Source organism: Podarcis filfolensis, assembly GCF_964270895.1.
Source record: "Podarcis filfolensis genome assembly, chromosome: 17".
Classification (NCBI taxonomy): Eukaryota; Metazoa; Chordata; class Lepidosauria; order Squamata; family Lacertidae; genus Podarcis; species Podarcis filfolensis.
In genome coordinates, this window is record NC_139621.1 from 18,554,519 (window position 1) to 18,625,692 (window position 71,174).

Below are 71,174 nucleotides of genomic sequence, written 5' to 3' on the forward strand. Positions count from 1 at the left end.
GGCTCTGCGGCTTCTGCTGGCTTTTCTAGGAGGTGGGGGAATTCCTCTACCTCGCAGAAAAGCCCGCAGGAGCCGCGCACCCTTTGAAGAGCGTGCCGCTCTTGGGGGCTTTTCCCCGAGGAGGGAGAAGGGACTGACTGGCCGTTTCAGTCCCTTTTCCCTCCTGGTCGAAAAGCCCGGAGGAGTCGTGCACGGCTCCAGTGGGCTTTTGCGGGAGGTGGGGGAATTCTGCCACCTCCCGCAAAAGCAGGGAGAAGGTCTTGGAGTAGCGCACAGGCTGCATGCAGCCTGTCCACTGCTCCCAGAGCTGCGGGGGGTAAATCATATTTTTCCCCTTGATTTCTCCCCCTGAAAACTAGGTGTGTCCTATGGGCCGGTGCGTCCAATAGGGCGAAAAATACGGTAACTTAAGAAATCCTTTAAATTTTGTATATCTGCATGAACCTGTTGCCTTTTAAATTTAATGGCTTTAAGCTCTTGTCTATTGAGGAAATGTTTCGCCTAAAGATGTAGAAGACATGTTGAGGTCCCATGGACTGCAAGAAGATCAAACCTCTCCATTCTGAAGGAAATCAGCCCTGAGTGCTCACTGGAAGCTGAGGCTCCAATACTTTGGCCACCTCATGAGAAGAGAAGACTCCCTGGAAAAGACCCTGATGTTGGGAAAGATGGAGGGCACAAGGAGAAGGGGACGACAGAGGACGAGATGGCTAGATAGTGTTCTTGAAGCTACCAGCATGAGTTTGACCAAACTGCGGGAGGCAGTGGAAGACAGGAGTGCCTGGCGTGCTCTGGTCCATGGGGTCACAAAGAGTCGGACACGACTAAATGACTAAACAACAACATTGCAGCCAATTCGTCAAGTGTATCCTGATTTCTTCAGATTTTTTCAAGTTTATTTAAATGTTGTGCAGAGGTCCAGTGAGTAGAAGTATTTGCCAAAGAATGAGATTCCAGCTGCATGTCTTGTCGAGATTTTTGCAGCACGATCTAGACTCCTCCGATAAGCTGGATACTTTAAAAAAAAATCAATAAAGTTTGTAATGAAAATAAAGCATTTGCAAACTGTAGTTATGACCTTTAAAGGCATTGGTATTTTTTGTTTTAAATGTTGGTGCTTTGATTTTTAAAAATTGGGAAATTGCGCAAGAAAAATGAAATGAGCTACATTCCCCTTTCTGCCACAGTTCTTTTGTTAGAAAGCAAGTTGCACTTCCTGAAATAGACAGGGCATTCCTGGTCTCGTTGCCAGTAAAAGGGAATTGCTTCAGTGATGCTTCTAATACGTCTCATTGAAGCCATTTTCTTTTGCTGGCAACAAGACCAGGAATGCACTGTGCCTGTTTCAGGAAGTGCAGCTTGCTTTCTAACAAGATTTACATCCGATAGAAAGAACTTGTAGTACAGACTGTGCGTTTGTTGAATGCAATTTGTGGACACCCCTGTGGCATTGTGTTATGAACCCATTAAAAATTGGTTTTTAGAGAAGGCAGAGAAGAAAACGAAACAGTTCAGGGCAATTTTTTTCGAGCCAAGTATAGAGTGGAGAACTTCAGCTTCTGCATAATTTGCTAGTGTTGACTTGTAGTGTTGCAGAGGAACAGCAGGAGGCAACCCAGAGTACTGTATATAAATGCTTGCATACACCCAACATCCTCTCCAAACTCGGTAGTGTGCCACAAGCAAAGCTGGTTTTCTCGGCTGCAAGGCAGACTTGTCAAACGGCCGCACAGGTTAGTAATTGATAGCAGGGAGCGGAGAGGGAGCGGAATGGGAAATTGGAACCAGGGTGTTGCAGTATGCAGACCATTTTAAATCTTCTAATTTCTTAACAATCACTCAGTGCAGTCCAAAGTTCAGGTTTAGTAATGGGAAAAGCAGGCTTGGTTTGAGGGCTTTCTGGGAATGATGAATTGCTGACATTCTCAAAGTTACCCGTTTCTGTTTGGTGTTTTGAAATTGTTAGTATGATGTTCCAGGTCTTCTCTGTAAGCAGAAAGAGAGCATCTTTTTGGTCCATTCATCCAATTTTATTTTTATTTTTGTAGGGGGAGGAGGAGTGTTAATGACATCTGTCAGTCAAGCACAGTCCTTCCTTAACTATTGACAACTATTGGGTTAATTGATCCATCGCTATAATGCTTTCCTGGCTTCTTTTGTAGCTTATCTTTTCCTTGTCTTTGATTCAGTGATCCATTCAGGTGGAACATAACAAAGCTAGTGTCCAGTACTTTTTATGTACTAAGCTTGGATCCTAGAACAATAGGCAAGTAGGATCCTAGAATGCAACAACTGATTGGCCTGCAGGAAAAGACCAATCAGGATCCAGGAGGGAAGCAGACTCAGCCAATCAGACGAGACTCATTGTGTAAATAATGTAAATGTATGTAAATGTAATGTAAATAAAAGCCTGAGGTTTTTTTGGGGGGGCAATTCTTTTTTTAAAAAATATTTTTTATTGTTTTTTTCCATGTATACTTCTTCTAACAATATATCTTTAACAATTTTTCATATTTTGACCCCTCCTCCCCTGGACTTCCCCCATACTCCCGTTTTGTTTCCCCCCCATATTGTTCACCCTGTGTATTGTTTTTCCCAAATTTCCTCAATACATCATCTTATTTTTTGTTGTATACAGTTGTGATTGTTTACTCAAACCCTGCCAGTGAGTCCATTTCTTCATGTTGCCTCTTTATATATGTTGTAAACGGTTCCCATTCTCTTTTAAAGTCTTTGTTGTCCTTTTCATGTAATTTTTCTGTTAGTTTTGCCAGTTCTGCATATTCCATAAGTTTCCCTTGCCATTGTTCTTTTGTTGGTATTTCTTCTGTCTTCCAAGTTTGGGCTAATATAATTCTTGCCGCAGTTGTTGCATAGATAAATAATTTCCAATTTTCTTTGTTTACATCTTGGTCTAAAATTCCTAGAAGGAATGCTTCTGGTTTCTTAACAAAGGTCTTTTAAAACATCTTTTTCAATTTATTATATATCATTTCCCAATAATTTCTAATCTTTTTGCATTCCCACCACATATGATAGAATGTTCCATCTTTTTCTTTACATTTCTAACAGGTTTTTGATCCCTTTTTATACATTTTGACCACTTTCTCTGGTGTTATATACCACCTATACATCATTTTCATATAATTCTCTTTCAATAAGATACAATTTGTAAATTTTAGTTTCACCTTCCACATCTTTTCCCAATCTTCAAGATGTATATAATGACCTAAATCCTGAACCCACTTTATTTGTGCTGACTTTACCATTTCAAACTAACGCTTCCCCATAAAGTAGGAGATTGTACATTTTTTAAAGTAATTTCGTGTCACTCTCGACTATCTCTTTTTGAAAGTTTGAAACTGTATAACTAAAACCTTTCTTACTGTCTTCCTTAAACTATTCATTTAATTGTCTATGATGTAACCAACTTTGTAAAAAGGTCTTCAGTTCCTCATATCCTTTCAGCCTTAACCCTTTTCCCACCTCTATTAACAATTCTCTACATGTCGGCCAATGTCCTCCCTTACTAAGTGGTTTTAATGCTAATGTTTCCACTGGCGAGAGCCACCATGGAGTTTTTGGTTCTAAAAAGTCTTTATATTTATTCCAAACTTTTATAAGCATTTTTCTTATTATATGATTATGAAAACCTTTATGTTAGGTTTGGGGGGCAATTCAATCACTGTTTTATAAGCTGCAATAAAGGTAAAGGTAAAGGGACCCCTGACCATTAGGTCCAGTCATGACCAACTCTGGGGTTGTGGTGCTCATCTCGCTTTATTGGCCAAGGGAGCTGGCATATAGCTTCCAGGTCATGTGGCCAGCATGACTAAGCCGCTTCTGGCGAACCAGAGCAGCGCACGGAAACGCCGTTTACCTTCCCGCCAGAGTGGTACCTACTTGCACTTTGACGTGCTTTTGAACTTCTAGGTTGGCAAGAGCTGGGACCGAGCAACAGGAGCTCACCCCGTGGCGGGGATTCGAACCACCGACTTTCTGATCGGCAAGTCCTAGGCTCTGTGGTTTAACCCACAGCGCCAACCGCGTACAAGCTGCAATAAAGAGCATGAAATCACTACAGGGCTCCGAGTATATTCCACGATCCCTGGCCAAATCTATCACATCTTCTTGTGTTTTCCCTGTAAATTGCATCTTGTACATTAACGTCTAGGATGTCAGTAGCTTTGACATAATGCAAGAGAAAACTTGGAAAACGTAACATTCCATGTAGGAATGAATCACCAGGTGAATGTATGATCGAGCTTTTGTTGCTCATGCTCTTTCACCTCGAGGGAGTGGTGGTTTCATAATTTTTCTGATTATTAAAGCCAAGCAAGCTCTTTACAGAAGATAAGCTAGAGAGATTAACAAATTGAAGTGGGCAACACCTGCCTTTGTCCAGGGTTTAAGGTACGCCCTCGCTGAGGATTCTGAGAGTTGTACTTGGAACTTTTTTCATGCGAAACAGATGCCAAGCTGCAGCCCTTTGCCCATGTAATGTGCATCCATATCTTTTATCTAACAAGGAAATTAGCTTTCGTATGTGGCCATTTGCTGGCTGAGTCTTTTCTCATTAGTTGATGGAAAATATCTCCCCCCCCCCAAAAAAAAACACCCTGAGCAACCCAAGCTCAGTTGGTTAGAACATGGTGCTGATAAAGCCAAGGTTGCAGGTTTGATCTCTGTAATGGGAGAGCTGGATATTCCTGCATTAGACTAGAGGATCCTGAGGGTCACTTCCATTAGGAAATGGTATGTCCCTCAGAGGACCCCAAGGTCCATGAAGAATAATAGCTTAAAGGTCCCGGGCCCTAAGGAAGCCAGACTATCCACCAGGGCCAGGGCCTTTTCAGTGGCGGCTCTGACCTGGTGAAATGCTCTGTCCCATGAGACTAGGGCCCTGCAGGACTTGATCTCCTTCTGCAGGGCCTGTAAGACAGAGCTATTCTGCCTGGCCTTCAATTTGAATTAGCCTGATCCTCTGTGGCCTTTTCCCTTTCCTCTTCTATGAAGAAACCCTTTCTGGGACCCCACATTTAAATTCTTCCTTGGTCTCCTTGCTGCCCCTAGTAGGACCAACTTGGCCAGTTGCCCTGGTGATCATTTGATGTCTACTGACTGGGTTTTGTCCCCCCCCCCATGACCCCTGAATTTTTGAATTCTATTGATATTGATGCTGCATTTTATGTTCTGTTTTATGCTGTTTCAAAGTTGCATTTTAATCACTGTTTTATATTTGCTGTTAGCCACCCTGAGCATGGTTTTTAAACTGGGAAGGGCAGGGTATAAATAAATTATTATTATTATTATTATTATTATTATTATTATTATTATTATTGGGTTCCCATACATCCAGGAAAACTAGACATTCTCCTCTTTTGGGGGGCCCTAACATGCACATATGGGTAGATTTTTTGCAGTTTAAAGGAAATGTTGGGGGGCGCACACTTGCTTGGGAGGGCGCTGTGCCCCAGCAGCAGCACAGCAGAGCAAGGCCTTTGCAGCGAATATCAGGAGCTGGGGTCCTGCCTCTGCTCTGGCTGATCTGCATGCTGCTGCCAGCCTGAGCTGGGGAAAGGCACACGGGCATTGCTGTGGCAGCCCCATGTGACTCTTTCCCTGACTCGGGCTCGCAGCGGCTTGAGCTGCCCTTTTTTGCTCTTCAATATATGGCAACCCTAGGGATGCGGGTGGCACTGTGGGTTAAACCACAGAGCCTAGGACTTGCCAATCAGAAGGTTGGTGGTTCGAATCCCCACGACGGGGTGAGCTCCTGTTGCTCGTCCCTGCTCCTGCCAACCTAGCAGTTCGAAAGCACGTCAAAGTGCAAGTAGATAAATAGGTACCGCTCCGGCAGGAAGGTAAACGGCGTTTCCATGCGCTGCTCTGGTTCGCCAGAAGCGGCTTAGTCGCTGGCCACATGACCTGGAAGCTGTACGCCGGCTCCCTTGGCCAATAAAGCGAGATGAGCGCCGCAACCCCAGAGTCGGTCACGACTGAACCTAATGGTCAGGGGCCCCTTTACCTTTTTATATGGCAACCCTACTTCCATTTCTACAATTCTATGATTGTATGATAATTATTGCTATAGCACTGGTCTAGTCCAGAGATGGGGAACTTGTGGTCTTCTAGATGTTGGATTTTCACCACCCAGGGAACCTGTGGTCCTCCAGATGTTGGATTTTCACCACCCCTGTCCATTGGTCATGCTGGCTCTAGGACTCCTGGGACTTCCTGCAACATTTGGAAGACCAGATTCCCCACCTCTGGCCGAAACTAATCTACCACATCTTGTTGCAGTTTCCCACAAGTTTCTATATGCTAACGTTCAGGGTGTGTCAGCAATTTGGTAATAATACAAAAGAAAACTTGCGACAGGTAATGTTCCCGTTCAGGAATGAATTGCTAGGAGAAGGCGCGAAGCTTGTGTTGATCATTCACAGTGAAATGCCCTTTCACACAGAGAGAGTGGTGGTTTCATAACTGCTCTGGTTACAAAGCAATCTTCTTGCAGTACAACAGAAGAAAAGGGCAGAGAGATTGACAAATCATTGTGTGCAAACCTACCCTTTAGTTACACATTTCCGTGCCTTGTTTAAATCTTTAAAAGGGAGTGACTTGGATGCAGAGGAGGGGCTGACTAAGGAGACTTTAAGCAAGTATATGAAACAAAATCTAGTGGCAGTGATTTGAAACCAAGGTTGTATTCGCATGGCAATTTGTCTCAATTTCCTGACTTTTCTCTAACCTCTACATTACATCTGGCCCTTTCACATGATGTAAAAATCTGCTTCCAGAAATATAGCAAAATCTAGAGCAAGGATTAGTGCTTGTTTCTGTTGCTTCAAAAAGCACCCATTTGCAACCGACACAGAAAGGAGTGCCAACTTTGTTCCAGATTCTGCTATATTTCTGGAATTGGATTTCACATCATGTGAAAGCTGAAGTATAATGTGGAAATTAACTGTTAGGGAAATATTGGGGAAATGGACTAATCTGCCATGTCAGTGCAGCTCTCTTCCACAGTCCTTTACCCAAAAGAAAGGAAGGGTGCATTGGGATTCTGTCAGCTGTGCTATACAGCTGATAGTAAAAGGTAAAAGGACCCCTGACCATTAGGTCCAGTCATGACCGACTCTGGGGTTGCGATGCTCATCTCGCTTTATTGGCCGAGGGAGCCGGCGTACAGCTTTTGGGTCATGTGGTCAGCATGACTAAGCCGCTTCTGGCGAACCAGAGCAGCGCACGGAAATGCCGTTTACCTTCCTGCCGGAGTGGTACCTATTTATCTACTTGCACTTTGACGTGCTTTCGAATTGCTAGGTGGGCAGGAGCAGGGACCGAGCAACGGGAGCTCACCCCGTCGCGGGGATTCGAACCGCCGACCTTCTGATCGGCAAGTCCTAGGCTCTGTGGTTTAACCTACAGCTCCACCTGTGTCCCTATACAGCTGATAGGCATGATGAAATCTGAAAGATGCAATGCTTTCATCCAAAGGAAAGAAGAGAGCAGGTTGCAAGAAAATAATGTTAGTTGGGGTATCGTGGAGTTGCAAGGAGGATACCCACCAGCCTGTGGTTCAGGGAGCTGATTAAGGAAATAAATCACAGAAGTGTGTTCCCAGTTTTAATGTGGGGCTGGGGAGACACGCAAACCTTTGCTTCAGCAATCGAAGAGTGTGGAAACCAGCACTCTGGCAATTCCTCTAATGGTTTATAACTTTGTATAATCTTATTTGATCACTCAGGACGTGAAAGATGGTGCGTGCGAAGATTTGGATCTTGAAGAAGCACTTTGAGGGATTTCCTAAGCACAGTGATTTTGAGCTGAAAGAGGTGGAACTGCCGGCACTGAAGGATGGAGGTAAGAGGGATTTTTGCCTTCGTACTCAAAGTTTTATCTGAATAAACTGAAGGGGTGAATCCATTGACTCTTCATTTTGGCCCACCATCAGAACATGAATCTCAATAGGATGCATGTGGAACATTTGCTAAGAAGAAATGATTTTCATTGCATTTGATTCCAAGGGAGGTGGAGCAAGCTTGTATTCTGCTGCTCCAGAGAATAGGACAGGTCAAGAGTTGTTGGATAATGGAATGAACTGTGTCAGAAAGTGGTAGACTCTCTCATTCACTGGAGGTTTTTAAACAGAGGTTGGATAGGGACAGTGGTGTAGCTTGGGTTGACAGTGCCCGGGGCCACATAGAGCGGGTGGAAGGGAGGGAAATGGATGGAGTACACATGCACATTCAATGCCTAATGACATCCACGTCACCTAGGAGTTTGCAGCTGCAGAGATAGGGAAAGAAGAGCTTCTTTTCAACGGCGTACAGTGACAGAAGCGTGCAGCTATATTCAGGCAGCACCGGGTGTTGAAATTTTGCACCCCATATCATTTTGCAACCGGGGCAACCGCCCCCGTGCTCCCCATGCTACACCACTGGATAGGGTTTCTTTCGTTGTGATTCCTGCATTGCAGAGGGTTGGACTAGATGACCGCTTGGTTCCCTTCCAACTCTACAATTCGAACTTAGTAAGACTTACTACTGAGTAAACATGTCTTGGATCCCAGCCTGATGCCTTTCAAATGCCCAACCCTATCTGGTTCTCCCTTCCCATGGTGACTGTTTTTTAAAGAATTTAAGAGACTAAGATTGTCTTGTGGGTCTCCGATCTATGGTCAAGTTTGTCCATTAATCTACTTTTGCATATTCTGTATTTCAGAGGTGCTGCTTGAAACTGTGTTCCTCAGTCTTGACCCATATATGAGGTATTGTTCTTTTGGTTGGACTTACCCATTGAAGTATAACCCTGAAATTGCAGTACAGCTTGGCTATACCTCGTGCCTAGATTTCCCTATTAAATGTTAACTCTGGGCCAGTTTGGATGCAAGACGAAGCCATAGTTTCGCATGATGTGAATGAGCCCACAGCAAACCTTAGGCTCTCGCACGCTCCTTTGTCGCTGTGGCTATCAAGAAGAGCTCAGAATCTTTCACTTCAGTTTTGAAAGTTTGCAAAACTTGCTGTGTTGCCCAAAACTCCAACAAGATGTAGCTATGTGGTCTTAGCTATAGTTAGTGGAACCAAGCCAACTCCAAACCATAGTTAACAAATTTGGCTTGTTTCCACTGACCATACATAGCACATAACTACAGACAAGGTTTCAGGCATTGCAGCAAACCACAGTTATTCGAAAGCGGAAGTTTCTAATTTCTTCACGGCCGTGAGGAAAGAGGAAACCAAGAGTGTGAGCCCAAGAATAGCTGAATCTGTGGTTGAGCACTATGTTGGAGCCCAGCTTTTGTCTTCTCTCGAGAGCTTATTCTGTAGCAGAGTTTTAACAGTAAATTGGTGTAAGCGTCCAGAGGATAAGTCTGTCACCACAGCCTACGACTTCAGGATTTGAAATCTCTGTACGGAATTCTCCTATGAGCAATTTGTCATTAAAAATATAAGATAAGACAAAAATATACTTTCAAAAGCTGAGACCATGACCAGGAAGTAGCTGAACCTACTTCAGTATATTATGACACGTTTTTGAAGAACGTCAACAGGCAATTTAAAGAAATTTCAAACACTGTAGAGAAAGTTCCTCGTGAAAAATTATAGACTGACCGCCCATTGTTAACAGCTTATTCTGTCCCCTGTGTAGTCTTGATCACCCATGCATTATATTGCCAATAGTATTTTGTTTCTGTTGCTTTTGCCATAAGTAGGGTTGTTAATCTTACCAATTCTTACCAGCCTCTACTCCTGTGCCTTTAGTAGCAACTTTTCTCTGCAAATGCTGGTAGTTTAGAACATTTATATGCAGACTGTATAAAATTCATCTATGAGTTGTTCTGTAGTTCTGCTCTCCAGGTTGTTGTTGACCGCGCAGGAGCAGGTCAGGCCATTGCTCTGGTCAGTTGGCAAACTCCGAGTTATACACCATAATGAAAACATTGACTTGGATACCATGCCTCTTGTTGCATGCTCTTGTGTTTTGAAGCGGTCGTGGTTATCAAAAGTTTATAAAGGCAAAAAAACAAGAAGCATAGTAAAAGGCTGGTTCTGGGTTTGAATCCCAATTATCGGTGCAAATTGCTCCCATAATTGCAAAGGCATTCTCTAGACATTCTCTGACAAGCCTGTCTTGTTGGTGTGTTTTGTTTTGTTCTCTACAGACCATACAGCAGGATTCATCTGAAGGAAGGGGATACAATGTTAGGATCCCAAGTTGCAAAGTAAGATCCTACATCAACATCTCTCTCTCTGTGTGTTTGTGAAAAGATTTTGCTGATGTTGCCAGCTGTGTTGCTCCTGCTGTCATTGAGTCTTAGTTAATATAAAGTAGTTCTAGCATATCTGTTGCACTTTGCAAATGTTTAAGGTGGAGTTCTTTAAACAAGCATGCGTGCGTGTGAGAGAGGGAGAGAAACAGACTAGAAACAGAATTAAGATTTCAGGGAACATATTATATTTTAGCAGTGTTTTTTTCTGGGGGCGACACAGGCGGACACATACCTCTAAACATATTGTGAATCTTTGTACTTTTGTCCATTTACTGTATTTATTTCCCCCGATTTGAATTATAAAATGGTGATTTTCTTGAGACAAAATGGAGCACCCCTAAACATTTTTTTTAGAAAAAAGCACTGTGTTTTAGTAGATTTGTGGTGATTGATATTAGAAACGTAGGCAGCTTCCTGCCTTAAACCAATGATTCCTGTATCTGAGTACAGTCCAAATCCATTAGTGGCAGCTCCCCAGAGCTTCAGACAGTCTTTCTCAGTCATAGCTGGGGATGGGAGGATTTGAAGCCAGGCATAGCTATAGTGCTGAGCTATAGTGTCAGGAGCCCTGTCTGTATTGTATGTGACTTCCCCTAAAGAACTTTGAGAAGAGGAAGTGATGGTTAAACCTCTCTGGGAATTGTAGCTCTGTGGAGAGAAGAACTCTCAGCTGATAACCCTCTGCACTCTTAACTAACTACAGTTCCCACAATTCTTTGGCAGAAGCTGTGACTATGGTATGGCACTGCATTAAGTCTGTAGAGCAGACGGGGCACCCTTATCAATGGAACCTGTGTCCCATCTTTGGAGAGCATGCTGCCAATTCTATGCAAAAAAATCCTCTCCGGTACCTCTCTCTGCACAGCAAATTGTTGCAGCAGCTTGATACCTGTTTAGAAATAAATGACAAAATCTGCTTTCACTTTGCTGTACGCAGAGCAGTTTTGCTGATGCAACTGTGCTTTTTTTTTATAACATAAATATTTATATATAGAGTTCTGGAAAGCAAGTGCCCCACGTTCCCTGTGGGTTCCTTCGCCCTAGCGAGAGCAGGCTGGACAACTCACTTCATCTCCACAAGCAAAGAGCTGTTTCCTATGCTACCTAACTGGCCGGAAAAACTGCCCCGATCTTTGGCTCTGGGAGCTATTGGAATGCCTGGGTGAGTAGCCTTGGAAGTGGCACAGAAGCTTTGGGGATGAGCTTCAAGTGTGTGGCTTCCACTCCCTTTTGGGCACTGACACATCGTGGCTCTTGTGTAGACATGGTTGTGTAGCCGGTTGTGTAGCTCTCCCCCCCTCCAGATCCACAAAAGCCATTGAAAAGCATTGAAAGCACTCAATTAACGGAGGTTCCGCCCCCACGACCCAAGCCTGCCCCCCATAATGTCCACTTTTTATGGATATACAGTGGTACCTTGGGTTAAGAACTTAATTCATTCTGGAGGTCCGTTCTTAACCTGAAACTGTTCTTAACCTGAGGTACCACTTTAGCTAATGGGGCCTCCTGCTGCCGCCGCCACGCGATTTCTGTTTTCATCCTGAAGCAAAGGTCTTAACCCGAGGTACTATTTCCAGGTTAGCAGAGTCTGTAACCTGAAGCGTATGAAACCTGAGCGTCTGTAACCTGAGGTAAAGGGACCCCTGACCATTAGGTCCAGTCATGACCAACTCTGGGGTTGCACGCTCATCTCACTCTATAGGGCGAGGGAGCCGGCGTACAGCTTCCGGGTCATGTGGCCAGCATGACTAAGCCGCTTCTGGCGAACCAGAGCAGTGCACAGAAACGCCGTTTACCTTCCCGCCGGAGCAGTACCTATTTATCTACTTGCACTTTGACATGCTTTCGAACTGCTAGGTTGGCAGGAGCAGGGACTGAGCAATGGGAGCTCACCCCGTTGCGGGGATTCGAACCGCCGACCTTCTGATTGACAAGTCCTAGGCTCTGTGGTTTAACCCACAGCGCCAACCACGTCCCCCACTGTATTTACCCATGATTTTAAAAAAATGCTCTGTGTGGCGTTCGTACGGCGCCCCCGGTCGTCTCACGGACTATTGACCCGTACACCACTAATCCGCTGCCACCTACCAGGTCCTCCCTGGTAAAATCACTTCAGGTTCTCAAGTTAATAAAGAAGAGTGTATTTTATTTCCGACACAAACAAACTTTAATGGCATTCCAAACGTTGTTACTCTTTACTTTCTTAGTCTTAATTTTCCTGTCTCTATCTCTTCTACCTCCCCTCACTCAAGAACCCACTGCCCTAACTGTCTCTCTATTTCCAACTGCCTGCCAGCTGCTTCTCCAACTGCCTTTTTCCCAACCAACCAACCCACTAAAACCAACCAACTCCCCACCAACAACTAACTCAAACCTCGGGCTAAGCACTTTTATATACAGGTAGGCTCCAGACTTCTTCTGCCCGCCCCCCCCACAAAAATGCTGGGCGTACGCAGAATGTCTCTCCCGGGGGCACTGTCTCTGATTGGGTGGAGGCCTTCAATGAACCCTTAGATGGGGGCAGCGGTGGCTGGTGCCCATTGGTATTCGGAGGGCAGAAGGCAGAGAGGTCAACAGCTGGAACAGTCTGAGCCAATGGAAAGTAGAGCCCAGACCATCACTTGGTTGCAGGTGCGCCAACTTGGTAGGGAGATTGGGGGTGTATGTGCAATGTCACATGCAACATCTAGGTACTGCGGGTGGTGCTCCGGCCTAACCCACTGAACCTCTTGTGCTTGCCGATTGGAAGGTCGGTGGTTCGAATCCCTGCAACAGAGTGAGCTCCCATTGCTCTGTCCCAGCTCCTGCCAACCTAGCAGTTTGAAAGCACACCAGTGCAAGTAGATTAATAGGTACCACTGCAGTGGGAAGGTAAATGGCAATTCAGTGTGCTCTGGATTCTGTCACGGTGTTCCATTGCGCCTGAAGTGGTTTAGTCCTGCTGGCCACATGACCCGGAAAGCTGTCTGTGGACAAACGCCGGTTCCCTCGGCCTGAAAGCGAGATGAGCGCCATAACCCCATAGTCACCTTTGACTGGACTTAACCATCCAGGGGTCCTTTACCTTTACCAGGTGCTGCATGGCAGCTCGGCCTCCATGGCCAGCGGCTCTTCTTCCTCCTAGTGGTAGAACTTTTTTATGGCACCCGGGGCATCTGTGTGCACCGGGGAGATATAGAGGGCAAAGGGAGCCCACTGAATGCCAGCCCAACCCTTGCCACTGCCAGAGTGGTACCAGCCTCGCAAAGCAGCTCAGGGAGGTTGGCGTGAGAAGGACGCTATGCTCCCTTCGACATCCTTGACAAGCTAACTTTTCCTCCCTCCCTCCCCTCTGTCCCTCCCAGGCTTACTGCCTACTTTGGCCTGCTAGAGATCTGTCAGATGAAACCTGGAGATACTGTCCTGATCAATGCTGCAGCTGGGGCTGTGGGGAGTGTGGCCGGGCAGATTGCGAAAATAAAGGTAAGCGGTCATGGAAGAACGTGTTGGTGTTATGGGCCCAGAGCAGAAAGGGCAGGGGGACTTGGAGGAAGTCTCCCAGGCAGTACATACCGCCTCTCCTGGTATGCCCTGCAGAGGACCTTAAGGTCCATGAATAATCATAGTTTAGAGGTCCCGGGCCCTAAGGACGTCAGATTATCCTCCACCAGGGCCAGGGCCTTCTCAGTGATGACTCCGACCTGGTGGAAGGCTCTGTCCCATGAGACCAGGGCCCTGCAGGATTTAACTTCCTTCTGCAGGGCCTGTAAGACAGAGCTATTCCGCCTAGCTTTCATTTTGAACTTAGCCTGATCTTTTATTCCCCTTCCTTCCTTCCCTCCCCTTCCCCTTTTTATGAAGATTACCTGCTCTGGGATCCCACAGCTAATTCTCCCCTGGTCTCCTTGCTGGCCCAAATAGGACTAATTTAGCCAGCTAGCCCTGGTGATCATCTAATGTTTATTGGATGGATTTTCCCCCCCGAAATTGATTTTTGAATTCTGAATTTATTGTTACTCACGTTTTATACTGTATTTTATGCTATTTTTGGTTGCATCAATTAAGTGTTTTAAATTTGTTCTTAGCCGTCCTGAGCCCGGTTTTCTGAACCAGGAAGGGCAGGGTACAAATTTTTTTTTTATTATTATTAGTATTACATCTCTGCACCACTTGATTTGATGGGGAATGGGACAAGAATGTACGTGTGTGTGTGTGTGTGTGTGTGAGAGAGAGAGAGAGAGAGAGAGAGAGAGAAATTAGGACAAAACCACTATGATCCATCCACCCTGAACCTTAAAAAAGGTGTGTGCACGTTCCTTTCTTGCAAAGTAGAACAGTCTGAGAAGCATTTCTCTCTTTAATAATCACCCTGTGAATTATTCAGAATGCAGATGTGGAATCCAGGTGGAAATTGGGGCCTCCCTTTGTTAGGCCAGTTTGACAGTGGCTCTAAGTCTGTGCGTGTTAAGAAAAGTGAGATATCGGCTGGCGTGATGGTGCAAAGTCGTGGGCTTAGGTACACGTTAGCATCTTAGCTCATCTTAGCATCTTAGTGATGTCGCTTACCTGCACTGTGTTTCCAGTTGCGTTTTTCCTTTGGGGTATGCACCAGAGAAGAGGCGGGGTGGGTGTGTCTTGACACAGTGCGCCTCGCCGGGTTTCTCTGTGCCTGCAGCCACCTCCCCAATTCAGTGAAGCTGTCTTCTGCACATGTGCGATGACAGCTTTCAGATGTACACACCTTTGCTTAACCATGGACTGTATTTTCAAATCGGAGGGAAGCTGGGTTTTTTTTTTAATAATAATTTTTATTAAGTTTTCCATTTAACAATCCAATCATATCACATTAATTATTCCAAATTATACCAATACATATCATAAAGTCCAAATATTTTGCCAAAGTATAAATTTTTGTTGGGGGTTCCCATGCTTCGAGTTCAGTAGGGTCCAATCATCTCATATTTCTGCTGCTTTTAGTGTTCCCCGGTCCCATCTTTCAATCTTCTTGTTGCTTTCTTTTTTCTTCCTAATAGCCTCTGAGTTGTTTCCACAGGTGAGTTAAAGTAAGCAATAATATGCTTCTGTGTGAGCTTTGTAAGGCTCTCCCCTTTTTTAAAGCTGGTAAGTCTTTTGTTTGTCATAAATCCTTTGGATGCTGATCCAAAGTCCTCCTCGGGTGGCAGACACCATATTTCTCAGTTCCGATGAAATAAAATCTAGGCGTTTGCTCATAAAGTTGCACCATAAATTAGTCTTTCCAGGGAAGAATTGCCAAGTCGAACTTAGAATACAAACATGATAACAGAGTAATGGCTCGCCTCCCCCTATGACTGTTAATCTCGCAACATAGTCTGTCTCATAATGGCGGATCCTGATTAAAAACTGCGTCACAAGAGAGCCTTTTATTTTCTTTCCAGATATTTCAAAAAACAAAGGCTTTAGTTGATATTTTTATTTCCACACAGTTTATTTTCCAATCTCACTTGCTATAGGTCATATTAACGATTCTTCTAGGAGGGGGGTTGTTAGGTAATATTGTAATAAGAAAATAAAAAGTCCCCCCCCCTTTCCATTCCGTTTCAACATACCGGCATAGATGTTATTCTTTGATGTTATCTCCTTTCCAGTCCAATCCATCACTCTTAACTTCTCAGTGGCAGGCTTAATTAGCAGCTAACATACCCTTTTCTTCGCTCGAAGTATGTGCAATTAATCTTATATCCAATTTTTCATCTTAAGAAGTGCAACTAGGGTCGAACTCAGAGACAGCGTCCAGGAGATTCAAGCTCGCTCAAGGGTTTTCCGTCCAGTGCCCTCACCCCCTCCTCCTTTCGAACTTGGGGTTGATTTATGGGCAACCACGGACGGGAGGCTGATTTACTTCCATATCAGCCCCTTAATTACCTCGTGTGAGCTGGAGAGATGGTATTGCTGGCCATCTTCCAAGGTGCCCCTAGCGGAGCCCCCCCGGAGGGAAGCTGGTTTGAGGAGAAACGTGACAAAACAATAACAGTTTTCAAGAAACGGCGGGGGCTATGGATTTTGGCTGGCATCATGTGTGCTCGGCTGCTATTAGGCCTGCGTGGAGTCCTGGGTTGCCTCTGCCACAGTATCCACAGGCTGCTGAACCTTGCAGCCGCCTTGCGCCCCCTGCCCGTCCCATCCAGATAAACTCCAATGGCATCAGGGTTGGGCTGGTGGCTTGGCATCTCTGCCCCACCATGCCAGCTGCTATGGGAGAAGTGTATTGGCATGCAATGTTCACTTTGCTCCAATGGCAGGAGAGGGTATTTCTTTCTGCAGGCATGGTTGTCTTGAAGAGACAAAAGCGCTGGCGCTTTGGCTTCTGTCCTGGGGTCTCGAGATTCTTTAGTTTTTGTTAATCTCCTTTGGCCCTTTCGCTTGTTGTCACAAAGCTTGATGCTTTGCCCGTGACGATGACGCAGAGTTCTTTATCGTGCATAGGCTTGTTCGGCTTGCGCAGTCAGGAGAACTAAGGACGCTGCAGCGCTCCAGAGGGGAGCATGGAAGACAAATGGCAGGAAGAAAGCTGTCAGTCTGGTTTCCTTTTGAGCGTGTAGCGTTGTGATGGTTTCCTGAATGGTGTGAAAAACAAATGGGTTTTGAACATAGCTGTCAACTTGCAGATTTGAAAATAAGGGACCAGTAGCCTCAAAAATAAGAGATCAGCAGCCAAAATAAGGGATTTTAGTTAACCAGCTGAAATGCAAAGTTAAAAGGGACCAGATAATTTGGGAGAGCAGCGCCGGTTTTTAGCCCTTCGTTTCCAGAGGTTGCTGCTCAAGACAGCAGCTGATGAAACACTACAGTTAAATAACTACAAGCAGCAACCACTTTTCGTGCAAAACAAAGTCCAAGTTATGAAGATGCTGCTGCAGTTCTGTATCTTTTCTCTTGCGCTCCATCTGCAGCTCTCAGTTCCATCAGGCGGGGTGGGAGGAAGAAAGGAGGGGGAAATAGCGCCCGAAGTAAACCCGCAGATCAGACCATCTATGCTAGTCTACCACTACAAATCTATGGGAGAAGTGCTTGCGGTCCTTCATCTACTTTCCCCCTCTATGGTTAGCGCTTGGAACACCTGCCCACGCCTCTGCCTCCTCTCTCTGAACTGCTTTCTGTATGGTTGCCCTCGCTCTCCTCTCAAGGCTCCTCAGCAATTCATAGTCCATGCCAGGCTGCCCATCTCATCCGGGTCCTTCGGCGGCGCAGCCGCAGTACGGCCTAGCGGGAGCGGCAGTGGGTAGAGGGGAGGTCCCAGGCAGAGACGCTCAGTTCAGTGGCCGCAAGAAGGATGGCGGCGGAAGGGCCCGAAGTTCCCATCAGTCCCAGCGGGGAGGGGCTCCCGGGGGCCGAGGCTGGTGAGAGGAGGCTGGAGGGGGGCGGGCCGGGCAGCCAAGCAACACAGTTGGAGCCTCCTTCCTCCCTGGCCGGCAGGGAGGGAGGGAGGGAGAGGAGCTGCTTCCTTTGAAAACCGGGAAATTTAAGGGACATCATCAATAAGGGACAGCAGCGGGACACGGCGCTGGGGATAAGGGAGTTTCCCGCCAAATAAAGGACGGTTGACAGCTATGGTTTTGAAACGGCATGAGCACTGCGAGGAAGCATTATATAACTTATTTTCTTTATCCTGCAGGGTTGCAAAGTGGTTGGCTGTGCAGGTTCGGACAAGAAAGTGGCCTTTCTCAAAGAAATTGGCTATGATGAAGCCTTCAACTATAAGACGGTGGGGTCTCTGGAAGAGGCCCTGAAGAAAGCTTCGCCCGATGGCTACGACTGCTACTTCGACAACGTAAGCTCAAACCGAGCGCCAACTCTTGAAATGCAGAAGCCGTTTGCGCCGTTTGCTGGCACCTACGGCATGTGCACATGCACACTGGGGTGTGGTGTGGAGGGTGAACAGAACCCACCGCCCCAGCCGCCGATGCCAATGTTGCCAGGTGGGCACGTGGGGCATGGAGGGCTTATGGAGCCCATGGCCGAGCCCTTGCAGCTGAAGCCAAGCAGGGCTGCACTGTGCCAGCTACTCACACAGGAATGAGCCCAGCCGGCCGGTGCGGCCCTTGGCGGTCTGTGGCAATCACGCAGGGTCCTCGGACGTTTCACTGTCTATTGATCCCTGTGCCACCACTTTATTTTTCACTGCCACCACCCAGGCCCTACCTGGTACAATACTGAGTCCAGTCAGGGTTAAATTGGAACACAAACTTTTGCTTATTTATTGCAGTTTAACAAGCGTGTGGTTTCATAAACGGTATCAGTCAATTACAAATATGAGGTGCCTATCCAGACCTATAACTTTCGCTACTTGATCTCTCTCTCACTAAACTACCTCTCAGATATTTACTTGTCTCCCTAGCCCCTAACTGTTCCTGACTCAGCTTATTTCGCTACACTAACTCAACTTCCCCACAGACTCTATCCCAATTCACTCCCACTCCACCCAGCTCCCAACAAACTCCTCCCTTCGGCCCTCCCAGAGCTGGTTTTATAGTCCCTCTGACTCCACCCCCTGGGTTCTGACTGGGTAACCTGTTTAACTATTTCACCTCCAGCGCTCTCATATGTTAACATCACACGGTCGGGTCCCCCTGGCGCTGGCCGGGCGACCATTCAGCAAGGGGGCCGGGGATGCGGATGCGAGGCCACGCTCTGGGTCCCAGAGACCCCTAGCAAACAAGCAGGGCAGGATGGGGACGCCTGGTTCACCCCCCCTAAAAATTGTGCCTCCTGGGACCCCCGCACGCTCCACCCCTGATTGAAGGAAAGCTTTTTGGTATTGTTTGCTTGTTTGGGGTGGGACGCTGTTAAAAGCTTTTGGTCTAACCTCGCTAGAGCAAGGTGATGCAAGTGCACAGACTTCACTGTAGCAAGTGAACTGCAAAACATCCTTGGTGTTGGGCAAACAACAGCCTGAGGCTGTCCCAATGCGAAGAATCGTAGAGATGGAAAGGGGTCATTCTAGAGTCATCTAGTCCAACCTGCTCTAATCCAGGAATCTCAACTAGATCATACATGTCAGGCGGGATAGGTGCTGAGCGAGCCACAGTGACTTACACACCTGTGGCAAGTTGGAGCTAACTAAGATTTGTGTGCTGAACCAGAGATGCCTACCTTGTAAAAACAAGCCTGCCCGGAATAATTTGAACACCTGCATTGACTTGCCAGTTTGATCTTCCCAATGCATAACTGCAGGGGCCTGGTTCCTTGCCTGCTCAATTTCCTGGAAATAAGAGATACTGCTTGCAGCAAATTTTTTCGGTTTGAAAACTTCGGCCCCATCCGCAGAATACGCTCAAAGCAGTATTGTACCACTTGGATACTGTCATTTGTAAAGAGTTTTTACCAAACCTCTAGAGGTACAATTCCTAAAATGGTTTAACAGGCAGTTCCTGTTTCTAGGGAGCTTTGGGAATTGTAGCTCCTCTTGTCCAGACTATAAACATACCTAGCTCCTTCAACCGTTCCTCATAACGGTTGAATTCAAACGACGTTTTGAATTCCTTACAAACACGCACCACTAGATGGCACCAGAGAGAAAACATTTTCTATACATTTTTTTACATTGTGGTCCCCCCCCCCTCCACACCTTTGTTATAACAATTTAATTTCTGACTTATTTATAGAGTCGCGCCCCCCCCCCCCGTGTGTAGATCCACCCATGGCTTGGTTTCCAGTACACAAAGCAACCTTCCTCCCCTTCTGGGTAGTTTTTCAATAGTAAAGAAAACTGTCAGAGTGTCCAAACTCCGAAGTTGATTTTATTTAAGCAGATATGCATGCAAAGTGCTTCGGGGGGGGGGGGGCGGGAACCTGCCTACCCTCACCAAAAAAATCAAAAGTGGCCAGCCTGCCTGAATGGAGAGAGAAAAGAGAAAGATACTGTGGTCAAATCCACATGCACACCATGCATTTAATAACACATGCTTGCACCAGTTTAGCAGTCATGTATTTCCCCCGAAGAATACTGGGAAATGTACAGTATGTGCTGGGAATTGTAGCAGAAACCCCTTAGTGTTTGTTTCAATGCATTGCATCATGGCACATTGTAACGGTCTTTATCTGAACAGGTCGGAGGCCAGTTTTCAAGTGTTGCCCTGGGCCAGATGAAGAAATTTGGGAGAATTGCTGTGTGTGGCGCCATCTCCTTGTACAATGACACAGTGCCCCAAACAGGTGAAACTTGTCTTTTTATTTTTGTCTGTTGCTTTATAGCTTCTGGGGAGAAAGGGTCAAGGGCTGATAAAGGCACAAGTTTATAACGCTTACGTAGGTCACACTTCGCAATTTAATGGGGCTGTTCTTCAGGAATTCCATTGCCATGTTTAACAGGCAAAACAACTGCCAGAAGCTGCCAATGGAAGCTTTTAATTAAAAGTTCAATAGCTCAGTTGGTAGAGCACTTAATCTTAAGGTTGTGAGTTTGAGCCTCACATTGGGCAAAAAGATTCCTGCATTGCAGAAGGTTGGACTAGATGACCATTGCGGTCCCTTCCAACTTGTTGTTGTTGTTGTTGAATTTATATACCGCCCTATACCCGGGGGTCTTGGCGGTTCACAGAATAAAATCAAGATACAAAATCACAAAATACATAATAAAAAGAAAAACAACAACCCAATACACCCCCTTTAAAAAGGGGGGGGGCATAGGATGTCAAACAGATCGACCAAAGAGAATGTTTTTGCCTATCGCCTAAAGGTGTATAATGAAGGTGCCAGGCAAACTTCCCTGGGGAGAGCATTCCACAGACAGGGAGCCACTGCAGAGAAGGTCCCGTTCTCGTGTTGCCACCCTCCGGACCCCTCAAGGAGACGGCACACGAAGGAGGGCCTCAGAAGATGATCTCAGGGTCCGGGTAGGTTCATATGGGAAGAGGCGGTCCTGAGCTGTTTAAGGCTTTATAGGTCAAAACCAGCACTTTGAATTGGGCTCTACAAGAAGACAACACGCAGAAAGCTCTGGGATGCAATGGTTCAGTGGCATTGTCTGGGTTTGCCCTAAAACGTGAGTCAACGAAGGACGTGAGTCAATTGTGTTTTAAACGGTTAGTGCTTTGTTGTTTATTTGTTTAGTCTTGTCCGACTCTTTGTGACCCCATGGACCAGAACACGCCTGGCACTCCTGTCTCCCACTGCCTCCCGCAGTTTGGTCAAACTCATGTTAGTAGCTTTGAGAACACTGTCCAACCATCTCATCCTCTGTCGTCCCCTTCTCCTTGTGCCCTCCATCTTTCCCAACATCACGGTCTTTTCCAGGGAGTCTTCTCTTCTCATGAGGTGGCCAAAGTATTGGAGCCTCAGCTTCACGATCTGTCCTTCCAGTGAGCACTCAGGGCTGATTTCCTTCAGAATGGATAGGTTTGATCTTCTTGCAGTCCATGGGACTCTCAAGAGTCTCTTCCAGCACCATAATTCAAAAGCATCAATCCTTCGGCGATCAGCCTTCTTTATGGTCCAGCTCTCACTTCCATACATCACTACTGAGAAAACCGTAGCTTTTACTATACGGACCTTAGTTGGCAAGGTGATGTCTCTGCTTTTATAGATGCTGTCTAGGTTTGTCATTGCTTTTCTTCCGAGAAGCAGGCATCTTTTAATTTTGGGACTGCTGTCACCATCTGCAGTGATCATGGAGCCCAGGAAAGTAAAATCTCTCACTGCCTCCAGTGAGAAATGGAAATGGAGGCAGTGAGAAATGGTTAGTGCAGGGGTCAGCAAACTTTTCAGGAGGGGGCCGGTCCACTGTCCCTCAGACCTTGTGGGGGGTCCGGACCCACCTTCTCCTGAAAGGACCCCCCATCTCCTGAAAGGACCCGCCACTCACGCCACCACCGCCTCGTCTTCAGCGTCATCATCGTCCTCTGCCTCGGCCAGGGGTCTGCGGGGTGCAGAGCCCATGCTGCTGGCCTGGGCGGCAGAAGCAGCCTCCCTGCCACCGCCGCTTCCTCCCTTTCGGCTCTTGGCCATACACGGCCGCCTCAGCGGGAAGGAAGGGCTGTCACCCAGAGGCGTCTGTGGCTTCGGATTGGCTGCAGGAACTTCCTGCAGCCAATCCGAAGCCACACCAGCGTTGTGGAAGTCAGTCCCCGCATGGCGAGGCATCTGCACTTCGCTGGTTTAACGCGGGGACTGACCAAGCGGGCGGCAGGGTCCGCACGCCGGATTTACGAGCCCGGTGGGCCGCATCCGGCCCCTTGGCCATAGTTTGCCGACCCCTGGGTTAGTGTGTGGAAGCAACCTGAGTGTAGACGACAGAAGCCCCTGCTCAAACTACAACAAAGGCAATAACTTTTGTTGGATCTTTTCAAGGATCCTTTGTATAGCAGCATTCAGTGTAGCTTGATAAGGCCATACGGGCAACATTTCTGAAATACCGTATTTTTTGCTCTGTAAGACTCACTTTTTTGCTCCTAAAAAGTAAGGGGAAATGTGTGCGCATCTTATGGAGCGAATGCAGGCTGCGGAGCTATCCTAGAAGCCAGAATAACAAGAGGGATTGCTGCTTTCACTGCGCAGCGATCCCTCTTGCTGTTCTGGCTTCTGAGATTCAGAATAATTTTCTTCTTGTTTTCCTCCTCCAAAAACTAGGTGCGTCTTGTGGTCCTGTGTGTCTTATAAAGCGAAAAATACGGTACCTATTTGAGGAGCAGAATAGTTTGACGCCACAAGAGGTCCGTAGTGAGCTAGAAACCACTTGCTGCTACTGTAATCAACAAATTACGCTAGCAGGACTACAAGACAGTTTTGTAAGGAGAAATACATGAAATATTGCAAAGAAGAGAAAGGAGAGGTGCTAGTTTTGAGAGTTAAATGTAATAGGGGAAGTAAGAAATGTATATTAAGTGATTAGATTGGAAAATTGTCAGATGTGATTGGTGGAAGTAAAAAAAAAAAGGTGTAAGAAATGACAGTATGTTTAATTACTGTTGAAAATGGTAAGTTGAAAAATTAATAAAAAATTATATATATATAAAAGAAACCACTTGCTGCTGCTTTGAAAATAATTTCAGCATTCCCCCTTATCGTAGCAGCACAGTTGAGCAATTGAAACTCGGGCTTCTAGTTGGCGAGAGTTGGGTTAACTGGCTCCCCCCCCCCCCCGCCGCATTTTCCAAACACTCCTAGTCTTCTGAAGTCTTTGGGACCGTTGGTACAAGTCAGCTCACCATTCCTCTTGCACTTGGAAGCTGTAGCGAAACTTGCTAATCACTGGTTTGTGATTGGCATCCACGGTTACTCCTTTCAGCCACTGGGATGTAATGAAAAATAGTATCGGGCCTAGAAACCTCGGTTAAAAATCGCTGTGGGTTAAACCACAGAGCCTAGGACTTGCCAATCAGAAGGTTGGCGGTTCAAATCCCCGTGACGGGGTGAGCTCCTGTTGTTCAGTCCCTGCTCCTGCCAACCTAGCAGTTCGAAAGCACATCAAAGTGCAAGTAGATAAATAGGTACCGCTCCAGCGGGAAGGTAAACGGCGTTTCCGTGCGCTTCACTGGTTTGCCAGAAGCGGCTTAGTCATGCTGGCCACATGACCAGGAAGCTGTCTGCGGACAAACGCCGGCTCCCTCGGCCAATAAAGCGAGATGAGTGCCACAACCCCAGAGTCGGCTACGACTGGACCTAATGGTCAAGGGTCCCTTTACCTTTACCTAGCTGTACAGTTTGGGCAGAATTAAGCAAGAGGCAGTTCTTCAATGTCGCCTACCTCACAGGGCTGTTGGTAAGAATGACAAAGCGAAGAGTGCAGTTTTTTGTGGGCTTTTTAAAATTTATTTTAAAAAACAACAGTTCTGCTCTGAGCTTATTTTGACTGTTAGGGGGAGCTGTGCAACAGGATTATATGAAAGCTCTGCGATCTCTGCTGGAATGGGAAGTTGTGGAACAATGGTTAACTGGGCTTTGCTCAAAGATTGCATCTTTCCTCTTGGCAGTTCCAAGGTGACTGAAAGAGAGCATGCAGCTTCTCAGTTGCCTGACCTTCTGCAGGTTCCTTTCCCCAACTTTTCCTCCAGCAGACAGGAAGAAGCACAGGGAAAACAGGGAGGAGGAAAGCAATTTGGTGATGAAAAAAGTAAGAAGTGAGAGGGACCGAGCACGGCTATTCTATCTTAAACCCCTAGTGCAGAAGCACCTCTGGATTATGAAGGGAAAGAGCGGGGGGGGGGGCAAATTATCAGGTAGGAAAAGCCTGCATTAACTGTGCAGCTGAAATATTTGCTCAACTGGATTTGCAAAAAGATGGGGGGAAGACACTTGTTCGTATTGAAAAATACGCTTGATTTCCTTTTTTTGAAGAGAAATGAGCTTGCACGCTGCCTTGGTCTCCCAGGCAGTGATAGAAGCTTGCCATGAAAACTACAGGAATGTAGGAAGTCTCCTTGCACCAAGTCAAACCATTAGCCTGTCTTGCTCAGTATTGTCAACCCTGACCGGTTGTGGCTCTGAAGTTTGAGGGAGGGGAAATTGCCAGTCCTACCTGGAATGCCAAGGAACGCAGGTGGCGCTGTGGGTTAAACCACAGAGCCTAGGACTTGCCAATCAGAAGGTCGGTGGTTCGAATCCTCGCCACAGGGTGAGCTCCCGTTGCTCAGTCCCTGCTCCTGCCAACCTAGCAGTTAGAAAGCACGTCAAAGTGCAAGTAGATAAATAGATACTGCTCCGGTGGGAAGGTAAACGACGTTTCCGTGCGCTGCTCTGGTTCGCCAGAAGCGGCTTAGTCATGCTGGCCACATGACCTGGAAGCTGTACGCCGGCTCCCTTGGCCAATAAAGTGAGAGGAGCACTGCAACCCCAGAGTCGGCCATGACTGCACCTAATGGTTAGGGGTCCCTTTACCTTTACCTGGAGATGCCAGGCATTGACCCCACAAGATAACTCCGCCACTGAGCCATTACTAGTATTTGCACCCTGCACTGAGTTTGGGGGGTTGGAATAAATGATGTCCGATGTCCCTTCCAACTGTGCAATTCTAACATGAAGCTAAAGCTAGTGCAAACTGCCTGTAGCATGCAAATTTCACTAACCCTTTCCCCTCATCTCTCTTCCAGGACCTTACATGCAGCTTATGATGATCCTAAAAGAGCTGCGCATGGAAGGGTTCGTCGTCCAGCGCTGGGCAGACAGGAGAGAGGAAGGTATGACGGCACTGTTGAAATGGGTCGCAGAGGTAAGTTTGTTCTGTGTTGTCTTTGGACCTTAGAATTGTGACGCTTGACCCAAGTCCGTCTTGTGATATTGGTCTCATAATTTATGACCTGGCAATATATCATGAATCATGATGCGCGTTAGGGCTGGACGATATATCATCCGAAACCGGTTTGAAGTCCATATTGTGATAGAGGTTTCGTAATTTTTGAAACTATTGGGACAGCGAATCTCTCTCAGATCCCTCTACATACGGGATCTTCGGGTTACGGTCATGGCAAACCTGGAAGTGTATACAGTAGTACCTCGGGTTAAGTACTTAATTTGTTCCTGAGGTCCGTTCTTAACCTGAAACTGTTCTTAACCTGAAGCACCACTTTAGCTAATGGGGCCTCCTGCTGCTGGACCCCGATTTCTGTTCTCATCCTGAAGCAAAGTTCTTAACCTGAAGCACTATTTCTGGGTTAGCAGCGTGTGTAACCTGAAGCGTATGTAACCCGAGGTACCACTGTACATTCCTGCTGTAAAACAACTTAAAGTCAAACTGGGAAAACATGGAAGGTCGACCCCAAAGAGGGGTTTCCCTCTGGGCTTCAGCCTAATTCAGGGGTCACCATGAGAACCAAAGTGCCATCACCCCATACCGGACTGAAATATATTTTTTTGGTGGGGAAGGGAAGCAAGTTTTTTGGCTGCCATGAGCGGTAAGAGCCGACAACAGTTGAGATAAAAGAACCCCTCCCCCGAATGAGAGTGAGGGTTGGGAGTATCTGTGCTACCCCAGGTGAAAAGTGGGGCAGCTGGGCATTTGTATACCTGAAGGAGCGTCTCCACCCCCATCGTTCTGCCCAGACACTGAGGTCCACCTCCGAGGGCCTTCTCGGTGGTGGCGCCCGCCCTGTGGAACGCCCGCCCATCAGATGACAAGGAAGTAAACAACTATCTGACTTTTAGAAGAAGAAAAAACCTTTTTGAAGTTTTATTCTGTTTTTAGTGTTCTGTTGGGAGCCGCCCAGAGTGGCTGGGGAAACCCAGCCAGATGGGCGGGGTATAAATATTATTATTAACCTGGCTCAGTGCCCCCACCCTGATACAGTAAATTAAAGTGGAAACTTTTTCATGGATTGTTTAGAAACAAACTGAAATCTAAAACCCATTTTTTTGTTTTGTACAGGGGAAAATTAAGTGCCAAGAACACGTCACCCAGGGCTTTGAAAACATGCCGGCAGCATTCATGGGAATGCTCAAAGGAGAAAACACTGGGAAGGCGGTCCTAAAAGTCTGACGGGCACGTGGCTTACTCTGGCAAGAAATTCAGCACAATAAATGACTACTCCCTCTTTTAACTGCCAAAATCTCATTCATAAACATGCCAGTTTGCTCCGGTTGCTTGCGTAACACGAATATGCTGAAAGCCTGAGTCCGTGTACTCCAAGGGTTAGGTGTTGGGAAAGATTTGTAGTAAGTAGGATGTCCAATTTTAAGGAGTGGTAGAGGCATGTGTAGAATCCTCTGTCCTCTTTTATTACCTTACAAGCCTGCAACCATTTTTCTTCTGGAAAACATCTGGTATGGGGGGGGGGGGAAGAGATTTTATTGCCCCCATAAGGATGCTCAAAAACACCCTCCTTCCAATCCATAGTGGAGGTTACAAAATTAATGCTGAATTTCTACCCTTCACTGCATAAAAATGCTATTCTTTTAATGTGTGGGTATTTTGAAATAAAAATGATTTAGGTAAACCAACATATTGATTACATGTTGTCCATACCCTAAGGAAAGGGGTCTTGGTTGAGGGTAGCTTACAATTGTTTTGAGCCCTTAAAAAAAAAAAAATTGCTACCACCCGTTAAACATACCCATAAATATTTTGGCGCCATGCATTCAGCTCAATGTAAAACTAACCCCCAACAAGGTTGTTTTCCTTAAGTTTTAAACTCTGCTTTCTTCTAAATTTGCTTACTTTCTTACTGACAGCTGTAATAAAGGAATACATAGCTGACGCTTGTTGTATTGTGTTTTTTAACAGCGAAGCCACAAGATTCATGCAGCGACACCCGTTTTATACATTTTTATTCTTCTCATTTACAGGCCAACGAGTCAAAAGTGTATTTGGATACATGATCTAACTTGATCAGTTCATTATGTAGAAAAGGCTATAATTTAACAGTCAGCACTTTTTTTTTTTGATTTAGGAATCTGTGGGTTAGGTTACTTTAGATTCTTGATGGTTTCTTCCAGCTTCTCTTTGTTCGCTCCAGAGAATTCATGCACCTGAAATACAGGAATTCCAAGTTCAGGCCTTTCTTTCAAACCATCACTTTTGAAGTAACAAAGCAGACAAATTGAGAGCATTCAAAGTCACACAGAAATGCACACTTGCTAACACTTATAGTTTATGGACGCTCAAAAGATGCGTGCTTTTTGTGTCAAGACGATTGTAATTTTCTCCCGTTCCAGACAGAAGTCACCAGACACAGGTTTCTTAGCAGCATCACTCTCAGTTTCCAGCCTCTCTCTCTGTCAGTCATCCTAACCTCAGAATTCCACTTTGGTTATTACTTGGGCGATGCGCAGTGTTAGAAACTCAAACATATAAGCTAATTGTTGGGTGTCATATTGGAGTGGAAGAAGTGAATGTTGTTTACATATAGCAGACAGAAGAATCTGAAGTCCCTTCTGAATTTTATTTTCTCCCTCTTAATCTTTTTTTTTAATTAAATATTTTTCTTTACTCCTTTCTCCTCCTCCTCTTAGTTTTTATTGCATTTAGATAAGTTTCCGTTTGGACAAAAAAAGAGAGGAAGTTTTGTACTTTTCTCTATAAACCCTAATAACATTCCACACACACATCTATATGCCACCTTAAACCAAGGTTACCATCACCACAAACAAATGTTCCTTTTAATCAGCAGGATTTTTTTATTATTCCTCATTTCTACGCTGCTTTATATTTTATAGGAAAAATCTCTAAAGTGGTTGAGAGTACATCAAATAAAACCATCTGGAATAAAACAAATTCAAGCTTCAAGGAAAACATTTCAGATCGTTCTCTAAAGGATGTTTTGCTTTTCCCCTATTTATCTGCTTAATTTATAGAGCTTTTCTACTTACCTGCTCAAGAAAGCTGCAGGGACCAGCCAGGTGGAGTTGTCTGTTGCCAGCCTGGCACCCAGAGATCTCCACATGGCAGAATGGGACCCCGGCCAGTCACAAAACTTGCCTGGCTAATTTTGAATACTGCCAGAGAATTGCAGTATTCCCCCGGCCACAGCCACTGCTACCCATAACCTAACAAGTGATGCACATGAAGCAATCTGGTGCCAGAAGCCTCAGAGGTAGACTCAAAAGGCATCCCTTTGCCACCAGGTGTGTCTCACTGTATACAGTGGTACCTTGTTTCCCGAACGACTTGGCTCCCAAACAAATCGGCTCCCAAATGCCGCAGACCCGGAAGCGAGTGTTCCGGTTTGTGAGCACTTTTTGGAAGCCAAACGTCCGACACGGCTTCCGCAGCTTCCCGACTGCGTGCAGGGAGCTCCTGTAGCCAATCGGAAGCTGCGTCTTGATTTTCGAAATGTTTCGGGAGTCGAACGGACTCCCGGAACAGATTAAGTTTGAGAAGCAAGGCACCACTGTATATACAACCTTGTACGGAGTGTTGGGTAGGGAGGGCAGAAATCCAGGTAGGTTGAGCCAAGGGGGATGCCTCACAAGACCCCCAACAACTGAATATAGTGCCTCCCTTCCCCACCCAAAAATAATAATTCTGGAGGTGGCGTCCCCCAGCCCCCAGCCCCAAGATGTTTTGCTGGAAATGTGGGACTACACATACCTTTTGATTGTTCTTGTAGAACTGGAATGTTGGCATGCACTTGACGTCACAGTGAGCGGCAACATCCTAGAGGAGATGAAAGGTTATCTGTATTAGTCTCAGGTGAGCACATGAGTTGGTACCCAAGATCAGGAAAACCTGAAAAGAAGCTGAACCACTTATAAAGATTCGAGGGGGGGGGGGGGAGAGGAGAGGGAGGGAAGGAGAAGAATAAGATGCAACAGGGATATTTTCCACAAGGCAAGGAAGAAGCTGCAGCTCATTTAATAATAATAGTAATAATAATAATAATAAATATTTATACGCCACCCTCCTCGGCCAGAGCCAGGCTCAGGGCGGCTAACACCAGTAAAATTACAGCAAACTCAATGGGGGGGGGGGACCAATTTAAAATACAGGTTAAAATGCAATCTAAAATGCAGCCTCATTTTAAAAATAGCCCATAGATCAAAACCATAAGGGGAGGGAAACATAAAGGTCAGACTGAGTCCAAACCAAAGGCCAGGTGGAACAGCTCTGTCTTGCAGGCCCTGCGGAAAGATATCAAGTCCTGCAGGGCCCTAGTCTCTTGTGACAGAGTGTTCCACCAAGTCAGGGCCAGTACTGAAAAGGCCCTGGCCCTAGTTGCGACCAATCTAACCACCTTGCGACCTGGGACCTCCAAAATGTTGTCATTTGTGGACCTTAAGTTTTGCCTGCACCAAGGCAAACCATATTATGCACAAGTCGCCCATTTGCATTTCTCTTAGCCATAGGGGAATAAAAACTATGGAACAGCAATGTTCCAATTGCACAATGTCATCCTCGTCTACCCTTAGGGCTAATGGAGGAATAGCCAATATGTATTCTAAACTTCTATACCATTTTAATATCCCCCCCCCAAAAAAAATAATTTTGTAAATTGCAGCTGGGTAAATGCCGAGAATTGCAAAATATCACACCCTATCTACCACACCACGTAGTGAAGCCAGTTTAAACAGTAAATTCCCTCTTGCCTGGGAAGTTTAGTTCTGTGAAGCCAAGGCTTGAGAATGAAATGGTCAGCACTGGCCAAGCTACAAATTCCCAGGGCTCCTTGGCAAGAGAAATTCTGCATTTCGAGCAGTTTTAAAAGCCCAGGCTCACCTTTACATAGTTCCATCCTTATTTCTGGGATTGCGATAGCATGAAGCTGTTTTCAGTTTGTTCTGGTGAAGCCTGGGGTTGTTCGTTAAACATGTATGACACCCTTTCTCCCAGAGGAGGCCAGGGTGGCAAACAACACGTGACTAAACAATGATACAACACAGAATTCCCAACACAGGCTGGGAAAGGCCGCAACTTAAACGGCTTGTTGACAGAGGAAGGTCTTCCACAGGCACCAAAAAGACAACAGAGGCAGAGCCCGTTGAGTATTCAAGGAGAGGGAATTCTGAAGTTTGGGTGTCAGAGCACTAAAGGCTGATCCCTGTGTTGCGCAGAACAGACCTCCTGATAAGATGGGCATCTGCAAGAGGACCCTTCCGCAGATCACAGTGATCCAGTCGGTCTAAAAGGGGTGAGAGCATGCTTCAGGTGGTCCTGGTCCCAAGCTGAATACTTGGCAACGGAGTCTGAGTGCCACCCTGCCCCCTAGGAGGACACTGTCCAGAACCCTCTGCAAAGTGTGAGAGTTTCCCCAAGACACGAGTCCTTAAAATGCATAGCTACAGCTTTCTCTCTCTCTCTTTCTCTCTCTCTCTCTCTCTCTCTCTCACACACACACACACACACACACACACACACTTCAAGTTTGACAGCTACACTCTAGAATTTACCTGAGCATCATCCACGTCGATTTCAATAAACACTACATCTGGATACTTTTCGAGAAGACTCTGTTGGGTAAAGAAAGGAGAGAGGGTTATACTAGAGATACCATTGCTAAGAAAAAGAAGAAGAAGAAGAAACCTTGCCCCAGCTGGTTGGGTTGGCCCAACCACTCTGGGCAGCTTCCAGCACATATAAAAACCTAAAATGTCAAACATTCAAAACCTTCCTAAAACAGGGCTGCCTTCAGATGTCTTCTAAAAGTTGTCTTCTTCATCTCCTTGCCATCTGACAGTAGGGCGTTCTACAGGGAGGGCGCCACTACCGAGAAGACCCTCTGCCTGGTTCCCTATAGCTTCCCTTCCAGCAGTGAGTTATCTCCTCTCTCATACATGGAAGCCCCCGTTAGCCATCCCCAAGCAAGTGGCAGAGATGATGGGGTAAATCCGAGCATAAAACGAGTTGACATGTTGGGTAGAGGATCCCTTCAAGAGGATGGCAAGGTTCATCTTTGGGAGCCTTCCAGTTTGGCCATGGGTCATTCTCGTTCCCTGGCAGCTAGGGCAAGCAGCTGAATCAGTGGGCACAACCTCTATTGCTCTGCTCTCTTCTCCCTCATGGTTCATGGGCTACGGGAAAGCCGAAAGGAAGCTGAGGGGACAATTCAAGAGTCCACCCTCTTGATGTTTGAGGCTGTTGAGCAGGACCAATGTCAATTTGCAGGCATCCCCCATCCACACAAGCTCATGAGCAAGGCAACCATGGTTTCTCCCACAAATTCTAGTCCTCAGTCACGTTCCAGGCGTCTCTTTCCCAGCCTACCATGATGAGCAAGATGCCAAGTCTGGTCTGCAGGCAAAAAGGAAGTGATTGGCAACTACCAAGGGGAAGATGATGACAAAATGGTCTCATCTCCTGTTGTGCTGGGACGGCAGGGAGGAGATTAAAGTGTCCCATCTTAAAAATGTATAGGAGCACTATTCAGGGTTCAAAATTAGCCAGGCACCGGGGCCATTGAAGATGCCTGGGTGCCATGATGGCATGTGACATCTCCACATTCTGGGGGTCTTTTCACACACTCATACCCCTTCCTGTCATACCCCTTCCTGTACAATTCTATCTGTTATATTTTATCTGCACAACCAGAATGAATTTCTGGAAGCAAAATTCTTTTTCTGTGCAGCCTGAGCAGGAGCAGTAAACGATGTGATAGCTCACTGTTGTCAGTTGTCTCCACCTACCCTGTCCCACTGCCCTGCTCACAGTTGTGAAGAATATTCCTACATTATGAATGGTTCATGTCACCATTAAGAAAAAGAGGTAGGAACAGGCCGATAGATATGGAGACTGTCCCTGGAGCAAGGGACTTTTCTCCAGGTTCTCTAAGCTCTTAACCTGCCTCAAGCTTGTCACATCTGAACTAGCCAGATGTTTAAATGATAGTAAATCCACCATTTGAAAAGTAAAACTTTAGAGTCCTCTTGCCCAAAAATGACAACTAGACATTCAGGGTGGATTTGATTTAAATCACTAGTCAGGAAGACTTGATTTAAAGCATTTTATTTTATTTTTGAGTTTTAGCACACATGAAAAACTTAAAACAAATCCTTATTTCCTGATGAACAGCCTTTGGACTATAATGGACTATAAAGAAAGCTATCTTTAGAAAGATTTTTGCTCCAAAAACATTTTATATTAAAAATCTGATTTAAATTTTTTTAAATTCTGATTTTTTTTTTAAAGTTCATTGATTTTTATTCACCCCCTAGACTCAGAGCAGCTTACTTACATGGAAGAACGGCTTGATCATTTTGCATGGTCCACACCATGTGGCAGAGAAGTCGACGACTATGAGCTTTCCACCAGCATTTGTCAATTCTGCCTGAAATTCCGTCTGGTGAGAGAAGAGAGAGAAACCAGTTTATAGGGGCAGTTTCAATTAATTCAGGTGCCCCTCCTACACAAAAAGATGCAACTCTGTTTCTGAAGCACTTTTTCGAAGGTCGAATACAAAACTGAAACAGCCCATCCCAAGGTCCGTACCTGTCCCCACCGCAATGCAGAAAGAGATTTGGAAGTGCTGCAAAAAGCAAATAAACAAAACAGCCGCACCGAAGACTCGTTTCTATGCCGCCTTTTGGAAAGTGCCTTCCAGAGGGGTGGTCTGCGTTCAGATCCCCCCAGAGCCCAATAAAAAGAGCAACAGGATGGAATGCCAGCTAAAAGCTAAGGAAGCAGGAAGCACATCTGTTGAGAGCAGGCAAGCATTGCAAACCCATGTCACCACGCAGTTGCTGCACGAGAACACTCTGTGCCAACCTTTAACCACACCAATTTGTTCTGAGCTTTGCAATCCATGGAAGTTACTAAGCCCATAGGCACCCTGGGAGGCTGTCCTTACAGGCCATAACCAAGTGGTTGTTTACATCCTTAGGGAGCGGCCTTACACCGAGCCAGATCAGGGCTCCATCCAGTATATTTCTCACTGAATGGCAGTGGCTTTTCAGGTTTTCCAGGTTTCAGAATGAATTTCTGGAACCGAAAAGCTGTGTCTGTGCAGGATAATTAAACATTATATTTAATGGTTGTTGCTTGGCTTCACTTGCCATTGCCCTCCTCACAGTTGTGAAGAATATTCTCGCATCTTAAAAAGCAGAGACATCACCTTGCCAACAAAGGTCCGCATAGTTAAATCTATGGTTTTCCCAGTAGTGATGTATGGAGGTGAGAGCTGGACCATAAAGAAGGCTGATTGCCGAAGAATTGGTGCTTTTGAATTATGGTGCTGGAGGAGACTCTTGAGAGTCCCATGTACTGCAAGAAGATCAAACCTATCCATTCTTAAGGAAATCAGCCCTGAGTGCTCACTGGAAGGACAGATCCTGAAGTTGAGGCTCCAATACTTTGGCCACCTCATGAGAAGAGAAGACTCTCTGAAAAAGACCCTGATGTTGGGAAAGATTGAGGGCACAAGGAGAAGGGGACGACAGAGGACGAGATGGTTGGACAGTGTTCTCAAAGCTACCAGCATGAGTTTGACTAAACTGCGGGAGGCAGTGGAAGACAGGAGTGCCTGGTGTGCTCTGGTCCATGGGGTCACGAAGAGTCAGACACGACTAAATGACTAAACAACAACAACATGAACATGTTACCATTAAGAAAGAGGTTGGAAGAGGCCAATAGATATGGGGACTTTCCCCAGATCAAGGGACTTTTCTTCAAGGTCTCCAAGTTCTTAACCTAGCTCAAGGTCGTCCTCTGAACTGGCCAGATGCTTAACTGATAGCCAGTCCACCATTTGAAAAATAAGACTTCAGAGCCACCTTGACCCAAAATGGCGACTAGGCACTCCGTTTTGGCGACCGTAACCTTGCTTTAAGGAGCCATTTGGCGCCTAGGTTATATACCTGAGTTTCTAACACTGGGTGCAAAGATCTCTCTGCAGAACAAGCTGTAAGAAAAGACACTGAATGCAGCCTTTGAGTGCAGCCTTCCGCATCTCCCCAACCTTTGCCCAGGGAATGCAGCTTTCAAGTTAGATTTTGAGAACTCACTGGAAGGTTTTGGGTTGCATTCCCCAGGGCCTACCTAAGTGCATGCACTTTGAAGTTGGCATGCTTCTTTGAATGTATCTTATGTCAATATCCATTTCCATTACCTTGGTGGACGGCTCCAAAACCATTTCCCCGCAGTCAGCGAGGCCTGAATAATCTCATCTTCCTGGAATCGCTACTAGCCAGAAAGTAGCACAACTAATGGAGGGGAACGTGGCATGTCAACGCAGCCCATGCCTCCAGCCACGAGTCTGGTGAACTCGGCTAGTAGCCAAGATCGGCACATTTAAACAAGGGAAGCTGACGGGTGAATCCCATGCTCTCTGAAACTCTCCCTTCACCTGGTGTTGGGTTAGTAGCAGGGTTCGAAATTAACAGGGCGCCAGGTGCATTTTGCGCCTAAAGATTCACCATTTGCAAGCTCAAAAAGTCTGGGTGCCATTTCTTGCGCCTGGCTGACCCTCCAGGATGACTGAAATGTATGTGCTTTGAAGCTCCCGAGTATATGTTAAGGATAGGCAATACGTTAAGGAGCTTAACAATAAAGAGTAGTGTGTTTTGAAATCTGAAGTATGGCGCCCATATTTTCTATTGCCAACACCCAATTAAACAATTTCTTTTAAAAATGTGATATTAACAATGTATCGCTTTATGTGAACTGTGTATTACTTCATGCTTATCAAGGTAATAAAAAGTGTTGCCGAACGCCCCCCAAAATAGCGACTAGACATTCTGTTTTGGCGCCCACAACCCAGGTTCCAGGAGCCATTGGGCTCCTAGCTTTTCTATCCATTTCTAAGACTGGTTAGTAGTGCAGCACAACAGGAGGAGGAGGAGGAGGAGGAGGAGTGGGTGAGTGCAAGCCATTGAGTCTTCAGTCAAGACCCACGATGGGGTTGCAACCCAAATAAAGGCAGGCTGCAAACAACAACATATACAGGGGTGGAATTAAGAATGAAGATCTACTGACGGGGCCGAATTGCCCTGCTGCACAATGCGGTCCACAAGCCATGAACAGAGAGTTGGAATGTTTTCACAGCGTTCATCCATGGAAACTTTTCTAAGAAAAACCTGCACAACCAGTAGCGTGACCAAAAATACAACTAGCTATCAAACAGGGCCGTTTCAAAATTGGAGGTGCACTTTGTACCCTAGATGACTATCCCTTTGGAAGAGTATAAGGAATGCACAGCTCTTTGGATATACAGTGGTACCTCGGGTTACATACGTTTCAGGTTATATATGCTTCAGGTTACAGACTCTGCTAACTCAGAAATAGTGCTTCAGGTTAAGAACTTTGCTTCAGGATGAGAACAGAAATCGGGCTCTGGGGGCGCGGCAGCTTCAGGTTAAGAACAGTTTCAGGTTAAGAACGGACCTCCGGAACCAATTAAGTACTTAACCTGAGGTACCACTGTACATTTTAAAACTGTTTTCAGTAACTTAAGCCCTTGCCCAACTTTACATCATTTAAAACAGAGAACATGTACACCATTCCTTTTTCATGTCTCTTTATAGCAAGTTTTAAGCAGCGCTCAAAATTCGCCTGGCGTATTTTGCACCCGGCTATCAGCCACCTGGAACCAAGTGAAGAAGTCCGGGTGCCCAACTGTTACACTCAGTGAACTTTTGCAAAATAACCTTCCTGGAATTGTACTGTGTATGAATTTGGACCAAGCTGTCCAGAGAACCACTGCGCTAGAATCCAAGATAGGTTCGTGCCTACGGCGATGGCCTTGGCTTGCAGTCAAGTCTTAAGAAATTCAGCAACTCCAAATGCAGTCAAGCAAATTGGAAAAAAATTAGGGGTTGGGGAGGGAAGAGAGAGCCCGAGTCTAAGAAACTGCTGCATTCCCCTTTGGACATTATATTCAGAGTGTATTCAAGACAAAGAAAACAACATTCTCACCCCAGCCAACTTTGCCATTAAAGATTATGAAATCTCAGCTGCAATGCACCCCTGGCATGCGCCATTTTGTTGTTGGCTGAACATCGTGTATCCACATTATAAAAAATAATGCCTTATACTAAGAAGTTTTGAGAACACCCATTTCAAAAAATGAAATTTTTTTGGAAAATGGCATACACACAGCTATCTTGGACAAATAAACCCAAGTCCAAGGGCAGTTTACAAAGCCAAAAAAAGGGAACCTGCCCAAATATTTTGTAGCCATTTCCGAGATAGAACAATGTAACAAGTGCTAAGAATAAGCAGAGTTCAAAGGTTTTGCTCTTTAAGGAGGAGGACACGGGTGGCGCTGTGGGTTAAACCGCAGAGCCTAGGATTTGCTGATCAGAAGGTCAGTGGTTCGAATCCCCGCGATGGGGTGAGCTCCTGTTGCTCGGTCCCTGCTCCTGCCAACCTAGCAGTTCAAAAGCACCTCAAAGTGCAAGTAGATAAATAGGTACCGCTCCAGCGGGAAGGTAAACGGCGTTTCCGTGCGCTGCTCTGGTTCGCCAGAAGCGGCTTAGTCATGCTGGCCACATGACCCGGAAGCTGTATGCCGGCTCCCTCGGCCTATAGAGTGAGATGAGCGCGCAACCCCAGAGTTGGTCACAACTGGACCTAATGGTCAGGGGTCCCTTTACCTTTATCTCACAGTGTATTCAAAACACAAAAGGAGCTGGACTCCTATGGGCAAGGATATAGGATACCACCATCCAAGATATTGAGACAGAAAGTTCCTCAAGCTTAGAAGTGGAGCATTTGATGTGCAGGCAGAAGGTTCCACACACAATCCTTGGCAGCTCTGTAGTACAGTGGTACCTCAGGTTACATACGCTTCAGGTTACACACTCCGCTAACGCAGAAATAGTGCTTCAGGTTCAGAACTTTGCTTCAGGATGAGAACAGAAATCGGGCTCCGGCGGCGCGGCAGCAGCAGGAGGCCCCATTAGCTAAAGGGGTGCTTCAGGTTAAGAACAGTTTCAGGTTAAGTATGGACCTCTGGAACGAATTAAGTACTTAACCTGAGGTACCACTGTACCAGGAATGCCCCACCCAGTGTTAGAAACTAAGATATACAAGCTGGGCAGCAAATGGCTCCTTCAAGCAGGGTTACAGTCGCCAAAACTGAATGCCTAGTTGCCATTTTTGGGCCAGACGGCTCAAAAGTCATATTTTTTGGTTCCAGAAATTCGTTCTGATTTTGCAGATAAAATACAACAGATAGAATTCTACAGGATGGGGGAATTCTGTGAGAAAACAGTCAAGATGCAAGGATCCCCAGACAGGCACCTCCAGACAGTGTTTGAAATTAGCCAGGCGCCAGGCACATTTTGCACCTGGCTGTCAGCCACTTGTCACCAAGTGAAGATGCCTGGGCACCAGGATGGCATCTCCACCATCTGGAGGTGCATGCCTGGGAATAATTGGACCCAGACTGTTTTCACACATCAATACCCCATCCTGTAGAATTCTATCAGTTATATTTTAACTGCACAATCGGAATGAATTTCAGGAACCAAAATGCTTTTTCTGTACAGCCTGAGCAGGAGCAGTGAACGTTATAGCTATTTGTTGTCACTTATCTTCACTTACCCCATCCCACTGCCTTGCTCACAGTTGTGAAGAACATTCCTACGTTATGAATGGCCCGTGTCACCATTCAGTAAAAGAGATCAGAATAGGCCAATAATGTGGGCTGTCCCTGGATCAAGGGACTGTTCTCTTTGAAGTTCTCAAAGCTCTTAACCTGGCTCAAGGTTGTCTCTGAACTAGCCAGATGTTTAACTGAGAATCAATCCCAGTCAGTCCATCCTTTGAAAAATAAGACATTGGAGCCGTCTTGCCCCCAAATGGCAACTAGAGATTCCATTTTGGTGACTGTAACCTTGGTTTAAGGAGCTATTTGGCCTCTAGTTTCTATATGTGAGTTTCTAACACTGCCTTCAGATGGAGGAGACCTCAGGCGCCATGTTGGCACCCAGACATCTTTACTCAGTCCCTAGTGGCTGATACCCAGGTACAAAATGTGTCAAATTTCAAGAACTGGTCCCATCTGACATCCTGGAGGGCTGCTGCTAATTAATGTAGACCAGGGACGTCCAATAGGTCGTTCGCGATCTACTGGTAGATCCCCGGAGGTTTTGGTAGATAGCGGTCGATCGCAGGGTCCCTTTCCTTAGCGTTGCTAAAATTGTTTTCATCCCAGCCCCCTTGCCCTGCCCTTCATTGTTGCACGATCTGCAGAACAGAAGACGGAGTTATTGAGTGAAGCTGTTTCCCCAGCGATTTGTTGGTGAGTGGGTGTTCCTATGTTTTCCCCAAAACCCTTAAAACCAGGGCTTTCCTCTTCCCTAAAAAAAACTCAAGGACTTTGACCTGAACCCCCCCCCAAAATGGGGGTAGATCACTGCCAGTTTTTAATTCTGTAGGTAGATCGTAGTCTCTTGGGAGTTGGTCACCCTGATGTAAATACATTAGAGGGACCAGCGATTGAACTCTATAGTTCCCTAGAGACCTACAGTTCAGTAGAAGCATGTGCACCAGCCACAATAGCTGAATGAGCCGTCAGACAAGTCCATTAACCCACACTGACTTAGGAATTCAAGAAGGCCCTCTCAAGGGCGTCACCCAATTGTTAAAGCGAGAGAGCCCTTTCCTCTCACAACCACTGAAGAGATGTTAGTCAGAAACATAAAAGACGGCCATCTATGACTCAACCCTTATTACAGTTCACATCATTTGTTTGTTTTAGCATTTTAAAATTGTAAGCTGCTTTGGCAGAAAAATCAACCTGTGAAGGTCACCAATGAACGGCCAAGAAGTCCCAATAGTATCTCTCAAATTTCCTTTCTGCCATACAAGGCAGCAAGCAGTCTGTTCCTAATGACAAGGCAACAGTCTACTCCTAATAAGCTTATTCCACATTTCCATGTTAAGTTGCTGTTCAGAGAAAGCTTCTTCTGAAGTCTAAACTAATAGATGCTTGCCCACAAATTACAGGCCAGTTTAATCAAGAGGCAGTCAGGTTGCAGCATTAATAACATGGTACTTGCTCAGCAGATCTTCCTATTAGCCAAGGTATAAATATATATCTACAAAGCTCACAATGATAATCATATAGGAGGGGGGCATATGGGCATTGTGGAATAACCCAGGCTTTAACTTAAGTGATGCTTAACCTAAGTGGCATTTAAAGAGGATGGTGTTCATTAAATAGAGCTATTGTTTACTATTTATTAAATAAACAGCATTCCCCAAAATTTAGAAGACAGTACAAGTCCACAGGTCTCATAAGTGGAGAGGAGATGAAAGAGACAAGCTAAAGATTCAAATCACTCTTTAACAGATGGCACAAAGTGCGGCACATAGGGATGCTGCCATTTTGGGTTAAAGGACCCCTGACCATTAGGTCCAGTCGTGACCGACTCTGGGGTTGCGGCGCTCATTTTGCTTTATGGCATGACTAAGCCACTTTTGGCGAACCAGAGCAGCGCACGGAAACACCGTTTACCTTCCCGCCAGAGCGGTACCTATTTATCTACTTGCACTACGTGCTTTCAAACTGCTAGGTGGGCAGGAGCAGGGACCGAGCAATGGGAGCTCACCCCGTTGCAGGGATTCGAACCGCCAACCTTCTGATCAGCAAGTCATAGGCTCTGTGGTTTAACCCACAGCGCCACCCGCGTCCCTTTTGGTAACCATTTCGGGTTACCAGTGTTCAAAATTAGCCAAGCGCATTTTGCAGCTGGCCATCAGCCACTTGTGACCAAGATGCCTGGGCACCAGGATGGCATCTCCACCATCTGGAGGTGCATGCCTGGGAATAATTGGACCCAAACTGTTTTCACACATCAATGCCCCATCCTGTAGAATTCTATCAGTTACATATTATCTTCACAATCGGAATGAATTTCAGGAACCAAAATGCTTTTTCTGTGCAGCCTGAGCAGGAGCAGTGAACCATGTTGCAGTGAATGGTTGCAGCTTGTCTTTGCTTGCCCCGTCCCACTGCTCTGCTCACCGTTGTGAAGAATATTCCTACATTATGAATGATACCTGTCACCATTAAGAAAAAGAGCTCAGAATAGGCTAATTTATATGTGACCTGTCTCTGGATCAAGGGACTTTCCTTCTTGCAGTCTCCAAGCTCAATGTTTTCATCTGAACTAGACAGATGCTTAACTGAGAATCAACTCGTCAGTCCATCATTTGGAAAATAAAACTTTAGAACCGTCTTGCCCCAAAATGGCAATTAGGGATTCCGTTTAGGCGACTGGAACCTTGGTTTAAGGAGCCATTTGGTGCCTAGCTTATATATCTGAGTTTCTAGCACTGCTCTCGTGGGATCTCAACATCCAGGGTATTATTCTTATGGTGAAACTGGATGGCACCACAGTGATTATTTTTAGAACACTTGTGGCTTTTGCTGCACACTGTGAAACTGGGACCGATTTGCCTGATTTCAATTTACCACACGGCGTTTCATTCAAAACTGGGATTCTGGACTTCCCAGAGTTGCAATATTTTGTGTTACAGCTTGCAAAACAGAAACCATGTGACTTCTGTTTTTACAAAGCACAAGTTTAGCTGAGGAAGCTAAAGTCTTTTCACACATCACACCGACCTCGGGGCCTCTTCACACAGGTGTGAATGCGGTCCAATGTGGTCTGGTGACATGTACCTTTTTTGGATTCCTGCAAACTTTTTGTTTTAATGGGGATGGGGTTTCAACTTGAATGGGTGCTGTTTATTCCTACATTATGAATGGTCTGTGTCACCATTAAGAAAGAGGTTGGAAAAGCCATTAGATTTGCAGACTCTTCCTGGATCAAGTGACTTAAGGAAAGAAAGTTCTCAAAGTTCCTAACCTAGCTCAAGGTTGTCATCTGAACTAGGTAGAAATCTAACTGAGAATCAATCCCTGTCAGTCCATCATTTGGAAAATAAAACTTTAGAGTTGTCTTGCCCCCAAACGGCAACTAGACAATCTGTTTTGGCAACTGCAACCTTGGTTTAAGGAGCCATTTGGCGCCTAGCTTGTATATCTGAGTTTCTAGCACTGCAGGTCACATAAAGGAATAAAGTAGCAGCAATGCTTCACTGGATAGCAAGAAGGCTAGATTCAAGCACGGCACCAAATTTAAGGGATACTGAAAAAGCAATCCAGTGGAGAGTTAGAAGAGCATTTCCAGCAGGAAAACAGAATGAGAAAGGATAGTCTGTATGCCGTATGGCAGCACAAGCTGGACATGTTTTCTCAGAAGCGAGTCCCACTGTGATCGGTCATGCTAACTTCCTAGTAAGTGCTTACGGTTACAATCTCCCTGTACAGTCTAACCGTGGCCATCTAACGTAATCCGTTCCGGAAGCCCATTTGGCTTCCGAAATGTTTGACAACCAAGGCACAGCTTCTGATTGGTTGCAAGAGCTTCCTGCACTCAAGTGGAAGCTGCATCGGACGTTCGACTTCCAAAAAAGTTTGAAAACCGGAGCATTTACTTCCAGGTTTTCGGCGTTCAGGAGCCAAAACGTTCCAAAACGGAAGCGTTCAGGAACTGAGGTTTGACTGTATTTACATAAAGGGGATGAGAGCAGAGAAGGAATACCCTTATGTTTCAACTATATTAAGAGGCCAGCAAAAACAATTCAACATGACTGAGAAGAGCTCAAGTGGCAATAACCTAAAGATCACAGTAGACAGAAAGAGTCAAGCTAAAGGTTAGGAGATAACAGCTCAGCAATGGACTAGAGCTTAGTAAGTTACAGAGCTTCCTTCTTTGAAGCTGTCATGGAAAGAGCTGGGGCAAACATCTTCCAGGAACTCTCTGTGAAGAGGCAGAAAATCCAGATCTGGGGCTGGATTCTTGCTAAATTCCAATGAACGCACCCACAGACACTGGGGGACTTCCATAACTTTAGCCTGTAACAAGTCAATGTCTTGTTAAAGGGGAAGCCAGGAAGTTCATCTGTCATCTGACAGCAATAAACTCATTGGCTGCGTCTTTTGTAATCGATCCCACCCTGAAAGGACTGGCCTACCTTACCAAGTCACAATAGGCTTAAAACTGGAAGGAGGGAGGGGAGGGAGAGAAAGATCTCTACAAAATGCAAGTTTTGTTGTTGTTGTTTTAAGATGCAGATGTTTTTAGTTTTGTTGCCTTCTGGCATTTCCCTTTAACACTCCAGCCCTCCTCTCCCAAAGCAGTGTTTAAGCGCTGCTAACCCAAGACAACCTTTTATGTCTCAATGATAGCAGATGAAACCAGCCCGAGAAAAACTTCCCTGTGCCACTGTGAGTCATTTCTCAGACACTGGGGTGGCTACCGGAAATCTCTGCTGAGGGTGGAAGAAGCAAAAGCAGGTCATCCTTTCAGTTTCATGCCTAGGGCATGTCAGGATTAGAAAGCTAGCCACATTTCAACTTTTCCGCTTAGGCCAGGGAAGGGATGCTAGAAAGAGGAATACAAGAGAAAGTAGAGCATGAATTGTGGGGATGGAGAAGGAGAAGCTGTAAAGGCTTAAGAAAGAGAAAGAAAAAAACATGGGTTAGGCTCACACCAACTAATTTTTTCCAAGCAGTAGTTTTCCTTCCCAAATGAGCAAAGCCACACAACCACATTCAGCAAATGTCAAGAAGCATACAACTGGTCACCGATATGATTGAGGAATAAATCAAGGATGTTTTGTCTCTTCCCAGATCACAGGAAACAATGCATTAGAATAGTCGTTTATAACTATGTTCCAGTACATATCTAACACCCCCCCCTCTAAATCGGAAGAAACTTGTATCCTAACGGCAACTCACCAACTTGCTAACATTAAAAGTAAAGGGACCCCTGACCATTAAGTCCAGTCGTGGACGACTCTGGGGTTGCAGCACTCATCTCGCTTTACTGGCCGAGGGAGCCGGCGTTTGTCTGCAGACAGTTTTTCCGGGTCATGTGGCCAACAGGACTAAGCCGCTTCTGGCGAACCAGAGGAGCGCACGGAAACGCCGTTTACCTTCCCGCCGGAGCGGAACATTATGTTGTCATTAAAGAGAAAACTTATTTCCTAGTTCTCAGTACAGACATCTTTGAGTGTGCAGCAATGCCCTGCTTGACAACGGTGTTGGATGTTTCTGCACTTGAAGTCCCTGTGCTGCTTCTGTAGTCCAGGAAAATTTAAGCCTTCCTACGACTGAGTACAGCTGATCACAGGGGCGGCGGCGGCGGCGGGGGGCGCTGAAAGCAGCCACATCCCCAGGGCATAGGGCACTAGCGCACGAGCAGTTTATGTAAACAACAGAGGAGAATACTATACTACAAGAATCATAGAATTATAGAGTTGTAAGGTAGCAAGCTGGAGAAGGAACTGGCAACCCACTCCAGTATTTTGCCATGAACACCCCATGGACAAAAGGAGAAGCTTTGAGGAGAAATTCCAACACATGCTCTGGTTCATAGGGTCACGGAGGGTCGAGCACGACTAAGAGGACTGAAGGATGGCAAAGGCAGCAAGCATCTCTCCCTCTGCAATTAACACAAGCTTCCCTTCAGGTCAAGGAAATGAGGGATGGAATCCTTTTTTTTTTTAAAAAAAAGGGACAGCCAGGAATCTCTTAAAATGCAGGAGCTTGTCAGAGAGAGAGTGTGTCTCTGCAGCGGCTTATTACAGCAATTGTCGTTTTTTTGGCTGCAACCGCCGTCTCTCCTCCTGCCATTTGCCTCCTCCCTCTGTGCCCACGCTGCTGCTGCAACCGTTCGCAGCAGCCATTAAAGTCTGCCGCAGGAAAATCCAGAACAGCAAGAACACAAGAGGCCCTTCGCCGGGGCAGTGGGGCACAACTCTCCAAACAACAAGGCCTGGGCTAGGCAAAGAGGCGGCCGCAGCTCAGATAAGAGCTTGGCAAAAACTCTTGATGTTCAAAGCGGGAGTCGGAAACCGGGAGCTGCCAGGAAAGCTGCCGTCTCAAGAGGACCACACTTTGGCGGCGGACTTTACACATGGGCAGAGTTGTGCCGCAAGATCCTTAACTCTCCACGGCAAGGAGGCGATTGTACCTGCCGCCACTCCTTCCACTGGGGGGCAAAGTGTCCTTTCTAGGTAGCCAGCCCTGCGGAAGAGTTTAATCAGGCGGATCCAGGCAGAAGGAAGAGTGCTGGGGGGCCGCCATGGTTGTTTTCTCAGCAAGCAGAGAAGGAGGAGCCCGTGTACACAGAGCTAGGAAGGGGCTCTGAGATGATGCAGGCAAGGAGAAGAGGGAATGGAAGCAGACAAAAGCCCTCGCTCCCATGCCTCAGTGCTCCTCTTAACTGGCACATGCGGAAGCAGATGCTGATGCAACCCCAATGAGCCTCTGGGGCAGGTTTTCCGGGTGGCAGAGGCAGCCGCAATGCCAGGCAGGGAGAGGAGGGGGACGGTGGAAGAAGAAAAAGAAGAAGAAGGGACACTTCAGGAAGTTAGAAGCGCCTCTTCCTGACCCCTGCAAAGCCACCATCAGCGTAAAAGCCCTGCATGCATTTATTTATTTTTAAGCGCAAGGAACTAAGAATGCAACAGGCACCCAAAGGATCTTTTCCACACTAGATAAGAGGCAAGGAGCCAACTCCTAGGGGGCCAAGGTCCCTTCAGCCCCTCCCTCCCAAAGGAAACGGGCATTGCCATTCAAACTGGTGTGCGCCTTGCGATCTGGTTATGCCAGACGACAGGGCTTACCTGGGCCCATGGGCATTGCCGGGTTGGGGGGGCAGCTGCTCCCCCCCCCAAATAAATAAAAATACTTAACTCACTGCCCAGTGGCACCTTGGATAGCTCGTCCCCCCCACATAAATCCTAGCTACTCCATACTTGGGGGGGGTCCCATGGGCGTAGCCAGGATTCTTGGGGGGGGGGGTGTTGAGCAGACTGTGGAGTAGAACCACAGTTAGTTAAGTATTTTTAATTGGATTGTGTGGGGGGGTCAGCTGTCCCCTGCCCCCCTCCCCTTGGCTACGCCCGTGGGTAAGGGCCCCCCAAATATTTCATTCAAGTTGGTACCTCTGCAGCCACCCCCCCCGGGGTTGGGGGGTCAGATCAGGTCCCTTAAAAGGAGAGGGCGGAGGAGTTAGGGGTCGGTAGCTGCAAATGTTGCAACCCCGGGATTTTGAACGCGCGCTTCTCCGCCGGCGGTGGTCCGTCCTCCCTCCCTCCCGGGCCTTGGCGTGGGAAAGCCGCCCCCCAATGCAAGGGGGAAGACCCTTACCAGGCTGCCCACGGTCTTCACCATCTTTGCGCGTCCTTCCGGCGGTTCCTGCGACTTCTCGGCGGCGGCTGCAGCGGCTCTTTCCGTAGCGCCGCCTCCCTGCATCGCCTTATGTATCGCAGGGCGGACAGCCCAGTCCGGGGGGAGGAGGGGGAGGACGAGGAGGCGGCTGCGCAGGCGCGCGGGACTCCGTGGGGGGAGGAGGGGAACACGAGGGGGGAGGGTTGGCTGGCTCGCTCGTGCGCAGGCGCGGAGTTTCCTGCCTTTCCCTATCTCCTCCTCCTTCTCTGCCCCGCCCTGCAGGGAAGTCCCTGGGCTTCTGATGCGGGGGAGAGGGGGGGGGAATCCCCTCTCTTTCCCTTCCCCCGCTCTCCTTTTCCCAAAGGCGGGTTGGGGTTGGGGAAAACAGGGAGAATAAATAAAAGGGACACGCCTTTTTATTTATTTACGGATTTTTGCAGCCCGTGCATACTATGTGCAAAATAAAAAAGGTTTTTAAAAAAATCTGAAGGCAACCCTGTTTAGTGAAACTTTTAATATTCGATGAATTTTTGTATTTTAATATTTTGCTGGAAGCCGCCCAGAGTGGCTGGGGAAACCCTGCCAGATGGGCGGGGTATAATTAATAAATTAATTATCATTGCTTGAGCACCCACAAAGTTCCCCAGGAAGGGGGTCGGGCACCCACAAATTTCGGTGCCAGGGCCATGGCACCCCCACCCCCCAGATCCAAGCCGACAGTCCTATGTTGCTTAGAAGTGAGCCCCACCGAGATCATAGAATGGTAGAGTTGGAAGGGGGGGACATCTAGTTTAACCCCCCTGCAATGCCGGGATCTTTGGAATCAGCGGCAAGGTAGTTCCAAAACGTGCCCAAGGTGTAGCCAAGGGGAAGGCACGGGATGGAGGCAACTGCCCCCCCCTCAAAGTAAATCAATAAAAAATACTTAACTAGCTGAGGTTCTGCCCTCCTCTAAGTCCTCTAGCTTTATGCCCAAGGAGCAAATGTGGAACGAGATGCTGCTCTCGAGTAGGTGGGTGCACACGATCCTGCATGCGCGTTTGCTCAGCGTTGCTCAGTGTAAAACAACAACAATGAGAGTCTTGTGGCATCTTTAAAGACGTGCGGATATATTGCAGCAACAAGCTTCAGTGGTAAAAAGAAGTAATAAAAATGCTTCACTAAAATTAGAAAGATTTTAACCTATTTTTCTGAGCACTTGGGAGTCAAAAGAAGGTACAGTACAACTGCGGTTGAGATGTTTTCTTCCAAATCCGCTAGGCAGAACCTGACAGAGGATGTTGACAGGTGGGTGTCTTGCCACCCCCCCAATAAATCCTATGCCCAGGGCTGCTGCAGACCACTTCATCTAATGCACCTTGCAGGAGCAGGGGCACGGGTGGCGCTGTGGTTTAAACCACAGAGCCTAGGACTTGCCGATCAGAAGGTTGGTGGTTCGAATCCCTGCGATGGGGTGAGCTCCCGTTACTCAGTCCCTGCTCCTGCCAACCTAGCAGTTCGAAAGCACGTCAAAGTGCAAGTAGATAAATAGGTGCCACTCCAGCAGGAAGGTAAACGGCGTTTCCGTGCACTGCTCTGGTTCGCCAGAAGCGGCTTAGTCATGCTGGCCACATGACCCGGAAGCTGTACGCCAGCTCCCTCGGCCAATAAAGCGAGATGAGTGCCGCAACCCCAGAGTCGGCCACGACTGGACCCAATGGTCAGGGGCCCCTTTACCTTTATGCCCAGGGCTGTTGCAGACCACTTCGTCTAATGCACCTTGCAGGAGCAGGTATACAAAGTTGGGGAGCACCTGCAAACTGAGATTTCGATGGAATTAAATGCAGAAAAGTACAGACAGGGATAATTACACAGGCCCACATGCGAGGTGATTGAGAGCACAGAGTTCTTGGCATGTGAACAGTTAATTCGTATTTTTTTGTAGTTTTGTTAGAGGTGGGGTGTGAGCAGGTGTAGCTTGTGAGGCCAAGCCTACCTGCTGAAATCCCTTCTCCTGTTAAAGGTGCAGGAACAGCTGCCCTGCATCTGACCCCCCCCAATACCACGGTGTGCTTTTGCTTGTTAATTAAAACGAAGCGGAGGCCGCGGAGCTGCAAATATACATGTATATTGGGAAGGAGAATACAGTTTCCCCCATACAATTATTTCCATTATGAAAAGGAAAGCAGCCTCGGGCAAGGTTGGCCTCGCTGCCAAACACCTGAAGCCTACATTTGCAGTCCTAAGAACATGCGCTAAGCGATAAGTTTCATTGAACTCAGATGAATTCTGAGTAGACATGCATGGGAATGTATGATCTAAGGATGTTTTTTTTTTTTTTTAGAGGGTTGGGTGAGATTGCATTTCATGCATCCATAATATAAAGGTAAAAGCTTCGTTGTCTGCAATGAATACTCATTTTTAAAAATGGTTGCTGAGTTTCCTGCATTGCAGATGACACTTGGCTAGGGTTACTAGACAGCCCTGTTTCCCTGGGACAGTTCCCAGATTTGCGAATAAGTCCCCGGACAAATTCCATCCCCGGAAAGTCCCCGGATTTCATCTAATGTCCCCGGGAAACGCAGCAGCATCAGTCTCAGCAGCCCAGAACAGTTGGCTCTGGCTGGCTGCAGCAGCTGCTTGGAAGTCCCCATATGATGGTGGTGCAGGGGCTCAAAGATGCAAATTCCGGGCTGCCTCCACCTTCCCTGACCCCAGCAACTAAGCTGTGAAGGGAGGCTTCACGCTGAAAGGAGACAGAAGCCTCGGAGGAAGGGGAAACATGGTGGTTGAGGTCAAGATGGCGGCTGCCCCTCTACTATCACTGCAGCATCAATGTCCGAATGTGTAGTATTTATTTATTTATTTATTTAAAGTGTCCCCAGATTCATTTTGGTAACCTGACCCTTGGGTCCCATCTCACTCTTAAGATTCAATAGCTTTGGCGTCTCGGCCAGAAAATCCAATCCAAACCACTCCTGGCAGTAAAAAGATAATGAAGTAAACAAATGACATTGTTCTAAGCCAACTTGTTGTGGTTCCAAAACTGATGCACGAAGCAGCTTGCCTGCCATTTCCTAATATCAAGGCTGCACTACAAAGGCATTTTCCATAGGTCTGCAGAGACAGATTTATTCAGAAGTTCAGGAAAATACACACAAATGCCCACACACCACATACACACACGCACGAAAAACCCTGCTTTTTTATTCATCAGTTTATTTAAATTATTTGCAGATGCATTTATCTTTATTGTTTGCACAAACCCAGAATGAGGAGCATTACAAACAGCAGAAGCAATATTCCAGTTCAATGCAACTTGTTAGAAAATCAAACAATATGCTAACAACTACTTCAGCCAAGCCCCACTTAAGCTGAATCCTTGAGGGAAAAGCGACATTCTTATCTGGCATCAAAACTCCATTCCTGTTGGTTCAGATCACACCTGAAGTGAGAGCATTCCAGAGTTGGGGAGCTGCTATCGAGAACTTGATGGATATGATTATTATCATTATTATTTACATTTATATACCACCCTATACCAGTAGGTCTCAGAGCAGTTTAACACAATACCAAGTTACAATACAGTGGTACCTCGGGTTAAGTACTTAATTCGTTCCGGAGCTCCATTCTTAACCTGCAACTGTTCTTCACCTGAAGCACCACTTTAGCTAATGGGGCCTCCTGCTGCTGCCGCGCTGCCAGAGCACGATTTCTGTTCTCATCCTGAAGCAAAGTTCTTAACCTGAAGCACTATTTCTGGGTTAGCGGAGTCTGTAACCTGAAGCGTATGTAACCTGAAGCGTATGTAACCTGAGGTACCACTGTATACAAAGCGCAAAATACATAATAAAAATAAATGTAATAAAAATAATCAAAACAATCAACAATACTAATGTATACACACTACTAAACAATACACACCCCAACAAAAGCCCCTCCTAAACAGTAGTCCAGCCCTCAACTACAAACACGACAATAAAAATTAACATGTAACATTTAACAACAATTATTTTAAAACAACTCCACACTCCAAATAAACAGCACCCACCCAAGTTGAAACCCCATCCCCATTAAAACAAAAAGTTTGCAAGAATCCCCAAAAGGTACATGTCATCTGACCACATTGGACCGCATGCACACCTGTGCAGAGAGTCCCCGAGATGTGAAAAGACTTTAGCTTCTCCAGGTGAACTTGTGCTTTGTAAAAACAGAAGTCACACGGTTTCTGTTTTGCAAGCTGTAACACAAAATATTGCAACTCTGGGAAGTCCAGAATGCCAGTTTTGAATGAAACACCGTGTGGCAAATTGAGATGAGGCAAATCGGTCCCAGTTTCACAGTGTGCAGCAAAAGCCACAAGTGTTCTAAAAATAATCTCCAAGGTACCACCCAGTTTCACCATGAGAATAATACCTTGGATACTGAGATCCCACGAGAGCAGTGCTAGAAACTCAGATATATAAGTTAGGCACCAAATGGCTCCTTAAACCAAGGTTGCAATTGCTAAAACAGAATCTCTAATTGCCATTTTTGGGCAAGACGGCTCTGAAGTTTTATTTTCCAAATGATGGACTGACTGGGGTTGATTCTCAGTTAAGCATCTGTCTAGTTCAGATGAAAACCTTGAGCTATGTTAAGAACTTTGAGAATTGCAAGAAGAAAAGTCCCTTGATCCAGAGACAGGCCACATATATTGGCCTATTCTGAGCTCTTTTTCTTAATGGTGACAGGTATCATTCATAACGTAGGAATATTCTTCACAACGGTGAGCAGGGCAGTGGGACGGGGCAAGCGAAGACAAGCTGCAACCATTCACTGCAACATGGTTCACTGCTCCTGCTCAGGCTGTACAGAAAAAGCATTTTGGTTCCTGAAATTCATTCTGATTCGGTAGATAAAATATAACTAATAGAATTCTATGGGATGGGGTGATAGTGTGTGAAAACAGTCCAGATCCATTGATCCTCAGGCATGCACTTCCAGATGGCGGAGATGATAGTTTTGAACACTGCTTGAGTGCCAACAGAAGGCTGCTTCTGAAAGGTGATTTTCAACTATTCTCCTTTCTCGCTACAGCCCCTTTTGTCCATCGGAAACTGCTCTGGAAGGCTGGGGCATAGGGGCTCTTTGAAACAGGCATGGAAGAAGAAAACCTGAGACAGTGACAACTGCCTCTCCATCCCTTTCGCCCAACTGGAGAGATTCCTGGATGAAAGACTCTTCCACAAATGGGAGGTGCAAAACCTATGCTTGCTCCTCAGTACAGTGGTACCTCTGGTTGTGAACGGGATCTGTTCCGGAGCCCCATTCACAACCTGAAAGGAACACAACCCACGCACGTGCAGGTCGCGATTTGCCGCTTCTGCGAATGCGCATGACATCATTTTGTGCGTCTGCGCATGCGCAAGTGGCAAAACCTGGAAGTTACCCTTTCCAGCACTTCCGGGTCGCTGTGGCATGTAACCTGAAAAGACGTAACCTGAACCGAATGTAACAAGAGGTATGACTGTAGTATGTCGCTCCATGATTGATGGGGCTTATTCCCAGACAAGGTGCATAGACATCCTAAGATGAAGCAAACCAGACTCACATCTGAATAAGTATTTCAATAATAATCATAATAATGTTGTTTAGTCGTTTAGTTGTGTCCGACTCTTCATGACCCTATGGACCAGAGCGTGCCAGGCACTCCTGTCTTCAATCATAATAATAATATTTATTATATTTGTATACTGGCCCTTCATCTGTAGATCTCAGGGAGATTCACAACATAAAATTGCAATATAGAATCCACAAAATACCTAGTGAAAATAGGAACAACAACCAATAAAGATTGGTCTTCTGGAAAAGCTCAGGCTATTCCAGGAGCGAATCATTGCAGAATGGTTTCAGTTTCTATTTTAGTTACATTATTTACATGAAACCAAAGTCCATTGTAAAATAATATCAGTGTACAGTACAGTGATTTTTTTCTGGGAGGACGCAGGGGTGCGCATATCCCTAAGCTTTTCATGACTCTAACTTTGGCCTCATTGAGGGGCAGTATTTCAATATGAGTAGGAAAATGAGAGTACCCCTAAACATATATATTTTTTTAGAAAAAAGCACCATCCGTGTATATATGTAGCAGGGTTTTTTTTAATTTTAAAAAATCTGTATAGCTACATTTCTTTTACAGCATAGCGTACAATCCCAGCAAGATTGCATAAAGATATGTCAGCTCAAAGTTCAGAGTCACCATGACAAAAGATTTCAGCAGATCACTTCCTACTTCCTTTTCGTTCCCCCTACAAACTGCAATAGCAAACAACTCTGTCTTATTGGTTCCTTATTTATCTAACCCAACCATCAAGTATCATGCATGATGCATAAAGCCTATGAAATAACTGCCGGACGGAAATCCATCTCTCTAGGCACTCTGTTACAGAGGCCTGTGTAAAACGCAATCATTTCCATTTCCATTTGTGTTTTCACTATACAGTGGTACCTTGGTTCTCAAACTTAATCCATTCCCAAAGTCCGTTCCAAAACCAAAGCGTTCCAAAACCAAGGCACGCTTTCCCATAGAGAGTAATGCAAAACAGATTAATTTATTCCAGACTTTAAAAAACAACCCCTAAAACAGCAATTCAACATGAATTTTACTAACAAGACCATTGATCCATAAAATGAAAGCAATAATCAATGTACTTTACAATAAAATAAATAAAACAGTATTGTAGATAATAAAAATATATATTTAATTTTTTTCTTACCTGCACTGTTGATAGTCATTGTTTGGATAGGGGGCTTTTATCCATTTCCGCAGTCACACAATCAATCAATAAATCCATCAATCAGTAGCTGAACTGGGTTCCACACAGTCACAAAAACAAATTAACTGAAAAAGCCTCAAAAACTAAAACGCAAAATAAACAGCAAAAACAAAAGCACCAAACTTAATCCACTGCAGATGTCCATTTGACTTCCAAAATGTTCAAAAACCAAGGCGCAGCTTCTGATTGGTGCAGGTGCCCCAGAAACAATAGCCAACAGCCGCATCGGATGTGTTTGGCTTCTGAAAAACATTTGAAAACCGGAACGATTACTTCCAGGTTTTCAGCGTTTGAGAATCAAGGTGTTTGAGTACCAAGGTGTTTGAGTACCAAGGCGTTTGATAACCAAGGCACCACTGTATTATATAGATTTCTATCATATTAGCCACGTGGCTCCCCTCTTGGTGTGAACTGGGAACACAGCCACGTTAAAGGTTTCCTCAAGAAGAGGAATGCAAGATCTTGAAGGTTTGCCACTGGTCCACTCTACTCTCACAACGTCCCTGTGAGGGGATCTTCTACCTGCTGTCCCACTCAGCTGTTTCCCTCCAGGGATGTTTTGTGAGGCAGTAGACAGTCCTTTCTGCACAAGCAGATTCATGTAAAAGTCCACCTACTCCCAAGTAAGCATGCACGATATTTGCAGTCGCGAAACCTTTCCTTAATCAGAGTTTTCACAGGCTCTGCTCTGGCCCAACTTGTCTACAGTTCCTAATTTAAGCTGCAATCCTGACCCTCATTTACCTGGGAGTAAGCCTTGTTGAATCCAATGGCAAATTGGTTCTTAACTATTTGTTGAAGTTTCAGCTCAAACCGAAGAAGCATTTTAAGTATCCCAGCTTTGACTGAAACAGGGTTTCTTAAACTTGGGTCTCCAGCTGTTTTGGGACTACAGTCCCCATCATCCCTGACCACTGGTCCTGCTAGCTAGGGATGATGGGAGTTGTAGTCTAAAAACAGCTGGAGACCCAAGTTTGGGAAACCCTGGACTAAAATAACTGCCCAGTGTAGGATTGCAGCTGGGGTCCCATGAGTTAAACCAGTGATTCTCAAAGGGACCACACTTGGTGTGGTAGGAGAGGGTGGCAAGTGTGGGAGGAAAATTCAAGGGCAATCAATATAATATTTCGGGAATGGTTCATGTTCTTGTCTTGTTGTCTGCTTTCTGGATATCCCATGATCATATTATACAGAAGTTGCGTTCTCAGACCCTCCAAGTGTCCCTATTTTCCACAGACATCCCTGATTTAGAGAAGCCATCCTGGTTTCTGGTTTGATCCTGGAATGTCCCACTTTTCCTTGTTGTTGTTGTTTAGTCGTTTAGTCGTGTCCGACTCTTCGTGACCCCATGGACCAGAGCACGCCAGGCACTTCCACTGCCTCCCGCAGTTTGGTCAAACTCATGCTGGTAGCTTCGAGAACACTATCCAACCATCTCGTCCTCTGTCATCCCCTTCTCCTTGTGCCCTCCATCTTTCCCAACATCAGGGTCTTTTCCAGGGAGTCTTCTCTTCTCATGAGGTGGCCAAAGTATTGGAGCCTCAGCTTCACGATCTGTCCTTCCAGTGAGCACTCAGGGATGATTTCCTTAAGAATGGATAGGTTTGATCTTCTTGCAGCCCATGGGACTCTCAAGAGTCTCCTCCAGCACCATAATTCAAAACACTTTTCCTTAGGATCTCCCTATTCTCATTGGAGAAATGTCGGAGGGTATGGAGTTATCCAACCCCTGAGCTGTCTGAAGGCAATCCTGTATAGGGAAGGTTTTTTTTAAATGTTTAATTCTTTATTATATATGTTGAGAGCTACCCAGAGTGGCTGGGGCAACCTAGTAAGATGTGTGGGGTATGAATGATAAAATTTTCATTGTGGAATGGAACGTCCCTATATTTGTCGGAGAAATATTGGAAGGTATGCGTTCTGTGTTATAAATAAAGCACTGCTAGGAGTTCTTTCTGTTTCCTAATGTGTTTTTTATCAATGAAAAAAAAAATGACATTGCACAAGCAAATTTTTATCCTGAAAGTGAAACCTGGGGGGAAAGTTTGAGAACCACTGAATCAGCTTTTGAAAAGAACCTCTTTCCCACCTGCTCTGCATTTCAGCTGTTCAGCTGTTTAGAAACCACCCCTGGCTTTTACTGAATGACTAGCTTGGCCCTGGGTGTGCCTGCCTATTCCTTAACCTCTTCACATCTGATTGCTCAGCTTTCAGTGACTCACAACTTAACAGCGTGCCCACCCCAAAAGGACTGTGGTGTTTTAGTTGTGCTCAGCTACTGCAAACCTTGCTTGCAGACATACCGTGCATTTAATGCTCTCCCTCCCCCTAAGAATCCTGGGAATTGTAGTTTGTTAAGGATGCTGGGAGTTGGGCCTCTCTGAAGGGTGAACTACAGTTCCCAGGATTCTTAGGGCAAAGCTGCGTGCTTTAAAGGCATGGTGCATGTGCAGCCTTTTGGTGGGAAACGGTTCCCCTGCGATGATTCATTCGCACATGCAATGATGCTACAGTCAGTGTGCGGTGAACATTCATATGTGAACCAGTCTTACATGCCATGCATGTAAGATCAAAAATAGCAAAGATAACACTGAGCGGCTCTTCTGTGTGACAGGGTCTCATATCCCCTCCCCACCCCTCTGTGGCAGAGTGCAGATGTCCTTACAGGGCTCTGTAGCATTGCAACAGCAGCTACCACCTGGTTCTGGGTTCGAGTACCGCCTCCTGTGCAAACCACTGTTTGTGTCAAGAAAACTCCATGGACAAAGACAACAGGCATATAAAAGTTATGATGCTGGAAGATGAGCCCCTCAGAACGGAAGGCGTCCAACGTGCTACTGAGGAAGGGCAGAGGACAAGTACAAGTAGATTCAGAACTGATGAAGCGGCTGGGCCAAAGCCGAAAGGTTGCTCAGTTGCGGAGATGCCTGGAAGCGAAAGGAAAGTCCAATGCTTTAAAGACAGAGGACGAGATGGTTGGACAGTGTTCTCGAAGCTACCAGCATGAGTTTGACCAAACTGCGGGAGGCAGTGGGAGACAGGAGTGCCTGGCATGCTCTGGTCCATGGGGTCACGAAGAGTCAGACACGACTAAACAACAGTACGGAGACCAGTGATGTGCTATGTACAGGAATGGGTCCCCCTCCCCCTGTTAAAATTTTGAAATACAAAACACACCTGATATTACACACAAAAAAGCAGTACTGCTTTATGTCTCCACTTCCCCAAGTGGTTAGATGTTTCCCCTTTTCATCACAGGGCAACTGCCACTGTAAGAGAGTATTGGAGACGTATGGAATCTGCCTCTCCCCCAAAGCAGGTTTTGTGTGTGTGTGTGTGTGTGTGTTTTACAATTGCATAAACTAGAGCTTGACGAAGCAAGGGCAGGTGAAAATCCAGACAAGACAGAATTACAGAATCATAGAGTTGGAATAAAGGGACGCAGGTGGTAAAGGGACGCAGGTGGTGCTGTGGGTTAAACCACAGAGCCTAGGACTTGCTGATCAGAAGGTTGGCGGTTCGAATCCCTGTGACAGGGTGCGCCCCTGTTGTTCGGTCCCTGCTCCTGCCCACCTAGCAGTTCAAAAGCACGTCAAAGTAGATAAATAGGTACTGCTCCGGCGGGAAGGTAAACAGCATTTCCGTGTGCTGTTCTGGTTTGCCAGAAAGTGGCTTAGTCATGCTGGCCACATGACCCGGAAGCTGTACGCCGGCTCCCTCGGCCAAAAGAGCGAGATGAGTGCCGCAACCCCAGAGTCGGCCGCGACTGGACCTAATGGTCAGGGGTCCCTTTACCCTTTACCTAGAGTTGGAATGGACCACCGGGGTCATTTAGTCTACCCCCCAGCTATGCAGGAATCTTTTGCCCAATGTAGGGCTCAAACCCAAAACCCTGAGAATAAGAGTCTTATGCTTGACCAACCAGCGGCGGAGCTTCCTTCTGCTTGCACCCCCTGCCCATTGCTGCAAAGCAGGGTGTCTCACGGTGCCCTGCGAGCCCTACGGCGCTTTGCAAGACTCGTGAAAATGATGTGGAGCTGGAGGGCGGTGAGAAGGATGCAACTGCTCGTGGTGGGGCAGAGCACTGTGATGTGCCCCCCCTACTATGCCCAGGGCACTGGCCCCCTAGGTCCCCACGCCACTGCAACCAACAAACCTATCTCAGTACTACGTGATAAAGTAGCACAATGTCCCTTAAAGTCAACGGCAGGCATTTGGAGCCCTGTGACATTTTGTCTTGCCAGCTAGCTGCCAAAACACGCTTCTCTCCCCTTTACTAGCTCCATTCCAGTTGCCAATCTTTCCCTCCAGCTGACAGCCAAGCCAAGCAGATGGCGCGTTTGCGCTGCAGCAACCAGCCATCAAAGGCCATGCGTGTTCATTTAATCAAGCATCATCGTGCATCACTATCTATTAAAGAAGCATCTTTTTAAAAGCTTAACCAAAGCCTTGAAAAGTGTGTGTTGGGGGGGGGGGGGAAACCTTCATCTTTACAGAGTCATAATGTTGCAATTAACCTTAATCTGCTTGGACAAATTACAGGGCATTGAGAACATCCAGATTCCAGATAGCTAAAAGCGTAGATGAACAAGAGTCTTGGGTTCAGATGATGATGATGATGATGATGATGATGATGATGATGATGATGATAATAATAATAATAATAATTTATACCCCGCCCATCTGGCCGGGCCTCCCCCCCAGCCACTCTGGGCGGCTTCCAACAGGATATTAAAAACACAATAAAACCTCAAACATTAAAACCTTTCATAAACAGGGCTGCCTTCAGATGTCTTCTAAAAGTCAGATAGTTGTTTATTTCCTTGACATCTGATGGGAGGGCGTTCCACAGGGCGGGCGCCACTACCGAGAAGGCCCTCTGTCTGGTTCCCTGTAACCTCACTTCTCGCAATGAGGGAACCGCCAGAAGGCCCTCAGAGCTGGACCTCAGTGTCCAGGCTGAACGATGGGGGTGGAGATGCTCCTTCAGGTATACAGGACCGAGGTCATTTAGGGCTTTAAAGGTCAGCACCACCACTTTGAATTGTGCTCGGAAACATACTGGGAGCCAATGCAGATCTTTCAGGACCGGTGTTATGTGGTCCCAGCGGCCACTCCCAGTCACCAGTCTAGCTGCTGCATTCTGGATTAATTGCAGTTTCTGGGTCACCTTCAAAGGTAGCCCCACATAGAGCGCATTGCAGTAGTCCAAGCAGGAGATAACTAGAGCATGCACCACTCTGGCGAGGCAGTCCACGGGCAGGTAGGGTCTCAGCCTGTGTACCAGATGGAGGTGGTAGACAGCTGCCCTGGACACAGAATTAACCTGCGCCTCCATGGACAGCTGTGAGTCTAAAATGACTCCCAGGCTGCGCACCTGGTCCTTCAGGGGCACAGTTACCCCATTCAGGAGCAGGGAGATGATCACTCTCTTGTCTGACCCTCAGGACTCTCTCCAGACCACCCCCACCACCCCCGAGTGTTTCTGTCTGGTTGAAATGGGACCTAGAACTCTGATACTGCCTCTTCCTTGTTTGGACGGAAGCTAGAGACATGTGTACTTGTGAGTAGAAGCCTACAGGTAGAGTGGTGAAATTTGCATTCCTTGCTCCACCCACTTTTGCTCCGGCTCCACCCACTACCAGAATGTAGTCCTTGGGCAAAAGGTTACTCACCCCAGATGTAGCTAAACCAGGTTCTCTTCTGCATTACTGAACTTCAGAAATCGTAATATAAGGTGTGTGCGCACCCAAACACAGATGAGTGCCCAAGCAGTGCTCTTTTTCTAGAAAAAAAAGGTGTTGGGTCTCACATTGAACTTCTCCCTTGTTCTCTCAGAATGGCAACAAAGCCGACCTGAGAGGTGCCGGAACTGAGTTTCGGTGAGTTCTGGCTGGAAAAAAAGCCTTGTGCAAAAGCATACTGGAAAAAGGCAAAGGAAACCTCCTAACAGGCTCAAATTAACAAAAAAGTAAATGTGCTCTTGAATGGATGCAAATCGGTGCTGGCAGCAGGATTTGGGGAGTCTCTCCAAGCGAAGCACCCTCAGCGAGACCCCTAAAAGAGAAGTGATGTGCAAAGGGAGGATTCTCTCTTCATGCTTCTGTCTTTCTTGGCTGCTGCATAGCAGGTGCTGCTGTGGTCCAAACCCCTAAGCCTCTTGGGCTTGCTGATCAGAAGGTTGGTGGTTCGAATCCCCGTGACGGGGTGAGCTGTCCCAGCTCCTGCTGACCTAGCAGTTCGAAAGCATGCCAGTGCAAGTAGATAAATAGGTACCACTGTGGCGGGAAGGTAAACAGCACGTGATCTGGTTTCCGTCACGATGTTCCATTGCAACAGAAGCGGTTTAGTCCTGCTGGCCACATGACCCGGAAAGCTGTTTGTGGACAAACACCGGCTCCTCGGCCTGAAAACAAGATGAGCTCCACAACCCCATAGTCACCTTTGACTGGACTTAACTGTCCAGGGGTCCATTACCTTTACAGGTTTGTTTTGTTTTTCTTATGGATGTTGTGTTTTTTTAATGCCGTGAGCCACCCTGTGGCCTGCAGATGAAGGCTGGTATACAAATTTAATACATAATAATAGTCATAATAATAATAATTTGATGTTTTCTCCCCTTATGGCTTTGATCTACAGGCTACCACTAAAACAAGGCTGCATTTTAAGCTGCATTTTAAACTGTATTCTAACTTATATTTTAATCAACTGGTTTTGTTTTGTTTTTTGTTTTATAATAATAATAACAGTGTTACCACTGGCCTGGCGAGTCTTTGCAGGTCTAGGGTGCCCTGGCAAATACAAACCCCTTCCATCCCCCATGTGGACACTGAGAAAGGAAGCAAAAGGCAGCCTGAGGCGATTGGTGTAATACAATTTAAAATACGAATTGCTCCAGGAACATTGAAAGCAGATGCAGAAGGAATTCATTCTTCTCTGTCCAGTTTTTCTTTTCTTTTCCATCTGGAGATTTCAGATTAAGAATCTTGTTTCCCATCAAAATTTAAAGACGCCTGCTTGCCTGGGAGAAGGTGGATCTGGATTCTAATCGCATTACACCATCTTCTGCTTCCCACTCATGGTACTTTTATGCTGGAGGGGGGAAAGAAACTGCTGTGTAATGATGAGCAGGAAGTATATGAGCACACAATCCACACCCAAAGCTCACATGCCTTGCCTTCCTCCCTTCCCCTCCCCTTTCCTGACTCACTTTCATTGCTAGGGTTGCAAATCAGCTGCTTACTGGAAAAGGCTACACTAATGCTGTTATTTCTAGTACTTGCAGTTGGAATTTCATTACACAGGAAGGTTAACATTTTGTTTAAAGCCACCGGCTGCTGGGAACTAGTGGGTGGAGTTTATTTTGTTTTGTTTTTCTTAAAAAAACCAGATCATATGCTCTTTCCTCTTTTCCAGCTGCTGTGGCCAACAATTACTTTAGCAAAGCAACAGCCGCTATTACAAGCCTCCTCCTCCTAGTTATGTATATGCTGTTGGGTTTTTTTTTCTTTTTACAAAAATAAATCGATCACAATCTTAGCAAGCAGTGAACTTGTTTTCCCTGCTGCTCTGAACCTGGAAGGAAGTTTCACAGGGTTGAGGAAGACTCTGCAGCACAATCTCGTGTCTGCCTACCCAGAAGAAAGTCACCTTGAGTTCATTCGGGTTTATTCCCTGACATTATTATTTTTTTAAAAGGGGAGGGGGAGCAGATTACAGTTTTATGTCCCAAGTTCAACCCCCAGTATCACCAGTTAGAGCTGGGAAAAATTCCATGCCTGAAATCTTGGAAAGCTGTTGCCAAGCACTGTTGAAAATTCTGGGTTGGATTCCTGTTACTAGGGGTTCTTGGGGTTGCTGCTATAGTAAAGCTTCTTGAGATAGATTATGTTATAGATTGTTATAGACTGTGGGGGGACCCCCCACCCTATAAATTAATAAATGGTAGGATTTTGATTAATTAGGATTTGGGTGAAAGTACATGCTTGGCGCTGTGGGTTAAATCACAGAGCCTAGGACTTGTCGATCAGAACATCGGCGGTTCGAATCCCTGCGAGGGGGTGAGCTCCCGTTGCTCGGTCCCTGCTCCTGCCAACCTAGCAGTTCAAAAGCACATCAAAGTGCAAGTAGATAAATAGGTACCGCTCCAGCGGGAAGGTAAACGGCGTTTCTGTGCGCTGCTCTGGTTCGCCAGAAGCGGCTTAGTCATGCTGGCCACATGACCCGGAAGCTGTACGCTGGCTCCCTCGGCCAGTAAAGCGAGATGAGTGCCGCAACCCCAGAGTCGGTCACGACTGGACCTAATGGTGAGGGGTCCCTTTACCTTTACCTTTACAAGCTGCAGAACTGTTCCAGACAAGGAATCCCTCGACTGGCTTATGCAAACCAGCCTGGCTGGACAAGCGAAGAGCAAATTTGTTGACAAACTGAGTTGAGGAATCCTTTGGCCTGGGGAAGATGATTTGCCAAGGAGATGGGGTGGGTGTGTTTGAAGTGAGAGGAAAAGAGAATTTTTGAGCAAGGGGTGCTGGGAAGGAGGATGAGGATGGAAGATTGGGATCCATTCAGCCAAAACACTTGCGATGATGCAACAATAAGCTTAGCGTGACACTGAATTCCTCCTAGTACAGTGGTACCTCTGGTTAAGAACTTAATTCATTCTGGAGGTCCGTTCTTAACCTGAAACTGTTCTTAACCTGAGGTACCACTTTAACTAATGGGGCCTCCCGTTGCCACCGCGCTGCCACTGTGCAATTTCTGTTCTCATCCTGAAGCAAAGTTCTTAACCCGAGGTACTATTTCTGGGTTAGTCTGTAACCTGAAGCGTCTGTAACTAAAGCATCTGTAACCCAAGGTAGCACTGTATATAGGTAGCCTTTTTTCTTCTTTTAAAGTGTGAAATTTGTGTGTGCAGATGCACACTCCAGGCTGCTCTTACAGCATTGTTTTCTCTCCAGAAGGCGGCAGCCAGACTGGTGACTGGGAGCGGCCACCGAGACCATATAACACCAATCCTGAAAGACCTACATTGGCTCCCAGTATGTTTCCAAGCACAATTCGAAGTGTTGGTGCTGACCTTGAAAGCCCTAAACGGCCTCAGCCCAGTATACCTGAAGGAGCGTCTCCACCCCCATCGTTCAGCCTGGACATGGAGGTCCAGCACCGAGGGCCTTCTGGCGGTTCCCTCCCTGCGAGAAATGAGGTTACAGGGAACCAGGCAGAGGGCCTTCTCGGTAGTGGCACCCGCCCTGTGGAACACCCTCCCATCAGATGTCAAGGAAATAAACAACTATCTGACTTTTAGAAGACATCTGAAGGCAGCCTTGGTTAGGAAAGGTTTTAATGTTTGAGGTTTTATTGTGTTTTTAATATCCTGTTGGAAGCCGCCCAGAGTGGCTGGGGAGGCCCGGTCAGATGGGCAGGGTATAAGTAATAAATTATTATTCTCTCTCTCTCTCTCTCTCTCTCTCTCTCTCTCTCTCTCTCTCTCACACACACACACACACACACACACACACTACACCACACCACACCTCCCACGGCCTAGTTTGGCTCTTTCAACACTATTCGTAATTTTATATACTGCCATCTTTGTCTTTTTGTCTAAACTAAAAAAAAAGCCTCAAACACTTTCAGCCTTTCCTCATAAGGGAGATGTTTCAGCCCTGTGGCAATTCGAACTGCCCGCCTTGTTTTTAACCATAATAGTTTCTGGCACACCTTCAGTCCCGACAATGGCAAATCACTGCGTTTTGTAGCATCGTCAAAAGAATGATAACAATCATAATGCAAGCAGTCTCTCTCCCAAAAGAGCATCGCTAATGAGTCTTGTGTCTGGACTAATTAGAAGAAAAAAATGCTTGCCAAGCAAAAAACACCCAAAGTTTCTCAAGGAACGACATGCTTGTCTTTACCATATGTAACAGTAGGTTAAATGCACAGCATTGAAAATGGAGTCCTTCAGTTCAGTGCCTTTGGCCATATTGACTTCAGTTGAGCCAACTGAACTTGGAAGAATTTAACTGTTTCGTGCATTAAACAGCTTGGAATGACTAAAGCTCATTTGCGGCGATACCAATTTGTCATCACCCCCCGAGAAGCAAGTCAAAGGCAATCATTGATGTCCACTTGTCATGTGACATGCCTTCAACGCTTCTAAAACTAGGGACATCCTATTCCATAATAATAATAATAATAATAATAATAATAATATTTATACCCCGCCCATCTGACTGGGTTGCCCCAGCCAACATAAATAAAAACATTATAAATACATAATAAAACATTGAACGTTGCATAACTCCATGCCCTCCAACATTTCTCCGATGAAAATAGGGACGTCCTAAGGAAAAACAGGACGTTCCGGGACAAACTGGGACAGCTTCTGTAAATCTGTCCCTGGAAAATAGAGACACCTTGGAGGGCCTGTATATAAAGGCTGCCTGTGTGTGCACTGGGGTCAGGGAACCTTGAGGAGATCCAGTCCAGTGCTGGATTTACTATAGCTTAGGGCCCCACTCTCTTGGGGGCCTCCAAAAAAATTAAAGGAAAAAAAAACTGGATGTACATTTCCAAAATATAAGATAAAAAACAGATAAAATAATACCTACATACTGTACAGCAACAGTGTTTTGTGTTGTGTAGGCTCCCTAAAATATCACTGGTTTGCTCATTTCTATATATAGGGTGCCTACATTCTGCATTGACTGGCAACATGTGCAAATGGCTTTAGAGACCTATTAGGTCCATAAATTACCATATCGCGTATATTCAACACAAAAAACAGTGACAATTTGTTGTTGACAAAGGACAGCTGGACATATAAAGGGCCCCATTACCTTCAGTAGCTTAGGGCCTCATCAAACCTAAATCCAGCCCTGATCCAGCCCCATCATTAGGCAAAGTAAAGTAGACTGCTCTGTGCAGCTCATTCTGAGCACGATTTAGAGGCAGCAAGTTGTCAGCTAATTGGTTATTCATTTATTTGTTATATTAATATCCCCCCTTAAACTCTGTCCTTGGTATGCTCTTCTTCCCCCTTCTCAGTTTGATTCTCTGGCACCATATTTGTATAAATTAACTATTCCAAAATACAGTGGTACCTCGGGTTAAGTACTTAATTTGTTCCGGAGGTGCGTTCTTAACCTGAAACTGTTCTTAACCTGAAGCACCGCTTTAGCTAATGAGGCTTCCTGCTGCCGCTGCGCCACCAGAGCACGATTTCTGTTCTCATCCTGAAGCAAAGTTCTTAACCCGAGGTACTATTTCTGGGTTAGCGGAGTCTGTAACCTGAAGCGTATGTAACCCGAGGTACCACTGTACAGAGGTGCCTTCACACTGGCCAGATTGGATGTGATGCCCTCTGTCGTACTTGAGGGCAGATACCAAAAGATTCCAACTGAGAAACGACTCTGCCCCTGTGGAGATGGCAATCGGGAAACAGTGTCTCATGTTCTTCTGTCCTGTCCCCTTTATAAAGATCTGAGAAATGAGATCATCACCCCACCCTTACTTACCATCCCAGGCCACCCATCTGCGGCCACATTGTTCTTTTTTTTATCAGATCAAAATGATCAGACAACAGCAAAGGTTGCTAGGTTTATCGAGGGTGCAATGAGATTAAGGGCCACTATCTGAACGATAATCTTGGTCATTTCATTGCCCTTTTTACCCTTTTTTGTGTTTTAAATTGTATATATTGCTTATTTTATGTTGCTATGGCCATTGGCTAATGCGAATAAAGTTTATCTATCTATCAATATCCCCCCTTCTCTGCAGGGAGCTCAAAATGGCACACACATTTCTCCCCCTCTCAGATTTTCCCTCACAACAAGCCTGTGAGGTAGGCCAATCAGAGATACTGTCACTGACCCAAGACCACACAGGGAGCTTCATGGCCACACCACATTGTGTCTCTCTTACTATTTAATAATAATAATAATAATAATAATAATAATAATAATAATTTATTATTTATACCAAGCCACTCTGGGCGGCTCCCAATCAAGTGTTAAAAACAGTACAGCATTAAATATTAAAAACTTCCCTGAACAGGGCTGCCTTCAGATGTCTTTTAAAGATAGGATAGTTGCTTATTTCCTTCACATCTGAAGGGAGGATGTTCCACAAGGTGGGCGCCACTACCGAGAAGGCCCTCTGTCTGGTTCCCTGTAACCTCACTTCTCTCTCTCTCTCTTTTTTTTAAATGATATTTTATTGAAGTTTCAAAAAAAAAAAAGTTACAAAGGTGATAAGAAAATAGAAAAAAGAAAACAAAAAATACAAAATACAGAATAGAAAAAAAGAAAAAAGAAACGATTAAAAATAAGTCCATCTTTCAATGTCTTGCCTTTCATTTACTTGTTTCCCTGACCTCCTCTAACCTCCCTTTTTTGTATTCCATTTCAAATGATTAATTCAGCAAATCCTTTCCCTCTTTGTTTTTATCTTAGTTTTTTATCTTAACATATTATAGCCTTATATTTTCATCTATTAACAAGCCATTTTTACATACTCCTTTTTAACATTGTTGCTAAAACCGCTTCATTTCATTCCGACATCATTTTAACATTCATTAATTTTGCAGTATTTCTGTAAATAGTCCTTAAATTTCTTCCAGTCTTCTTCCACCGACTCTTCTCCCTGGTCTCGGATTCTGCCAGTCATTTCCGCCAATTCCATATAGTCTATCACTTTCATCTGCCATTCTTCCAGGGTGGGTAGATCTTGTGTCTTCCAATACTTTGCAATAAGTATTCTGGCTGCTGTTGTAGCGTACATAAAAAAAGTTCTATCCTTCTTTAACACCAATTGGCCAACCATCCCCAGGAGAAAGGCCTCTGGTTTCTTCAAGAAGGTATATTTAAATACCTTTTTCATTTCATTATATATCATCTCCCAGAAAGCCTTAATCCTTGGGCACGTCCACCAAAGGTGAAAGAATGTACCTTCATTATCTTTTCATTTCCAACATTTATTATCGGGCAAATGATAGATTTTTGCAAGCTTGACTGGTGTCATGTACCACCTGTATATCATTTTCATAATATTCTCTCTTAAGGCATTACATGCCGTGAATTTCATACCTGTGGTCCACAACTGTTCCCAGTCAGCAAACATAATGTTATGTCCAACATCTTGTGCCCATTTAATCATAGCAGATTTAACCGTTTCATCCTGAGTATTCCATTTCAACAGCAAGTTATACATTCTTGAAAGTATCTTAGTTTTGGGATCTAGCAATTCTGTTTCCAATTTTGATTTTTCCACCTGGAAGCCAATTTTTTTGTCCAAATTGTAGGCCTCCCTTATTTGATAATAATGAAGCCAGTCTCGCACTTTATCTTTTAGTTTCTCAAAACTCTGCAATTTCAATTTATCTCCTTCTTGTTCCAGAATTTCCCAATATTTCGGCCATTTGGCCTCCATATTGAGCTTTTTCTGGGCCTTCGCTTCCATCGGTGACAACCACCTTGGGGTTTTATTTTCAAGTAGGTCCTTATATCTTATCCAGACATTAAACAATGCTTTCCTGACAATATGGTTTTTAAATGCTTTGTGTGCTTTAACCTTGTCATACCACAAATATGCATGCCACCCAATCCCTGTAACCTCACTTCTCGCAATGAGGGAACCGCCAGAAGGCCCTTGGCGCTGGATCTCAGTGTCCGGGCTGAACGATGGGGGTGGAGACGCTCCTTCAGGTATACTGGACCGAGGTCGTTTAGGGCTTTAAAGGTCAGCACCAACACTTTGAATTGTGCTCGGAAACGTACTGGGAGCTAATGCAGATCTCTCAGGACCGGTGTTATGTGGTCCCGGCGGCCACTCCCAGTCACCAGTCTAGCTTACACTGTATTTTGTAAAGTGTGTGCATTTGGGTTTTCTGCTCCAGGGGTCAAATGGGTTTAGGCCAGCCCTGATTCCAGAGACGTTCTCTGGGACCGTGAAAGAAACGGAGAATTTTTTCTTGGACACTGCACCACGGCAGTTATTCCTAACCTGTCTCCAGTATTGATTAGAATGCACAGAGAACGCGAGAACATGCTGTACCAAGAAAACAAATAGATATTTCTTCTTGATAGCGGAGCCATAAATATTGAATTGTATCTCGTGGTGTCAGTTGAACAACGGAGAGCTCTTTGATTCAACAGAGGCTGCCGTCAGTAGGACGGAGAGGCAGTTTCCACTGGTTTTTCTCTGTGTCTGGCAGCCCCACCCCCAAATATGGTCCAGAGGATTGGGGGGCATTTGGAACAGTATGGGGGACGGTGCTGGGGGCTAAAAGGGAGAGGGAAATCAGTGAAAATCTCCCCACTTTCGCTGATGGGATCCTGTGCTGGATTGAAGAGCCTTTAGTCAGCAGAGATAACAACAAGGTTGCAGGTTTGATCCCCGTAAGAGACAGCTGCTTATTCCTGCGTTGCAGAGGGTAGGACTAAATCAGGGGTCAGCAACCTTTTTCAGCTGTGGGCCGGTCCACCGTCCCTCAGACCATGTGATGGGCCGGACTATATTTTGAAGGGGAAAAAAATGAACGAATTCTTATGCTCCACAAATAACCCAGAGATGCATTTTAAATAAAAGCACACATTCTGCTCATGTGAAAACACCAGGCAGGCCCCACACATAACCCAGAGATGCATTTTAAATAAAAGGACACATTCTACTCATGTAAAAACATGCTGATTCCCGGACCGTCCATGAGAAGGCAATTGGGCCGCATCCGGCCCCCGGGCCTTAGGTTGCCTACCCCTGGACTAAATGACCCCTCCATTGTTCCATATGGGGATTGAACCTGCAATTTTGTACGCAATTATCAGCACCATATTCTTAACCACATGGGATGCGATTGTCTAATAGCTGATATGGTGCGGTCTTGCACATTTGTGCTACGTGGGTGTCGGACGCTGCTGTCGATGCGTGAGCAAATGGCGCATTCTAAGCCTCGCCCTGTTCTAATGGGAGGCACACAATACATTTGGCACCGGCAAACTGCATACTCGAAATATTCACGTGGCTGAGCCCCACCAAGGCTGCAGCTTGTCTGCAATCAGGTTGATTGATTGCTTTAGTAATAAGTCAAGAGGTGATGGAAGTGTGACTTGGTTAATATTTATGACTTGTTGTACGGCATATTCCTCCCGTGTTGAAGTGGGAAGCTGGGAGAGGAGCTGTCTGTAAACAGAACACAACTTCACCGGTCAGGTGGGTGGGGTATAAATATTCTACTTCTTCTTCTTCTTCTTCTTCTTCTTCTTCTTCTTCTTCTTCTTCTTCTTCTTCTTCAATATTCTTCTTCTTCTTCTTCTTCTTCTTCTTCTTCTTCTTCTTCTTCTTCTTCTTCTTCTTCCTCTTCCTCCTCTTCTTCTTCTTCTTCTTCTTCTTCTTCTTCTTCTTCTTCGCCCCCTCCACAAATCCTGGGAATTGCAGTTTTGCTTTTGTTTTTACTTTACAAAGGGTTCCATACACCTCTCCCTGAGATTATCGGCAATGGCTCAAATTATTTGAATGAAGTTGGTTTGCAGAGTCCACACAGGCAAGGCAGAGTCAGGCCAGGAGATATACAGGGCAGTTAAAAAACAGCAACTTATCCCCCTGCTAAGAACCAGTCTTCGCTCCTTGTCTGCCAGCATCAAAAACATGTCAAGAGTCCCAGGTTAGGGAGTTTGCTATAGAATATTCAACCATTGGCTGTAAATTGGCAGTGAGGTAAAGAACTTGGTTAGTTATATCATACGTATATCCTCGTCTCTCTTTAGAACGCTCACGTGTAAGTGGCTTACACGAATCTACTAATGAAAGCTTTCTATGACTCTACTCCACCCTACTTTTGCTCATTCAGCTTTGCCATGCCCTGCTATTAGCAACAGTCTGCTATTAACCTCAGACATTTGTATATCTGGTAATCATTCCCAGAACATCTGCAATCCACGGCCTTCTTTCTTCTCCTTGAAATTCCTCATCAGAATCTAAATTTTCCATTGGTGTAAGTTTTCATCCCCCAGCTGAATTAAGGTCAATGAAATATACTCGGAGTCGAGTGTGAATTTCATGCTCTTTATTCAGCTCGTAGTAGCAATGAAGGAAACTTTCCCCAAAATGTCTAGCTATATATACATTATTTGCACAATGGGCCCCGCGTGATTGGCTAATTCCGGGCTGCTCCTGTAGGCCAATCAGGTTGCGGATTCACTTCCTCCAGAAGCATGATTGGCTGCTCCTGCAGGCCAATCAGGTTGCTGATTCACTTCATCCAGGAGCCTGATTGGCTGCTCCTGCAGGCCAGTCAGACTGCTGCATTCTGAATACTACTGCTCTAGGATTCAGCTCAGTACATAACAGTCAAGGTCAGGGGTGGGGAGCTTGATGGACCCCAACTACCATCAGACCCAGCCAGCATGGCCAGGGATGATGGGATTTGTAGTCCAACCATGTTTGGAGAGGCACAAATTCCCTAACCCTGACATCAGCTGCATACAGATGTCCGGCAGTCTCCCCATTGACATGATGCAGGACCATAAGACACACATGTTGGAATTTTTTGCCTGTTGACACCAGGCAAGCAACTTCGCTATGCATTTTTGGGCAGCTGGGTCTCCACCTGCCCCATATCTGATAACACGTTTGCACATTTGGCTTGTATTGCAAGAACATGCATGCCACATTTTTTTTTTTTTATGTTTCAATTCAATTCTGCCAGTAAAGTTTCTTACAGTAAAGTTTCTTAAAGTTTCCTCTTGGGAGTATACACACACAAAACATTCTGCAGTCTCTTTGGCCTTAAATAGATAAGCCGTTTCTTATCTTCCTCAATTGTTTGCAAAGCCTCTATTTTATTGCGACATTTGGAGCATCCACATTGTGCGAAGATCAGATTTCTGCTTAAAAACAGAGTCACAGAAATAGAAGCAATTTTTTTTTGTCTTCATGGTGATTCAAAGCATCACTGAAATATGTCCATTAGACAACAGCAAACTCAAGTCAGATGCACAGATGTGCATGCAAGATGTCAAACGGCACGTGCTTGTTCATGTATATGCAAATAGATGATGGCATGCAAATAAGATTAATTCTTTACTACTGTTGCATGTGCAGCTAGCTCATGCCGAGAGTGGGACTGAGCTCACACACAAAGGCATGGTGCTGTCATTTAATGTGAGGTCTCAGTCAATGGTGAGTCAAGTTCACTGCAGACAGAGCTCCACAGTCTTTGTTATGTGTTACTACTTGTTGTTGTTGTTTAGTCGTTTAGTCGTGTCCGACTCTTCGTGACCCCATGGACCAGAGCACGCCAGGCACTCCTGTCTTCCACTGCCTCCCGCAGTTTGGTCAAACTCATGTTTGTAGCTTTGAGAACACTGTCCAACCATCTCGTCCTCTGTCGTTCCCTTCTCCTTGTGCCCTCCATCTTTCCCAACATCAGGGTCTTTTCCAGGGAGTCTTCTCTTCTCATGAGGTGGCCAAGGTATTGGAGCCTCAGCTTCAGGATCTGTCCTTCCAGTGAGCACTCAGGGCTGATTTCCTTCAGAATGGAGAGGTTTGATCTTCTTGCAGTCCATGGGACTCTCAAGAGTCTCCTCCAGCACCATAATTCAAAAGCATCAATTCTTCCGCGATCAGCCTTCTTTATGGTGCAGCTCTCACTTCCATACATCACTACTGGGATGTATTACTACTACCATTTTATTACTACTACCATTTATTAAATTTGTCTCCTGCCCTTAATCTGAAGATCACAGGGCAGAGCTCCACAGTCTTTGTTACATATTATAATTACTATTTATTAAATTTTGTCTTTTGCCCTTCTTCCAAAAATCACAGGGCAGTTCACAACATAAAAATACAAAATGAGAACACAAAACTACACTAGAAAACAAAAACAAACCAACAACCACCTCCGAAACACATTTAAAAGGTCATAAAACGTTAATCAGCCCAAGGCCTGTTTTTGCCTGGTACCTAAAGATGTATAATGAAGGTGCCAAGCGAGCCTCCGTGAGGAGAGCATTTCACAAATGGGGAGCCACCACAGAAAAGGCCCCGTTCTCGTGCTTCCACTCTCCTGACCTCTCATGCTTGTTTTCTTGCCCTGAGCTCTAGAATATGGCAGGGAGCCTTGCAGGCACCACCCAACAGGGTACTCGGGGGGGCAATCGTCTCAACGGCCGGAACCATTCTCATGTTCCAGAGGTCGGCCAAGGCTTTTAAAGGAGCGCCAGTCATATCAGCCAGAAAATCCCCCAGAGCCATTTGGAAACCCATTGGATCTCTCAGCCTTGGAAGGGCAGACCAGTGGCGTAGCGTGGGGGGTGCAGGGGGGGCGGGCCGCACCGGGCGCAACATCTGGGGTTAGGGCAAATCCATGGGTTAGGGGGCGCAAATCCACGGGTTAGGGGGCGCAAATCCACGGGTTAGGGGGCGCAAATTACTTGCCTTGCCCCGGGTGCTGACAACCGACGCTACGCCACTGGGGCAGACCACCCTCTGTGGAGGGGAAAGGGTGCTGAAAGCCGAAATCTCAGTAGGAAGAGATCTGACTCTGATAAAAGGACTGGTGTCACCATTCCTCACTTTCTGATCACCCTG

General features: G+C 45.9%; 2 protein-coding genes across 3 annotated transcripts; one reads left to right on the forward strand and one right to left on the reverse strand.

Moving 5' to 3' along the window:
* Positions 1-1,575: 1,575 nt before the first annotated feature.
* PTGR1 (prostaglandin reductase 1) lies at positions 1,576-27,422 on the forward strand. Of its 2 annotated transcripts, none has more exons than XM_083593881.1 (10): positions 1,576-1,733; positions 7,751-7,866; positions 8,728-8,773; positions 10,172-10,231; positions 11,274-11,441; positions 13,624-13,741; positions 17,913-18,068; positions 20,347-20,452; positions 25,324-25,442; positions 26,595-27,422. In XM_083593881.1, exons 2-10 carry the CDS (start codon positions 7,761-7,763, stop codon positions 26,703-26,705), a joined length of 990 nt encoding a protein of 329 aa, XP_083450007.1. In that variant the 5' UTR covers positions 1,576-1,733; positions 7,751-7,760; the 3' UTR covers positions 26,706-27,422. The 2 variants fall into 2 exon arrangements, with proteins under 2 accessions (XP_083450007.1, XP_083450008.1); XM_083593882.1 differs by lacking the exon at positions 1,576-1,733 and adding an exon at positions 2,192-2,383.
* A 54-nt stretch (positions 27,423-27,476) lies between these two features.
* Positions 27,477-45,922, reverse strand: LOC310752983 (thioredoxin). Its single transcript, XM_083594184.1, has 5 exons — positions 45,769-45,922; positions 32,833-32,937; positions 31,052-31,111; positions 29,256-29,321; positions 27,477-27,694 (listed from the first exon to the last, which is right to left on the reverse strand). The coding sequence occupies exons 1-5, from the start codon at positions 45,871-45,873 to the stop codon at positions 27,632-27,634; spliced, it is 399 nt and encodes a 132-aa protein (XP_083450310.1). The 5' UTR covers positions 45,874-45,922; the 3' UTR covers positions 27,477-27,631.
* Between the last annotated feature and the right edge of the window lie 25,252 nt (positions 45,923-71,174).

Coding starts and splice junctions, on each gene's coding strand:
- PTGR1 (XM_083593881.1), top strand. CDS start 7,761: ATGGTGCGTGCGAAGATTTGGATCTTGAAGAAGCACTTTGAGGGATTT. Junction 8,774..10,171: donor AGTCTTGACCCATATATGAG/GTATTGTTCTTT, acceptor TGTTCTCTACAG/ACCATACAGCAGGATTCATC. Junction 18,069..20,346: donor ACGACTGCTACTTCGACAAC/GTAAGCTCAAAC, acceptor TTATCTGAACAG/GTCGGAGGCCAGTTTTCAAG.
- LOC310752983 (XM_083594184.1), bottom strand. CDS start 45,873: ATGCAGGGAGGCGGCGCTACGGAAAGAGCCGCTGCAGCCGCCGCCGAG. Junction 32,938..45,768: donor TGAAGACCGTGGGCAGCCTG/GTAAGGGTCTTC, acceptor TTCTCTCACCAG/ACGGAATTTCAGGCAGAATT. Junction 31,112..32,832: donor TGATCAAGCCGTTCTTCCAT/GTAAGTAAGCTG, acceptor TTTACCCAACAG/AGTCTTCTCGAAAAGTATCC.